This window comes from Oncorhynchus clarkii, chromosome 10 (genome assembly GCF_045791955.1).
Source record: "Oncorhynchus clarkii lewisi isolate Uvic-CL-2024 chromosome 10, UVic_Ocla_1.0, whole genome shotgun sequence".
Taxonomy (NCBI): Eukaryota; Metazoa; Chordata; class Actinopteri; order Salmoniformes; family Salmonidae; genus Oncorhynchus; species Oncorhynchus clarkii.
The window spans coordinates 57,910,861-57,982,949 of NC_092156.1; the positions used below are offsets into that span (position 1 = coordinate 57,910,861).

A 72,089-nucleotide genomic window follows, 5' to 3' on the forward strand; every position below is an offset into this window, starting at 1 on the left:
CACAACCTACCTGGCACCCCTATAAATAACAACCTCGTCAAAACCGTTACAGTACATGTAGGTAGAGTTATTAACAAAAACCTGTCTCTCAGTAAAAACCAACACAGGACTTACGAATCATCTCTCTCTGAGAAACAACCAATACAGGATATAACCATCTCTCTGTCTGAGCAACAAACTAACACAGAACATAACAATCAGCTCTCTCTCTCTCAGCAACAACCAACATAGGACATACCAATCAGCTGCTTGGGGGGAATTTCACATACAAACAAAACAACAACACAGAAACTGGGGAATGTAACACGCCCACCACAAAACATGCAAACTGTAAGTTTGCAATAACAAAACCTAACGCATCCCCAGTTACTAAACCCGTGATAACGCGTCGGCAACCACATTTGCCGAGCCCTTCACATACTTTATCTGTACATTGTATCCTTGTACAATCAGAGCCAATCGCATAAGGCAGCAGTTCTGATTGTACATTTGCTTCAAAACACCAAAGGATTATGGTTCGTGATGACCAGTAAAGGCAAGGCACTGGAGCCCGCATGTACTTCAAGGAACTGTAAGGCTAGCAATAAAGCCAGGGTCTCTTGTTCAATGGTGGAGTACCTTGACTGACCCAAGTTGAACTTACAGGAGAAGAAACTGACAGGCCAATCCCCTTCATCTTCCTCCAAGAGAACCGCACCCAACCCCACTATACTAGCGTCTACCTCCCAACTTAAAAGGTTTGTCAAAGTTGGGGGCGGCAAGCACTGGCACAATACAAGGAATTGCTTTAGCGGACTCAAAAGCATAGTTACAGTCCTGGGACCACTTAAATGGTACCTTAGGACTAACTGTTGTCTGTTCTAAATAGTTCTCTGTTTTCCCTCTGTTAGTGCAGACATGCCTATACAAAACCATTACGCAAGCTGTGAAACCCCAGGAGTTTCAGTGGTTTCATTTCTACCATATCACTTCAACAAAAATATTCAGGTGAACAATCAATTCATGTATTATTTCAGGATCCTATTCTGAAAGCAAAATAATTTATATTGCATTAATCCTATTGATAACATTATTAATAACAATAATAATATTCGGAAATACATGCTTTTATTTGAAATTGGAGTAGGGCTATTTAAGGGATTTAACAGCCTACCGAAGTAGTGCTATATGACCAAAAGTATGTGGACACCCGCTCGTCCACTCTTCTGAGAAGGCTTTCCACTAGATGTTGGAACATTGCCGTGGATACTTGCTTTCATTTAGCCACAAGAGCATTAGTGAGGTCGGCACTTATTTTGGGCGATTAGGATTGGCTCGCAGTCGGCGTTCCAATTAATCCCAAAGGTGTTCGATGGGGTTGTGGTCAGGGCTCTGTGAAGGCCAGTCAAGTTCTTTTACAGCGATCTTGAAAACCATTTCTGTATGGACCTCACTTTGTGCAAATGGGCATTGTCATGTTGAAACAGGAAAGGGCCTTCCCCAAACGGTTGCCACAAATTTGGATGCACAGAGTCGTCAAGAATGTCATTGTATGCTGTAGCATAAAGATTTCTCTTCACTAGAACTAAGGGGTCTAGCCCGAACCATGAAAAACAGCCTCAGACCATTATTCCTCCAACTCTAAACTTTACAGTTGGAACTATACAGTGGGGCAGGTAGCGGTTTCCAGGCATCCACCAAACCCAGATTCATCTGTCGGACTGCCAGATTGTGAAGTGGGATTCATCACTCCAAGGAATGTGTTTCCACTGCTCCAGAGTCCAATGGAGGCAAGCTTTACACCACTCCAGCCGACCGATACTTGGCATTGTGCGTTGTATACCCATTTCATGAAGTTCTCTACCAATAGTTATTGTGCGAATGTTGCTTCCAGAAGCAGTTTGGAACTCGGTAGTGAGTGTTGCATCCGATGACAGACGATTCTTACGTGGTACGATTTAGCACTCGGTGGTCCCATTCTGTGAGCTTGTGTGGGTTACCACTTCGTGGCTGAGCCATTGTTGCTCATAGACATTTCCTCTTCACAGTAACAGCACTTACAGTTGACCGGGACAGCTCTAGCAGGGCAGAAATTCGAAGAACTGACTTGCAGGAAACATGGAATCCTATGACGGTGCGACACTGAAAGTGACAGAGCTTTTGAGTACGGGCCAATCTAATGCCATTGTTTGTCTATGGAGATTGCATGGCTGTGTGCTCGATTATATACACTTGTCAGCAACTGGTGTTGCTGGAATAGCCAAATACACTAATTTGAAGGGGTGTCCAAATACTTTTGGTCATGTACTGTACTGTACATTTACTGGTGGTGGTGGAGCCATTGCAATAATAAAAACTGAATGGAAGAATTCAAGTTTCCTTTGTCTCACACGTTTTATAGTGAGATACAAATAGATTAATATAAAACTATTATTGTTGCACTAAATTATCAGCCCACTGTGTACAGACGTCAATTCAACATCTATTCCACGTTGATTCCACGTGATTTCATTGAAATTACGTAGAAACAATGTTGATTCAACCAGTGTGTGTCCAGTGTGGAGCCAAATTAATCAAATGTCTTAGACTTAAATGAACTGCTTCAGAAAGATAATTTTGGAATTACATTATGAGGCCCATATTTATAAAAGTACTTAGTTGTTCTTTGAAATAACTATCTTGTGACAAACAGGACACTCCCTAGCGTAGATAAGATGTTTGCTATGTTACTATAGGTATGCTATGTTACAAATGCATGAATGACTCAGGAACTTATAATGTTCTGAACATGAATGACACTGACTCACCCCTTACATTATAATTAAGGAACATGCTTGACAGCAGCACTTATCTACTTGTGACTGAACTTGACGGGCCAGATTCCATTAAATTGACCTACACACCAAAATAACATTATTTCAAAAGCAACATTACAACTGCACATTAATTGTGTATTATAAAACCAGAAAATGTTTGAATATTTCTAAATGGTCGATCTACAATGAGTATACAAAACATTAAGAACACATGCTCTTTCCATGACAGACAGACCAGGTGAATCCAGATGAAAGCTATGATCCCTAATTAATGTTACTTCCAACAGGAGTAGATGAAGGGGAGGAGAAAGGTTAAAGATGGATTTTTAAGCCTTGAGACAATTGTTTCGTGTAATCAGTGTTTATCTCCATTTAATCAGAATATAAGCCCTAGTTCTCCGGCGTCTTTTTTTTTGTTAATTTCTTTGTGTTGTTTGTAACTTATTTTGTATATAATGTTGCTGCTACCGTCTCGAATGACTGAAAATGCATTTTGGGCATCAGAACTGCGATTACTCACCAGGTACTGTCAGAATCCTTTTTTTCCTTAAATTAGTCCGACGTGAATGGTGTACCGCTTCCCCGGGAACAGGCCCAGATCCCTGTCATTTGCGTGAAGATAAGGCAGGGAAAAGGGGCCAGAGAGTGGGCTGCCTTCTGAGAATTCATAGGAGATCTAATAAACCCCCACTTCCTTCCATTCTGCTAACAAATGTGCAATCTTTGGAAAATAAAATCAATGACCTACGCGGAAGATTAAACTTCTGGCAAGACAAGGGGCGACAAACTACTTATTTGTGTAAATAACAGCTGGTGCACGATATCTAAGGAAGTCTTGAGGTTTTGCTCACCTGAGGTAGAGTATCTCATGATAACCTGTAGACCACACTATGTACCTAGTGTGGCGTACAGCAGGTCAGCCACCAGGGGGAGACTCGTCGAGGCCTGGTAACAGATGGAGTATACATCACGAGGCAATGGCTACATCTGCTGGATGTGCCAGGTCTCGACGGGCTGATAGGGAGCTGGTGAGTAATCACGGACGGATTTCTCACCAGCTGTGCAAGGCCCATAAAGCTGCCAGCAGGGCAGCATATAGGGGTGGGGGAAGAAAGGACTCCCGTGTTATTGTTGACGGTTACAGAGGTAACAAGAGGGAGTTCAGTTTTGTGCCCGACAGGATACAGCCAGACCCAGAACCCAGAAGACGGTATCCCGGAGAGGGTTTCATGGGGGAGACCTATCATTTTCTTTTTGATCTATTATTTAAATAAAAACCCTTGAAACTGAGCTAATCCTTCTCTGTCCGTGTCTGATCTGGTTAAACATCTTGACCAAACCCCCTGGTCTGCCACACTAGAGAGTTTTCATCTGTACTTTTGTAGCTGTCTACATACCACCACAGACTGATGCTGGCACTAAGACCGCACTGAATGAGCTGTATACCGCCATCAGCAAACAGGAAAACGCTCACCTAGAGGCGCACTTAATTGCATGGAATCTTATATCCGTTTTACCAAATTTCTATCAGCATGTTAAATGTTATATCCTCCTGATTCCTCATTTTCAAACCAAAAATTAAAGCAGGAAGTACCATTGACTCGATCAATAAAATAGCGGTCAGATAAAGTAGATTATCATCTACAGGACTGTTTTGCTGGCATAGACTAGAGTACAAAACAGACTGGAGTACACCACATCAGTCACTGGCTTCATCAATAAGTGCATCGATGACATCGTCCCTACAGTGACCGTACATACAGTGGGGTAAAAAAGTATTTAGTCAGCCACCAATTGTGCAAGTATTCCCACTTGAAAATATGAGAGAGGCCTGTAATTTTCATCATAGGTACACTTCAACTATGACAGACAAAATGAGAAGAAAAAAAATCCAGAAAATCACATTGTAGGATTTCTAATGAATTTATTTGCAAATTATGGTGGAAAATAAGTATTTGGCCACCTACAAACAAGCAAGATTTCTGGCTCTCACAGACCTGTAACTTCTTCTTTAAGAGGCTCCTCTGTCCTCCACTCGTTACCTGTATTAATGGCACCTGTTTGAACTTGTTATCAGTATAAAAGACACCTGTCCACAACCTCAAACAGTCACACTCCAAACTCCACTATGGCCAAGACCAAAGACCTGTCAAAGGACACCAGAAACAAAATTGTAGACCTGCACCAGGCTGGGAAGACTGAATCTGCAATAGGTAAGCAGCTTGGTTTGAAGAAATCAACTGTGGGAGCAATTATTAGGAAATGGAAGACATACAAGACCACTGATAATCTCCCTCGATTTGGGGCTCCATGCAAGATCTCACCCCGTGGGGTCAAAATGATCACAAGAACGGTGAGCAAAAATCCCAGAACCACACGGGGGGACCTAGTGAATGACCTGCAGAGAGCTGGGACCAAAGTAACAAAGCCTACCATCAGTAACACACTACGCCGCCAGGGACTCAAATCCTGCAGTGCCAGACGTGTCCCCCTGCTTAAGCCAGTACATGTCCAGGCCCGTCTGAAGTTTGCTAGAGAGCATTTGGATGATCCAGAAGAAGATTGGGAGAATGTCATATGGTCAGATGAAACCAAAATATAACTTTTTGGTAAAATCTCAACTCGTCGTGTTTGGAGGACAAAGAATGCTGAGTTGCATCCAAAGAACACCATACCTACTGTGAAGCATGGGGGTGGAAACATCATGCTTTGTGGCTGTTTTTCTGAAAATGGACCAGGACGACTGATCCGTGTAAAGGAAAGAATGAATGGGGCCATGTATCAGATTTTGTTTGAAAACCTGCTTCCATCAGCAAGGGCATTGAAGATGAAACGTGAGTCTTTCATGGGGTCCTCAGATCCTCAAAAGGTTTGACAGCTGCACCATCGAGAGCATCCTGACTGGTTGCATCACTGCCTGGTAAGGCAACTGCTCGGCCTCCAACCGCAAGGCACTACAGAGGGTTGTGCGAACGGCACAGTACATCACTGGGGCCAAGCTTCCTGCCATCCAGGACCTCTACACCAGGCAGTGTCAGAGGATGGCCCTAAAAAAATGTCTGAGACTCCAGCCACCCTAGTCATAGACTGTTTTCTCTGCTTCTGCACGGCAAGCGGTACCGGAGCGCCAAATCTAGGTCCAAGAGGCTTCTAAACAGCTTCTACCCCCAAGCCATAAGACTCCTGAATATCTAATCAAAAGGGTACCCAGACTATTTGCATCCCCCCTCATTTACACCGCTGCTACTCTCTGTTGTTATCATCTATGTATAGTCACTTTAATAACTCTACCTACATATACATATTTCCTCAACTAACCGGTGCCCCCGGTTATTGACTCTGTACCGGTACCATGTGTATAGCCTCACTGTTGTTGTTTTACTGCTCATCTTGAATTACTTGTTACTTTTATTTCTTATTCTTAATCGTATTTTATTTTAACATTGTTGGTTAGGGACTCGTAAGTTAGCATTTCACTGTAAGGTACACCTGTTGTTTTCGGTGCATGTAATGCAGTTTGATTTGATTGGTCACACCATTTGTTAGGCTATAGGCTACACTACAGTAGGCTATATAGTGCCCCATTATATACGTAAAGTCCACCATGTTTCGAATGGCACATGCCTGAGCTTGTAAAAAAAAATTCTGTCAAAAATGATTTAACTGCACATTAATAATTGTGCATTGTAAAACAATAAATATGTTTGAAATATTGCAAATAGTCTATATCTACATTTAATGTAAAGAATAATTGTCATGTTTCATAGGCAAGTATAGGCTTCAGATAGGCTCACAGACCCTGAAAACACAAATGAACCACACGGAACTCATTAAGCGTTATTGAATAGGTTAATTAGTTTGGGGAAATGCCATGCAATGGAATTGGGCTGAAACTGCAATTTTTCACACTAAAAAGTATGTCAAACAAACAAAGGCCATAATGTATTATTCCAGCCCAGGTGCAATTCAATTTTGGCCACTAAATGGCAGTAGTGTATGAGCAAAGTTGATCCCGAAGAGGTTAAGGGAATGTTTGTGCTAAAAAGCTTCTCAGTAGATTTTTTAAATCAAATCAAATAAACTTTACTTGTCACATCCGCCGATTACAACAGACCTTAACATTGCTAACATAGCAGCAATGTAAACACAAATGGGGGGGGGGTGTCAATGTAAATAGTCAGGCTGGCCATTTGATTAGGTCTTATGGCTTGGGGGTAGAAGCTGTAAAGGAGCCTTTTGGTCCTAGAATTTGGCGCTCTGGTACCACTTGCCGTGCGGTAGCAGAGAGAGCAGTCTATGACTTGGGTGACTGGAGTCTTCCACAATTTTTGGGGCTTTCCTCTCACACTGCCTAGTATATAGATCCTGGATTGCAGCAAGCTTGGCCCCAGTGATGTACTGGGCCGTACATACAGTACTACCATCTGTAGCGACTTACGGTCAGATGCCGAGCAGTTGCCATACCAGGCGGTGATGCAATCGGTCAGGATGCTCTCGATGGTGCAGCTGTAGAACTTTTTGAGGATCTGAGGACCCATGCCAAATCTTTTCAGTCTCCTGAGGGGGAAAAGGTTTTGCCGTGCCCTCTTCACGACTGTCTCGGTGTGCTTGGACCATGTTAGTTTGCTGGTGATGTGGACACCAAGGAACCTGAAGCTCTCAACCTGCTCTGCTACAGCACCGTCGATAAAATGGGGTACTGTTCGGCCCGCCTTTTCCTGAAGTCCATGCTCAGCTCCTTTGTCTAGCTCACACTGAGGGAGAGGTTGTTGTCCTGGCACCACGCTGCCAGGTCTCTGACCTCTTCACAATAGGTTGTGTGATTGTTTTCGGTAATCAGTCCTACCACTATTGTGTCATCAGAAAACTTAATGATGGTGTTGGTTTCATGTTTGGCCATACAGTCGTGGGTGAACAGGGAGTACAGGAAGACACTTGCCAGTTGGTCTGCACATGCTTTGAGTACACGTCCCGGTAATCCCCCGTGGCTTTGTGAATGTTGACCTGGTTAAAGGTCCTGCTAGCATCGGCTACCGAGAGCGTTATAACACAGTTATCCAGACCATCTGGTGCTCTCATGCATGCTTCAGTGTTGCAGCTTGGAAGCTGAAAATGTCCCAGTTCTTCCATGGCCTGCATACTCACCGGATATGTGACCCATTGAGCTTGTTTGGGATGCTCTGATCCACGCCCTTACCTTTTTTTTTAAAGGTATCTGTGATCAATAGATGCATATCTGTATTCCCAGTCATGTCAAATCCATAGATTAGGGCCTAATGACTGTATTTTTAATTAACTGATTTCCTTATATAAACTGTAACTCAGCAGATGTTAATGCGAGTGTAGCAACATGCTTGTGCTTCTATTTCCGAAAATGCAGTAATAACCAACGAGTAATCTAGTCTAACAATTACACAACTACTACCTTATGCACACAAGTGTAAAGGGATAAAGAATATGTACATAAAGATATATGAATGAGTGATGGTACAGAACGGCATAGGCAAGATGCAGTAGATGGTATCGAGTACAGTATATGCATATGAGATGATTAATGTAGGGTATGTAAACATTTACACGTTTACAAACATTTAGCTCGGTGTGGATGTTGACTGCAATCCATGGCTTCTGGTTGGGATATTTACGTGCGGTCACTGTGGGGTTGACATCGTCGATACACTTTTTGATTGTGCCGATGACTGAGGTGGTATACAACTCAATACCATTGGATGACCGGAACAAATTCCAGTCTGTGCTAGCAAAACAGTCCTATAGCGTAGCATCCCTGTTATCTGACCACTTCCGTATTGAGCGAGTCACTGGTACTTCCTGCTTTAGTTTTTGCTTGTTCGCAGGAATCAGGAGGGTAGAATTATGGTTCGATTTGCCAAATGGAGGGCGAGGGAGAGCTTTGTATATATCTCGTTAATGGCTGGAACGGAATCAATTTAATGGTGTCGAACACATCAAACAAATGGCTTCCATGTGGCCTTAATCTATGGGTTTCACATGACTGGGCATATCGATATACATGTGTTGGACACAGATCCCTTAAAAATGGAATGTTTGATAACATTCCATTATATCCTTTCCAGATATCATTATGAGCCAGCCTCCTCCCTGCCACTTCCTATTGTGTAGACTGCGAACTGCTTGTGCTAATAGTGAGAACCACCTTTGAACGTTGTAGCCTTCATCATATATTATATTAAAAATATATATATTTACTTAAATGGGTACTTAATTAAATGTTACACAGATATGATTCAATGTTGAGATACATTTAGCTGCAACAATTTAAGAGATTATAAAATAGTTTGACTTTGTTTGTAAGCTTTCAAATGACATTAAACAACCAAAATCAATATTTCCAGTAATGAAGACATAAGTCTCATGTCAAGGTGGGGTGTGTAAAATAGGTGAACTTTGAAACAGTCACTATGTGACCACTTCTACCATGGGCAAACTTATGAAAGGTTTTGTTTAAATCAAATTTGGGTGCAGCCAGAAAGTTATTTAATTCATGTAAAACGACCATATAAAATCCAATAATAACTTTTACAAATGTTAATGCATAAGTACTGCATTTCATTATCGGTGATAATGTTTAAACATTTGCAAACATTTATAAACATTGTAAACATTACAAATCATATTCACTTGTTACATTTACAATAATATATACAACATTTCTAAGTATTTATAGTAGTGGTAAACATGTACTGTATAAGCATAATGGCTTATCATGAAAATACAAAGTGTTTCAAAATAATCATTGTCGCTTGAGATTTCATACCGAGATTTGAACAGATTTCACTGCTATTACTTTCTGAGGCATGGCAAAAAACTGGCTATTCCAGTTTCTATTTATCTGAAGAAGGAAGAGTCCCGATCTATATTATTTAGTATAAAAGGTGTGCCGGAAAACATTGTATGCATTCCTGAGCACTACCTTGAGTTACTTATAGACATACTCACCAGACAACCAGCGTAAGGGTAGGTTGGATTCAAAGGGTATTGTGACGTAGGCATTAGGAAATGTTTAGGTCCTATAACAGACCCTCCCATTTAGGATAAAATCAACAGTTTCACAGATTGAATCTCAATAAATAAATACACTGATCAAAAATATCAATGTAATGTCTAGTCGTACCAATACCAAGTGTTGGTCCCATGTTTCATGAGCTGGAATAAAAGATCCCGAAAATATCCTATATGCACAAAAAACATACATCTCTCAAATGTTGTGCACAAATGTGTTTATATCCCTGTTAGTGAGCATTTCTCTTTTACCAAGATAATCTACTCACCTGATAGGTGTGACAAATCAGCAAGCAGTGTGATTATTAGACAGTGTGATCATTGTACAGGTGGACCTTGTGCTAGGGAAAATAAAAGGCCACTTTAAAATGTTTTATTGTCAAACAACACAATTTCTCAAGTTTTGAGGTAGCATACAGTTGGCATGCTGACTGCAGGAATGTGACACCAGAGCTGTTGCCAAATAATTGAATGTACATTTCTCTACCATAAGCCCCCTCCAACGTCTTTTTAGACAATTTGTCAGTACATCCAACCGTCTTCACAACCACAGACCACGTGTATGGTTGTTGTGTGGGTGAACGGTTTGCTAATATCAACGTTGTGAACAGAGTGCCCCATCGTGGCAGTGGGGTTATTGTATGGGCAGGCATAAACTACGGACAATGAACACGACAGCATTTTATCAATGACTGTCGTGTTCAAATCAAATGTATTTGTCACATACACATGGTTAGCAGATGTTAATGCCAGTGTAGTGAAATGCTTGTGCTTCTAGTTCCGACAATGCAGTAATAACCAGCGAGTAATCTAATCTAACAATTCCACAACTACGACCATATACACACAAGTGTAAAGGGATAAAGAATATGTACATAAAGATATATGAATGATTGATGGCACAGAACGGCATAGGCAAGATGCAGTAGATGGTATCGAGTACAGTATATACATATGAAATGAGTAATGTAGGGTATGTAAACATAAACGTAGCATAATTTAAAGTGGCTAGTGATACAAGTATTACATAAAGATGGCAAGATGCAGTAGATGATATAGAGTACAGTATATACATATACATATGAGATGAGTAATGTAGGGTATGTAAACCTTATATTATGTGGCATTGTTTAAAGTGGCTAGTGATACATTTTTTACATCAATTTGCATCAATTTCCATTATTAAAGTGAGCTAGAGTTGAGTCAGTATTTTGGCAGCAGCCTCTCAATGTTAGTGGTGGCTGTTTAAAAGTCTGATGACCTTGAGATGGAAGCTTTTTTTCAGTCTCTCGGTAGGCTCGTGTCACTGGGCAGTTTTGCGGCTGGGTTTCCCTTTGTAGTCCATAATAGTTTACATGCCTTGCCATATCCGACGAATGTCAAAGCCGGTGTAGTAGGATTCAATCTTAATCCTGAATTGACGCGTTGCCTGTTTGATGGTTTGTCTGAGAGAGTTGCGGGATTTCTTATAAGCGTCTGTATTAGTGTCCCACTCCTTGATACCGGCAGCTCTAGCCTTTAGCCCGGTGTGGATGTTGCCTGCAATCCATGGCTTCTGGTTGGGATATTTACGTGCGGTCACTGTGGGGACGACATCGTCGATACACTTTTTGATTATGGCGATGACTGAGGTGGTATACTACTCAATACCATTGGATGTCCAGAACAAATTCCATTCTGTGCTAGAAAAACAGTCCTATAGCTTAGCATTCCTGTCATCTGACCACTTCCGTATTGAGCGAGTCACTGGTACTTCCTGCTTTAGTTTTTGCTTGTACGCAGGAATCTGGAGGGTAGAATTATGGTCAGATTTGCCAAATGGAGGGCGAGGGAGAGCTTTGTATGCATCTCGGTAATGGCTGGAACGGAATCAATTTAATGGTGTCGAACACATCAAACACATGGCTTCCATGTGGCCTTAATCTATGGGTTTCACATGACTGGGCATATATGTGTTGGACACAGATCCCTTAAAAATGAAATGTTTGATAACATTCCATTATATCCTTTCCAGACGTTATTATGAGCCAGCCTCCTCCCTGCCACTTCCTATTGTGTAGACTGTGAACTGCTTGTGCTAATAGTGAGAACCACCTTTGAACGTTGTAGCCTTCATCCTATATTAGATTAAAAATATATATATTTACTTAAATGGGTACTTAATTAAATGTTACACAGATAGGATTCAATGTTGAGATACAATTAGCTGCAACAATTTTCAAGAAATTATAAAATAGTTTGACTTTGTTTGTAAGCTTTCAAATGACATTAAACAACCAAAATCAATATTTTCAGTAATGAAGACATAAGTCTCAAGTCAAGTGGGGTGTGTAAAATAGGTGAACTTTGAAAAAGTCACTATGTGACCACTTCTACATTGGGAAACTTATGAAAGGTTTTGTTTAAATCAAATTTGGGTGCAGCCAGAAAGTGATTTAATTCAAGGAAAACGACCATATAAAATCCAATAATAACTTTTATAAATGTTAATGCATAAGTACTACATTTCATTATCGGTGATAATGTTTAAACATTTGCAAACATTTATAAACATTGTAAACATTACAAATCATACCACTTATTACATTTATAATAATATATACAACATTTCTAAGTATTTATAGTAGTGGTAAACATGTACTGTATAAGCATAATGGCTTATCGTGAAAATTACAAAGTGTTTCCAAAGAATCATTGTCGCTTGAGATTTGATACTGAGATTTGAATAGATTTCACTGCTATTACTTTCTGAGGCATGGCAAAAAAACTGGCTATTCCAGTTTCTATTTATCTGAAGAAGGAAGAGTCCCGATCTAGATTATTTAGTATAAAAGGTGTGCCGGAAAACATTGTATGCATTCCTGAGTACTACCTTGACTTACTTATAGACGTACTCACCATACAACCAGCGTAAGGGTAGTTTGGATTCAAAGGGTATTGTGACGTAGGCATTAGGAAATGTTTAGGTCCTATAACAGACCCTCACATTTAGGATAAAATCAACAGTTTCACAGATTGAATCTCAATAAATAAATACACTGATCAAAAATATCAATGTAATGTCTAGTCGTACCAATACCAAGTGTTGGTCCCATATTTCATGAGCTGGAATAAAAGATCCCGAAAATATCCCATATGCACAAAAAACACACTTCTCTCAAATGTTGTGCACAAATGTGTTTATATCCCTGTTAGTGAGCATTTCTCTTTTACCAAGATAATCTACTCACCTGATAGGTGTGACAAATCAGCAAGCAGTGTGATTATTAGACAGTGTGATTATTGTACAGGTGGACCTTGTGCTAGGGAAAATAAAAGGCCACTTTAAAATGTTTTATTGTCAAACAACACAATTTCTCAAGTTTTGAGGTAGCATACAGTTGGCATGCTGACTGCAGGAATGTGACACCAGAGCTGTTGCCAAATAATTGAATGTACATTTCTCTACCATAAGCCCCCTCCAACGTCTTTTTAGAAAATTTGTCAGTACATCCAACCGTCTTCACAACCACAGACCGCGTGTATGGTTGTTGTGTGGGTGAACGGTTGGCGATGACTGAGGTGGTATACTACTCAATACCATTGGATGTCCAGAACAAATTCCATTCTGTGCTAGCAAAACAGTCCTATAGCGTAGCATCCCTGTCATCTGACCACTTCCGTATTGAGCGAGTCACTGGTACTTCCTGCTTTAGTTTTTGCTTGTTCGCAGGAATCAGGAGGGTAGAATTATGGTCAGATTTGCCAAATGGAGGGCGAGGGAGAGCTTTGTATGCATCTCGGTAATGGCTGGAACGGAATCAATTGAATGGTGTCGAACACATCAAACACATGGCTTCCATTTGGCCTTAATCTATGGGTTTCACATGACTGGGCATATATACATGTGTTGGACACAGATCCCTTAAAAATGGAATGTTTGATAACATTCCATTATATCCTTTCCAGACGTTATTATGAGCCAGCCTCCTCCCTGCCACTTCCTATTGTGTAGACTGCGAACTGCTTGTGCTAATAGTGAGAACCACCTTTGAACGTTGTAGCCTTCATCCTATATTAGATTAAAAATATATATATATTTAATTAAATGTTATACAGATATGATTCAATATTGAGATACATTTAGCTGCAACAATTTAAGAAATTATAAAATAGTTTGACTTTGTTTGTAAGCTTTCAAATGACATTAAACAACCAAAATCAATATTTCCAGTAATGAAGACATAAGTCTCATGTCAAGGTGGGGTGTGTAAAATAGGTGAACTTTGAAACAGTCACTATGTGACCACTTCTACCATGGGCAAACTTATGAAAGGTTTTGTTTAAATCAAAAGGGGTGTAGCCAGAAAGTGATTTAATTCATGTAAAACGACCATATAAAATCCAATAATAACTTTTACAAATGTTAATGCATAAGTACTACATTTCATTATCGGTGATAATGTTTAAACATTTGCAAACATTTATAAACATTGTAAACATTACAAATCATATTCACTTGTTACATTTACAATAATATATACAACATTTCTAAGTATTTATAGTAGTGGTAAACATGTACTGTATAAGCATAATGGCTTATCATGAAAATACAAAGTGTTTCAAAATAATCATTGTTGCTTGAGATTTCATACCGAGATTTGAACAGATTTCACTGCTATTACTTTCTGAGGCATGGCAAAAAACTGGCTATTCCAGTTTCTATTTATCTTAAGAAGGAAGAGTCCCGATCTATATTATTTAGTATAAAAGGTGTGCCGGAAAACATTGTATGCATTCCTGAGCACTACCTTGAGTTACTTATAGACATACTCACCAGACAACCAGCGTAAGAGTAGGTTGGATTCAAAGGGTATTGTGACGTAGGCATTAGGAAATGTTTAGGTCCTATAACAGACCCTCCCATTTAGGATAAAATCAACAGTTTCACAGATTGAATCTCAATAAATAAATACACTGATCAAAAATATCAATGTAATGTCTAGTGGTACCAATACCAAGTGTTGGTCCCATGTTTCATGAGCTGGAATAAAAGATCCCGAAAATATCCCATATGCACAAAAAACATACTTCTCTCAAATGTTGTGCACAAATGTGTTTATATCCCTGTTAGTGAGCATTTCTCTTTTACCAAGATAATCTACTCACCTGATAGGTGTGACAAATCAGCAAGCTGATCAAACAGCGTGATTATTGCACAGGTGGACCTTGTGCTAACAACATAATTTCTCAAATTTTGAGGTAGCATGCAATTGGCATGCTGACTGCAGGAATGTCCACCAGAGCTGTTGCCAAATAATTGAATGTACATTTCTCTTCCATAAGCCACCTCCAATGTCTTTTTAGAGAATTTGTCAGTACATTCAACCGGCTTCACAACTACAGACCACGTGTATGGTCGTTGTGTGGGTGGCAGTGGGGTTATTGTATGGGCAGGCATAAACTACGGACAATAAACACGACTGCATTTTATCAATGGCAATTTGAATGCACAGAGAATACGTGATGAGATCCTGAGGCCCATTGTCATGCCATTCATCCGGCACCATTACCTCATGTTTCAGCATGATAATGCACAGCCCCATTTTGCAAGGATTTGTACACAATTCCTGGAAGCTGAAAATTTCCCAGTTCTTCCATGGCCTGTAGACTCACCGGACATGTAACCCATTGAGCTTGTTTGGGATGCTCTGATCTACGCCCTTACCAATTTCTAAGGTATCTGTGATCAACAGATGCATATCTGTATTCCCAGTCATGTCAAATCCATAGATTAGGGCCTAATGAATGTATTTCAATGAACTGATTTCCTTATATAAACTGTAACTCAGTAAAATCTTTGAAATTGTTGCATGTTGCATTCATCTTTTCGTTCAGTCTAAATAACTAACTAAATAAATTATATAATATCAGATGTTGTACCTTTTTAATTGCAGATTAACCACACAGTAGTTCACAAATATTTGAAAGTCAATTATTGTCCATGAGCAGGGTAAATCTGGTTTGTTGAGACCAGCCCAGCCTTCTGTCCTGAATTATCATTTTCCACCTTCTTTGTTTCCCTCTTTCTCAGGACTACCATGTCTGATGACTCCTTGCTGTCCCGAGTTTACCTGGTCGTTCTGCTGCTCCAGTTTCAACTGTTCTGCCTGCGGCTCTGGAACCTTCAACTGTTCACCGGACGTGCTACCTGTCCCAGACCTTTTCAAATCTCTAGAGACAGTAGGAGTGGTAGAGATAGTCTGAATGATCGGCTATGAAAAGCCAACTGACATTTACTCCTGAGGTCCTGACCTGTTGCACCCTCGACAACCACTGTGATTATTATTATTTGACCCCGCTGGTCATCCATGAACATTTGAATGTCTTGGCCATGTTCTGTTATAATCTCCACCCGGCACAGTTAGAAGAGAACTGGCCACACCTCGTAGGCTGGTTGCTCTCTATGTTTCTGCCTAGGTTCTGACCTTTTCAGGGAGTTTTTCCTAGCCACCATGCTTCTACACCTGCATTGCTTGCTGTTTGGGGTTTTATGCTGGGTTTCTGTACAGCACTTTGTGACATCAGTGTTAAGGTTTTCTTCTGGTGAAGGAGAGGAGGAACAAAATGCAGCGTGGTTATTTTGATTAATCTTTAATTAAAGATAAACACAAACAATACAAAACAATAAACATAACTTGAAACCCTAACAGCCTATACTGGCGCAAACAAACACAGAGACAGGAGCAATCACCCACGAAACACTCAAAGAATATGGCTGCCTAAATATGGTTCCCAATCAGAGACAATGATAAACACCTGCCTCTGATTGAGAACAACTCCAGGCCACCATAAACTTTTCTAGACAACCCCACTATACCACAATCCAAATACCTACAAAAACCCCAAGACAAAACACACCACATAATAAACCCATGTCACACCCTGGCCTAACCAAAATAATAAAGAAAACACAAAATACTAAGAACAGGGCGTGACAATCAGCTTATGTAAAAAGGGCTTTGTAAATAAATGTGATTGATTGATCATCATATTTATTTCCAATCTGGGTGGTTTGAGCCCTGAAAGCTGATTGTCTGAAAGCCGTGGTGCAAAATGAGACGTCCAGAATAAGAGCGATCCTCAGAATGGATTTTTGCACCACGGAGAACACACTGAGAAAAAAGACAGGTGTCACAATATTGAGGAAGCATTTTCATATTTTTTCACATAGTCCACACCTGTTATCTACAAAGCATGTGACAAATACACTTGATTTGATTTGAACTGTAACTTTAGCAGACTGCATACATGCCCACGACAATGATAGGAAACGGCAGTTTTACATAAAAGGCTAATACTACTACATTATTGTTAGGGTTGGAATCTATTCCATTCAAAGTCAGTTGGATATAAGAATTGAACATGAAATGCAGTTTATTAAACCAGTGTGTACCCAGTGGTTCGTATTTATTTCCTAAATGTTTTTCCAATCTGGGTGGTTTGAGCCCTGAATGCTGATTGTCTGAAAGCCGTGGTATATCTGACCGCATACCTTGGGCATGACAAAACATCTATTTTTTCTAATTATGTTGCTAACCAGTTAATAATAGGGATAAGCAATAGGGAACCTTAGGGGTTGGTGGTATATGGCCAATATACCACGGCTAAGGGCTGTATCCAGGCACTCAGCGTTGCGTCATGCATAAGAACAGCCTTTAGCTGTGGTATATCGGCCATATACCACACCCCCTCAGGCCTTATTGCTTAATTGGGTTCAGCTCACACTTTTCCCTCCCATTTATGCAGATTAGTTTGTGGTCACAATTCAAATAGTAAATTAAATATAGCCTGTACATCACACGGTATTGGGGTGCTACACTATTTCAATATTTTTCACAGGTCCCTTATTTTCACATTTCCATCTTGTTAAATAGTAACCCTGGTTATCGGCACAGCAGACCATTTGATTTGCTATTAAATAGTTTGATGTGCAACCTGGAGTTAACATTTAAGATAATCAATGCTTCTATTAACAAAAAACTCAAATCTGTGCCTTTTTCAAACAATTTTGTTAGGCTACATTGTATCACACAGGCGAGAAAGTCGATACACTGTCTTCCTTTCACTTCACCGTGAGAACCACACGTTTTTCAAGTTTTGCACTGAATCCACACATTTTTTCTGGTGTTCCTAAATTCTGTACGATAGGCTGTACTCGAGATTTAGGGTTTCACAGTGAGCAGTGCTAACAATTGGAATGTCCTTAACAATTATTTCATAAATTAACTGTGTTTTCTGAAGGTTTGTTTTACAAATAAAGTTTAGGCTACAGTACATGTCATTGGAGTGCTATTTCATTTTTCGTTTAACTGTTTTGCATTTTACATCCCTTTGATGGACTCAAATACCTTTAGTTAAATGAAACATCTTATTTTGGGTACAAATATTCCAATATTTGCTGCCATCTTTGCTGCAATTTGGAATAACTACCGTATTTACCTATTCTGGACCAAACTGTAGGTATATATTCTTCACAGGTTCATTGCATATCGTGATGAGTGTGAATGTGCTCGTTGAGATGCTAGGTGCAGTGTCCAACTGATGGTGTTAAAATAGCAGAGACCGCGCTGTTGAACTTTGTGCTGACTCTGTAACTGTCCGTCGTCCTGAAACAACATGTGCACTGTTTTAATGTGGTGCTACCAGAGGTTAACGTTAATATTACAGTGCTTCTCCCTATAGTTAGCCTTCAACATGTCAAAGTTGAAGTGCATTGTAGTTGCATTTCCCATTATTGTAATCTTGCTGCTTCTGATTTTTTTGTTTTTGAGGACTTCATCACAAGTTGAGCAAACCTTTGGCCAACTAAAATGTATTTGCATTTGATCATGATGTGTAGGTCATGTAATAGTAACAAGCTAAATTTGCTTTGTGAACTTTACGTAACAGATTTGGCTTTTGTCTTCATAAACTTTAACTCACGTATCCTATTATTGGGTAATCTAGCCCAGTTTATCAACAGAGATACAGGTAACTGACAAAATCAAGGAAACACTAAATGAGGGACACAACGTATATTGGAAGCAGGAGAAGGATTCAGGTGTCTCTGTTATGGTGTGTGGTGCATTTCCCTGCATAGTTTAGGTCCACTCAACCCCTTACAGGGCCAATAACTACACATCCATTCTGAGTGATCACCTTCAACCTCTGCTGAAGCAGTTCCATCCTGGTGGGAAGGGTCTCTTCCAGGATGAAAATGCCCCCATCATCAGGGCAAAGTGGTCACTGTATGGTTGTATGAAAATTAAAGCGATGTAAATCATATGCCATCGCCGTCTTAGTCACCAGATCTCAACACAATTGAAATACTTATTATCCCTAATTTATTAAAGTTTCCTTTATTTTGGCAGCTGTGACCAGAAGTTAGGTGATATAGTTTCCTATATAATACATGCAGGTGTGGTTTTATGATATTTAATTACCCAATATGTGTTATATGTAATTACACATACAGTACCAGTCAAGTTTGGACACACATACTCATTCCAGGTTTATTCTTATTTTTTTACTATTTTCTACTTTGTAGAATAATAGTGTAGACATCCAGACTTTGAAATAACACCTATGGAATCATCTAGTAACCAAAAAAGTGTTAAACATATCAAAACATTTTTGAAATTGCTCAGTGCAAGAGCGATTCTTCAAAGTAGCCACCCTTTGCCTTGATGACATATTTGCACACTCTGTAGATTTCACAGTTGTAAAATAACAACAATGTTTACCTACACTGTAATTACAGTGTACCTGACTTTGTATCACCCATCCAAAATCTACAACTACAGGTGCCAGTGCTCAGTCCTTAGACCCATCCTAAAATAATCACGCTTGATGAGTCAGGTGAGAGAGTAGATAAGGTGACACATTCTGCTACCCATAATAGAGAAGCATTTAATGACTCAATAACCCTTAGATCTCTGACTGCACTCTCTCTATTCATCTCTCCATATACCAACAGGTATATCTAATGCATCAATCAGCATGGCAGTCTGTCCATAAATATATCCACCAAGGAGGTTACAACATGTATTTTCTCAATCTCAATCTCACCAACTAAATCCCGCCAAAATTAATTGTCAGCAATTGTTTTAAAAGTAATTTCACAAGATTTTTTCACCTCACCTGCAAATTCTTTGTAAAACATGTTTTACTTTGTCACTGTTAATAATTCATTTGTTATAATTTGTGCAAATAAAACTACATAGAATCTTTAGAGCAGTGTGAAGTGATACAGTCCACTCTGTGCTCAATCTACCTCTGTTTTCTCTCCATCTGCCTTCTTCTGTGACTTTCTCTGTGTCTTGTCTGTTGCTGTCCGAGGTACGTCTTTGTTGCTGTCTCCTTCGTCTATTCTTGTGGCCTGTTCTTCTGGAATCCTGTTCTTCTATTGCTGTGTTTTTATTTAGTTTTTATTTATTATTTAATCTTCATTTAACTTGAGTTGAGTCAGTTAACCTGTCTGGGAACGGAGTTCCGCTAACATAGTCTTATTTAGAATGTCGGCCTACCCCGGCCAAACGCAGACGACACCGGGCCAATTGTGCACCACCCTATGGGACTCCTAATCACGGCTGGATGTGATTCAGCCTGGATTCGAACCAGGTACTGTAGTGACCCCTCTTGCACTCGGGAGCCTCGATGTGTTGTGTCTCTCTCCATCATATCCTACTTTTCAGTTGCTGAATCTGTGTTTTGTCTGGTGTCTATCTCAATCATCCACTCTTCAGCTGCTGTTTCTGGGTTCTTTTCTGGTGTGTCTCTAGTTTAGCAATCCAAAACGGTCAAGGGGATACTTGGGTAGCTTAACTTGTTTTGAGCCTGTGTCGGGGTCACCTAAATCATCCACTTCCCTACCAGTTTCTCCTGGCTGCTGCTGTTCTAAGGGATCTACTGGCCTTCTGTTCTCTTTGTTCTCCTCTTTGGAGACGTAGCGAGGTAAAGTTGCATGGTGTTTTTAATAAAAAAATGACTGTGTACTGACACGACCAGGGTAACTCAGCTGTAAAGAAATGCAAGTGTCAGCACAACATGACAGATAATAATCTATATAGCCCCTAGTCTACATGAATATTAAAATACATGAGCCCCAAAAATACCTGTGAAATGGAATAAGTTATAAGATGCATTTAATTTAGCCAGTGCTACCAGCTGATGTGATATTCTTATACTAAATAACATTTAAGGACACATACCTTGAGGACACATAACTTAATATTAAGGGCCATTGTATTTTCAATATTTTGTTCACCCAAGTTCAGAGTGATTCATCGAAATGTTGGTTATTTATCAGGTTTTTTAACAATTGAATTGTCTGATGTCGGTTGAATTATTTCAATTCCACTTAGTAGACGTTTTTTCTTCAGTGAGCTCAATGTGCAGTTTCTCTAGAGCGAAATCAGATCAAGCCCAAACTGTGAGATGCAGTAGGGAGTTGTAGCTTCCAACAGGCCAATATTCTAAATAGTTTAGCACAGAAAACGTGGTAAATAACTACAATGACCATAATCCATTAAGTGCCTACTTGTACAGTCGATGGGTATAATGAAGAGATGCTCAAGAATCTTGCTTCGCCTCTTTCTCTCTGGTGTGGGGCAGACATGGAGAGGGTGAGAGATGAGAGACAGAAGAAAGCACACCGAAAGGGAAGGGCAGCAGTTGCCTCGTGAGGTATCTCCACCTGAAAATACACGATCTAACTTAAGTGATTGCTAGTTGGTATTCAGCAGTTATAAAAGCATGCCTTATTTACTTTGAAGAACTAGTAAAAGAGTGATTTTGTCAGACAGCATACGCAGCAGATCTATAGAGATGAGATGATGACTTGGAATGAAATAATAAAGTCATCAAATAAAACACATGTAATATGGAGTGGGAACAAAATTCAACCTGCCACAATCAACAGCCTGATCAACTCTATGCGAATGAGATGTGTCGCGCTGCCTGAGGCAAATTGTGGTCAAACCAGACACTGGTTTTCTGATCCACGCCCTTAACCTTTTTTCAAAGGTATCTGTGACCAACAGATGCATATCTGTATTTCAAGTCATGTGCAATTATCAGTGACTCGAGGTAAAACCGGTAGGGCAAATAATTTCAATACCTCTTATGTAATTGGACAATTTAACAAAAACAAAAGATAGGAGGATGGCACTGATGATGTCTTTAGACAGTGGGTTAGGGTAGATGGATTTTACGGGGTGGAGGAATGTTTAGGAATGTTCTCATCTATAAAAAGGGCCTAACAACACACATTGAAGCCACCCAACCAGTTGAAAAGCAATTGCAATATTAAGGCTGCTAATACAGTCTGAGATTCATATTGAGTATACCTGCCTTCTCCTGTCATACGGGCATTATCAATCGTGAGGTGATAGATAGAGAAGAAGCTGTACTTTCGGACCTATATACCTGGTTGACGATCACCTTGTGAATCTTTGGAAGTACAATTTCAAGTGGACTTCATTTATTTATTTCAAGAAGTTCAGGTGAGTGGAAATGGGCATGCAAGATACTGAATTTAGTAAAAGAATGCTAGGATTTGTTTTATGATTTAGATTTTATAGCATTACTTTATAAAGTTATTTATCATTATCCCCCAAAAAATGTATCTGCAAACTTTATACACACATGTAGCGAAACAAAAATAAGAGTTGAGTGAGAAATAACAAACATTCTTAAATATCAAGACGGTTCATGATGTTGTCATCAAAATAGGTATTTGACAGAATACCAGAAGGTTAGAAGGTTACCAAGTCAGTTCAATAATGTACATCAGACGGTAATAGGATTTTATTATACAGTGCCTTCAGAAAGTAGTCATACCCCTTGACTTATTCCACATGTTGTTGTGTTACACCCATCTACACACAATACTCCATAATTACAAAATGAAAACTCTGTTTTTAAGAAATGTTTGATAATTTACTGAAAAGGAAAAACAAAAACTCATTGACATAAGTATTGACAACCCTGAGTCAATACGTCTTAGAATCTGTATTTCTGGGTAAGTCTGTACACCTGGAATGTACAATATTGGAAATGTACAATATTTATGTAAGTCTTGCCGTAGATTTTCAAGAACATTTAAGTCAAAACTGTAACTAGGCTGCACAGGAACATTACATTTCGTCTTAGTAAGAAACACTAGTGTATATTTTGCCTTGTGTTTTAGGTAATTGTCCTGCTGAAAGGTGAATTTTCCTCCCTGTGTCTGTTGGAAAGCTGACTGAACAAGGTTTTCCTCTAGGATTTTGCCTGTGCTTAGCTGTATTCCATTTATTTTTATCCTACAAACTCTCTAGTCCTAGCCAATGACAAGCATACCCATACCGTGAAGTCGCCACTGTTCTTGCAGCATCCTATTAAACGTGTCTAAAAGGTTATTATCTTCTGTGAGTATGGCAACCATGTTCTGTGTATGTTTGATGTGGCGTTCATGGAATATTCTCCTAACCCTCAGACAACTGAACACAGGAATGTTCTTGCAACGTTCTCATATAATGTGTCTAGAACATAGGGCCTCCCAGGTGGAGCCGTGGTCTAGGGCACTGCATCACAGCACTAGCTGTGTCACCAGCGACTCTGGGTTCGCGCCGGCTGCAACTGGAAGGTCCGTGAGGCGACGCACAATTGGCCTAGCGTCGTCCGGGTTTGGGAGGGTTTGGCCGCTAGGGATATCCTTGTCTCATCGCGCACCATCGACTCCTGTGGTGGGCTGGGTGCAGTGCATGCTAACCAAGGTCGCCAGGTGCACGGTGTTTCCTCCGACACATTGGTGCGGCTGGCTTCCGGGTTGGATGCGCGCTGTGTTAAGAAGCAGTGCGGCTTGGTTGGGTTGTGTTTCGGAGGACGCATGACTTTCGACCTTCATCTCTCCCGAGCCCGTACGGGAGTTGTAGCGATGAGACAAGATAGTAACTACTAATAATTGGATACTATGAAATTGGGGAGAAAAAGGGGGTAAATTAAAAAAATTAAAAACGTGTCTAGAACGTTAATATCGTATAGTCTGAGAACATGGCAACGCTGTTCTGTGTGTGTTTGGTGGGACGTTGGTGGAATATTCTCCGAACCCTCAGAAAACTGGACATGAATGTTCTTGCAATGTCCCATGAAACGTGTCTAAAACTTTGATATATTATATTCAGAGAACATTTGAACCACATTCTAGTTCTGCTAGACATTTTAAGGGAACGTTCTCCTAACTTTAACACCAAGACATGCTAAAAAGGCTCTCAGAGGGTTTTTGCTAACATAGATGGAATATTCCCTAGAATATCCCCTAACTAACTGAGATTTGGAAACTCAAATATGTGACTATAAAATCGTGCTGTACTTGCATGAGAGGCAAAATAACAGTTGTTATTTGTGGTTAAAACACAGGTTGTTTTTTCCCCAATGAAATGTGGCACAAGCGGCAGTTGGCTCCTTTATTAGGGTGGATGGGCTCATAGTAATGGCTGGAACGGAATCAATGGAATGGTATCGAACACATCAAACACATCGCCCCAGGGTTTATATCGGAAATAATTTGATTGTGTAAAGTAACACAGTCACAGAAGGTGATTCACTGCTCTAAGGAATAGCATTCCAGGGGGAGGGACAAGGTGTTTACCTTCGGTCTCCAAGCCTTTTCAAAATGGATTCCTCCCAATGTGTTCTCCAATCCCATAAATCATTTTAGAAAAAGGCTCAGTGCAGTTATTCACGCAAGGGGAGGGTGCTAGTGTATTGAAACGTTTTGAGAAAAAAGGATTACTTCTTAAACAAAATATTTTTCTCTGAGCAATTGTATTAGTAGTATTATTATTATATAATCTTCAAAAAATACTATGCCTTAGTATTTGTGTTATTTATTTATACAGTCTTTTCGGGTCATCTTTATCAATGGTGCAAATAATTTCCGTTATGACAGTATGTGAATTATGGAATGAAAGATTTGATATCTCAGGGTATCGACAACCATTGGGGTGAGTGTGTAAACATATCCACTTGCCAAAATGTACATATATTGTACGAGGCAGAATATCAAATTACAGTTCCAACATTTATATGTAGAAAACTTGATATCATCTTTCTCTCTTAGGTGGTGGAGATATGGCTACAATCAAGATGAGATGCAGAGCTACACTGCTCTGCCTAACAGGTGAGAAATGAAAGCAGAACATGTTCAACTTCTGTGAGATTAAATAGTTCCTGATGTTCATATGAGAATATGTCTTACAAAAAACATAGTGTAAAAAAATATAGATTATCAAATCGTTAAAATTCCAGCGCAATCAAAAACGTGATTTTCCTGTGTTTTATATATATATTTCCACAATATGAGGTTGGAACAATACTGTGAAACTGTGAATGACTTTTTTGTAATTATTGCAGTACCAAAGACTCAAACAGCAGAAGGTGCGCATGAACTAGGATGAATAGCAATTAGCATGGTTAATGATAAATGGCTATGGCTCCTGTCTCAAGACCCATTAACTCTTGAAGCTAGGGGGCACTATTTTTATGTTTGGAAAAATAACGTTCCCAAAGTAAACGGCCTATTTCTCAGGACCAGATGCTAGAATATGCATATAATTGACAGATTAGGATAGAAAACACTAAAGTTTCCAAAACTGTCAAAATATTGTCTGTGAGTATAACAGAACTGATATCGCAGGCGAACCCCTGATAAAAATCAAACCAGGAAGTGGCTTCTATTTTGAAAACTCCATGTTACATAGCCTTCCATTGCTCCATTTAAAGGGATATCAACCAGATTCCTTTTCCTATTGCTTCCTCAAGGTGTCAACAGTCTTCAGACATAGTTTCAGGCTTTTATTTTGAAAAATGAGCCAGAACGATAACATCGCGTCAAGTGGTCACATGAGTTTTGCTCGCGCAACAGAGTTTGGAGGTATTGCTTTTCCCTCTCCTACTGTGAAAGAGATTTGCAGTTGATATATTACCGATTATATATTTTAAAAACAACCTGAGGATTGATTATAAAAAATCCTGTGGATTTCTGAACATAATACTCCAAACAAACGGAGGTATTTTGGATATAAAAATTATTTTTATGGAACAAAAGGAACATTTGTTGTGTAACTGGGAGTCTCGTGAGTGAAAACATCCGAAGATCATCAAAGGTAAACGATTAATTTGATTGCTTTTCTGATTTTCGTGATCAAGCTACCTGATGCTAAGTGTATTTAATGTTTTGTCATGCGATCGATAAACTTACACAAACGCTTGGGTTGCTTTCGCTGTAAAGCATAATTTCAAAATCTGAGATGACAGGTGGATTAACAAAAGGCTAAACTGTGTTTTGCAATATTGCACTTGTGATTTCATGAATATGAATATTTTTTGTAATATTATTTGACTGAGGCGCTATGCGATTCAGCGGTTGCTGATGACAATTATCCCGCTTAAGGGATGGGTAGCGTCAAGAAGTTTTAAGCTAGAGAAGTATTTTTGGATGGGCTGCGTCTCAATCGACCGCGTCCGCTGATATCGGCCTTTCACATCTGCGGTGAAAGGTGGCAGAGCTACAGAGCATAAAACATTCCAAAAATATTCTAAAAAATAAACTCTGTAGCGTCAGAATGGTTTACAAACTATTGAACCCTCTATGAAAAGGTGAGTCTCTCATAAACACATACATGTCGACTGTTTTGCTCTAGGACACCACCAATCCTCACAAGACTCAACTGAAGGCAAGCCCGGTAGCAGTTAAAACAAGTTATGGATGTTTGTATGGAAGTAGTTCAGTGTCAAAAGAAGGGGTTAAATACGTTGTTTTTTTTAAAGACATTTTTTCCTGATCTTTCGTATTTCTCTCAGATATAGGACAGACACTTCAAATGCCCCCTTAAATGTGCTGGGGATGATAAAACAACTATGAAAATAACAATGATAATGTCGATTCCATCAACAGTACTTACGGCAACAACAATCTTGACAACTGTGTCAGCACAATCAACCACAGCTGAGCCCACAACAACAACAGCTGCTCCCACAACAACCATAGCCGCAACAATGACGACTACAGCTGCTCCCACAACAACCACGCTGTGGGTACGAAAAGAAGAGCTGAGGCAAGAAAAAACAAAGCTGCACCCACAACAACCACAGCTGCGGATACGACGAGAAGAGAAGTCACAAAAAAAAACACAGCTGCCCCCACAACATCACCAGCTGCAAGAACAACAACATCACAGGGAACAACGACCAGAACCATGCCATCAACAAACAATCACAGCCGTCCCAACAACAACAAAAGCTGTTCCCAAAAAACCCATAGATGCACCCACAACAACCACAGTGTCTCCCACAACAACCACAGTGTCCCCCACAACAACTGCAGCAGCTCCAACAACAGCTTCCCCTACAACAACCACATCTGTTCCCACAACAACCACAGATTCTCCTACAGCAACCACAGCTGTGGCTACAACAACCAAATTCATCCCTACAATAACCACATCTGCCCCCTCAACAACCACAGATACACCCAAAACAACAACTTTTTCTCCCAAGAAGGCTACAGCAGCTCCCACAACCATAGCAGCTTCCCCTACAACAACCAAAGTCGTACCCACAACAACCACAACAACACCCACAACAACACCAATGACATCTACACCTACGGCTTCAACAAGCACAGATGTGGCTACAAAAACAACAGCTTCTCCCATAACAACAACAACTATTCCTACAACAACCACAGTTGCTGAAACAACAAAAGATGTGGCAACAACAACCGAAGCCCTGGCCACAACAACCACAACTGCTCCAACAGCAATCACAGATTCACCCACAACAACTACAGCCATCTCAACAACAACAGCTGTTCACCAAACAACCACAGAAACACTGATGACATACACAGCTGCAGCTTTGACAAGTACAGCTGTCGCTACAAAAAGCACAGCCACACATTCAACAACCACAGCTGCACCAACGACAACCACACCTCAACCTACGGAGACCATAGATGTTTCCACAGTGACCTCAGCAACTAATATGGCACTTACATCAACAGCAGCTCCCACAACAACCACAACTGCACCCACAATAACCAAGAATGTTCCCACAACTACAGCAGCTCCAACAAAAGCTTCCACATCAACAACAGCTTCTCCAACAACAACCACAGCTTCTCCCACAACAATCACAGTTGCAGCAACAACAGCAAAAGCTGCAGCAACAACAACCGAAGTGCTGGCCTCAACAACCACAGCTGCTCCAACAACAACCACAGCTGCACAAACTACAACAATAGCTTCTCCCACAATAACCACAGCTTCTCTCACAACAACCACAGCGTCTCCCACAACAACCACAGCTTCTCCCACAACAAACACAGTTGCAGCTACAAAAACCACAGCTGCAGCAACAACAACTGAAGTGCTGGCCTCAACAACCACATCTACTCCAACAACAACCACAGCTGCACAAACTGCAACAACAGCTTCTCCCACAACAACCACAGCTTCTCTCATAACAACCACAGCGTCTCCCACAACAACAACAGCTTCTCCGACAACAAACACAGTTGCATCTACAAAAACCACAGCTGCAGCAACAACAACCGAAGTGCTGGCCTCAACAACCACAGCTACTCCAACAACAACCCCAGCTGAACAAACTACAACAACAGCTTCTCCCACAACAACCACTGCTTCTCCCACAACAACCACAGCTTCTCCCACAACAACCACAGCTTCTCCCACAACAACCACAGCTCCTACCACAACATTTACAGAATCTCCCACAACAACCACAGATGCAGCTACAACAACAAAAGCTTCAGCAAAAACAACCGAAGTGCTGGCCTCAACAACCACAGCTGCTCCAACAACAACCACAGCTGCACAAACGACAACCACAGCTTCTCCCACAACAACCACAGCTTCTCCCACAACAACCACAGCTTATCCCACAACAACCACAGCTTCTCTCATAACAACCACAGCGTCTCCCACAACAACCACAGCTTCTCCGACAACAAACACAGTTGCAGCTACAAAAACCACAGCTGCAGCAACAACAACCAAAGTGCTGTCCTCAACAACCACAGCTACTCCAACAACAACCACAGCTGAACAAACTACAACAACAGCTTCTCCCACAACAACCACAGCTTCTTCCACAACAACCACAGCTTCTCCCACAACAACCACAACTTCTCCCACAACAACCACAGCTGCTCCAACAACAATCACAGTTGCAGCTACAACAATAAAAGCTGCAGCAACAACAACTGAATCGCTGTCCTCAACAACCACAGATGCTCCAACAACAACCACAGCTGCACAAAGTACAACCACAGCTTCTCCCACAACAACCACAGCTTCTCCCACAACAACCACAGTTGCAGCTACAACAACAAAAGCTGCAGCAACAACAACCGAAGCTCTGGCCTCAACAACCACAGCTGCTCCAACAGCAATCACTGATTCTCCCACAAAAACCACAGCTTCTCCCACAACAACCACAGCTTCTCCCACAACAACCACAGTTTCTCCCACAACAACCACAGCGTCTCCCACAACAACCACAGTTGCAGCTACCACAACAAGAGCTGCAGCAACAACATCCGAAGCGCTGACATCAACAACCACAGCTGCACCTACTGCAACAACAGCTTCTCTCACAACAACTACAGATGCAACAACAATTCCTGTAACAACAACAATGGCTTCAACAACAACAGCAGCTCCAACAACAACAGAAGCCCCAACAACAACACCAGCTGCTACTACAACCACAGCTTCTCCCACAACAACCACAGCTTCTCCCACAACAACCACAGCGTCTCCCACAACAACCACAGTTGCAGCTACCACAACAACCTCATTTTCACCGTCGACAACCACAGCTGCACCAGCGGCAAATACAGCTCTTGTTACAACTACAGTAGCTCCTACAACAACAGCAACTCCAACAACAACCACTGCGGCTCCCAAACCAACCGCAGCTGCACCAACGACAACCACAGATTCACTTACAGCAACAACAGCTTCTCCCACTACAACCACAGCTGCACCAACAGCAACAACAGTTCCTGTTACAACTACAATGGCTCCTTCAACAACAGCAGCTTCAACAACAACCACAGCGTCTCCCACAACAACCACAGCTTCTCCAACAACAACCACAGCTGAACAAACTACAACAACAGCTTCTCCCACAACAACCACAGCTTCTCCCACAACAACCACAGCTTCTCACACAACAACCACAGCTTCTCCAACAACAACCACAGCTTCTCCCACAACAAACACAGTTGCAGCTACAAAACCCACAGCTGCAGCAACAACAACCGAAGTGATGGCCTCAACAACCACAGCTACTCCAACAACAACCACAGCTGAACAAACTACAACAACAGCTTCTCCCACAACAACCACAGCTTCTTCCACAACAACCACAGCTTCTCCAACAACAACCACAGCTTCTCCCACAACAACCACAGCTTCTCCAACAACAACCACAGCTGAACAAACTACAACAACAGCTTCTCCCACAACAACCACAGCTTCTCCCACAACAACCACAGCTTCTCGCACAACAACCACAGCTTCTCCAACAACAACCACAGAATCTCCCACAACAACCACAGTTGCAGCTACAACAACAAAAGCTTCACCAATAACAACCGAAGTGCTGGCCTCAACAACCACAGCTGCTCCAACAACAACAGCTTCTCCCACAACAACCACAGCTTCTCTCATAACAACCACAGCGTCTCCCACAACAACCACAGCTTCTCCCACAACAAACACAGTTGCAGCTACAAAAACCACAGCTGCAGCAACAACAACCGAAGTGCTGGCCTCAACAACCACAGCTACTCCAACAACAACCACAGCTGAACAAACTACAACAACAGCTTCTCCCACAACAACCACAGCTTCTTCCACAACAACCACAGCTTCTCCCACAACAACCACAGCTTATCCCACAACAACCACAGCTGCTCCAACAACAACTACAGATGCAACAACAATTCCTGTAACAACAACAATGGCTTCAACAACAACAGCAGCTCCAACAACAACAGAAGCCCCAACAACAACACCAGCTGCTACTACAACCACAGCTTCTCCCACAACAACCACAGCTTCTCCCACAACAACCACAGCGTCTCCCACAACAACCACAGTTGCAGCTACCACAAGAAAAGCTGCAGCAACAACATCCGAAGCGCTGGCATCAACAACCACAGCTGCACCTACTGCAACAACAGCTTCTCTCACAACAACTACAGATGCAACAACAATTCCTGTAACAACAACAATGGCTTCAACAACAACAGCAGCTCCAACAACAACAGAATCCCCAACAACAACACCAGCTGCTACTACAACAAACACAGCTGCACCAACGGCAACAACAGTTCCTGTTACAACTTCAATGGTTTCAACAACAACAGCAGCTCCAACAACAACCACAGCTCTACTTACAGCGACCACAGACGCTTCCACAACAACCTCATTTTCACCGTCGACAACCACAGCTGCACCAGCGGCAATTACAGCTTTTGTTACAACTACAGTAGCTCCTACAACAACAGCAACTCCAACAACAACCACTGCGGCTCCCAAAACAACCACAGCTGCACCAACGACAACCACAGATTCACCTACAGCAACAACAGCTTCTCCAACAACAAACACAGCTGCACCAACGGCAACCACAGATTCACTTACAGCAACAACAGCTTCTCCCACTAAAACCACAGCTGCACCAACAGCAACAACAGTTCCTGTTACAACTACAATGGCTCCTTCAACAACAGCAGATTCAACAACAACCACAGCTTCTCCCACAACAACCACAGCTTCTCCCACAACAACCACAGCTCCTACCACAACAACCACAGAATCTCCCACAACAACCACAGTTGCAGCTACAACAACAAAAGCTTCAGCAATAACAACCGAAGTGCTGGCCTCAACAACCTCAGCTGCACAAACGACAACCACAGCTTCTCCCACAACAACCACAGCTTCTCCAGCAACAACCACAGCAGCACAAACGACAACCACAGTTTCTCCCACAACAACCACAGCTGCTCCAACAACAACCACAGCTGCACAAACTACAACAACAGCTTCTCCCACAACAACCACAGCTTCTCTCATAACAACCACAGCGTCTCCCACAACAACCACAGCTTCTCCCACAACAAACACAGTTGCAGCTACAAAAACCACAGCTGCAGCAACAACAACCAAAGTGCTGGCCTCAAAAACAACAGCTTCTCCCACAACAACCACAGCTTCTCCCACAACAACCACAGATTCTCCCACAACAACCACAGCTTCTCCAACAACAACCACAGCTCCTACCACAACAACCACAGAATCTCCCACAACAACCACAGTTGCAGCTACAACAACAAAAGCTACAGCAATAACAACCGAAGTGCTGGCCTCAACAACCACAGCTGCTCCAATAACAACCTCAGGAGCACAAACAACAACCACAGCTTCTCCCACAACAACCACAGCTTCTCCCACAACAACCACAGCTTCTCCCACAACAACCACAGCTTCTCCCACAACAACCACAGCTTCTCACACAACAACCACAGCTTCTCCCACAACAACCACAGCTGCTCCAACAACAATCACAGTTGCAGCTACAAAAACCACAGCTGCAGCAACAACAACCGAAGTGCTGGCCTCAACAACCACAGCTACTCCAACAACAACCACAGCTGCTCCAACAACAATCACAGTTGCAGCTACAACAATAAAAGCTGCAGCAACAACAACTGAATCGCTGTCCTCAACAACCACAGATGCTCCAACAACAACCACAGCTGCACACAGTACAACCACAGCTTCTCCCACAACAACCACAGCTTCTCCCACAACAACCACAGTTGCAGCTACAACAACAAAAGCTGCAGCAACAACAACCGAAGCTCTGGCCTCAACAACCACAGCTGCTCCAACAGCAATCACTGATTCTCCCACAAAAACCACAGCTTCTCCCACAACAACCACAACTTCTCCCACAACAACCACAGTTTCTCCCACAACAACCACAGCGTCTCCCACAACAACCACAGTTGCAGCTACCACAACAAGAGCTGCAGCAACAACATCCGAAGCGCTGGCATCAACAACCACAGCTGCACCTACTGCAACAACAGCTTCTCTCACAACAACTACAGATGCAACAACAATTCCTGTAACAACAACAATGGCTTCAACAACAACAGCAGCTCCAACAAGAACAGAAGCCCCAACAACAACACCAGATGCTACTACAACCACAGCTTCTCCCACAACAACCACAGCTTCTCCCACAACAACCACAGCTGAACAAACTACAACAACAGCTTCTCCCACAACAACCACTGCTTCTCCCACAACAACCACAGCTTATCCCACAACAACCACAGCTTCTCCCACAACAACCACAGCTCCTACCACAACATCCACAGAATCTCCCACAACAACCACAGATGCAGCTACAACAACAAAAGCTTCAGCAAAAACAACCGAAGTGCTGGCCTCAACAACCACAGCTGCTCCAAAAACTACAGCTGCACAAACGACAACCACAGCTTCTCCCACAACAACCACAGCTTCTCCCACAACAACCACAGCTTCTCCCACAACAACCACAGCTTCTCTCATAACAACCACATCGTCTCCCACAACAACCACAGCTTCTCCGACAACAAACACAGTTGCAGCTACAAAAACCACAGCTGCAGCAACAACAACCGAAGTGCTGGCCTCAACAACCACAGCTACTCCAACAACAACCACAGCTGAACAAACTACAACAACAGCTTCTCCCACAACAACCACAGCTTCTTCCACAACAACCACAGCTTCTCCCACAACAACCACAGCTTCTCCCACAACAACCACAGCTGCTCCAACAACAATCACAGTTGCAGCTACAACAATAAAAGCTGCAGCAACAACAACTGAATCGCTGGCCGCAACAACCACAGATGCTCCAACAACAACCACAGCTGCACAAACTACAACCACAGCTTCTCCCACAACAACCACAGCTTCTCCCACAACAACCACAGTTGCAGCTACAACAACAAAAGCTGCAGCAACAACAACCGAAGCTCTGGCCTCAACAACCACAGCTGCTCAAACAGCAATCACTGATTCTCCCACAAAAACCACAGCTTCTCCCACAACAACCACAGCTTCTCCCACAACAACCACAGTTTCTCCAACAACCACAGCGTCTCCCACAACAACCACAGTTGCAGCTACCACAACAAGAGCTGCAGCAACAACAACCGAAGTGCTGGCCTCAACAACCACAGCTGCTCCAATAACAACCACAGCAGCACAAACAACAACCACAGCTTCTCCCACAACAACCACAGCTTCTCCCACAACAACCACAGCTTCTACCACAACAACCACAGAATCTCCCACAACAACCACAGTTGCAGCTACAACAACAAAAGCTACAGCAATAACAACCGAAGTGCTGGCCTCAACAACCACAGCTGCTCCAACAACAACAACAGCTGCACAAACGACAACCACAGCTTCTCCCACAACAACCACAGCTTCTCCCACAACAACCACAATTTCTCACACAACAACCACAGCTTCTCCCACAACAACCACAGCTTCTCCCACAACATCCAAAGCTCCTACCACAACAACCACAGAATCTCCCACAACAACCACAGGTGCAGCTACAACAACAAAAGCTTCAGCAATAACAACCGAAGTGCTGGCCTCAACAACCAAAGCTGCACAAATAACAACCACAGATTCTCCCACAAAAGCCACAGCTTCTCCAACAACAACCACAGCAGCACAAACGACAACCACAGCTTCTCCCACAACAACCAAAGCTGCTCCAACAACAACCACAGCTGCACAAACTGCAACAACAGCTTATCCCACAACAACCACAGCTTCTCTCATAACAACCACAGCTTCTCCCACAACAACCACAGCTTCTCCCACAACAACCACAGCTTCTTTCATAACAACCACAGCGTCTCCCACAACAACCACAGCTTCTCCCACAACAAACACAGTTGCAGCTACAAAAACCACAGCTGCAGCAACAACAACTGAAGTGCTGGCCTCAACAACCACAGCTACTCCAACAACAACCACAGCTGCACAAACTGCAACAACAGCTTCTCCCACAACAACCACAGCTTCTCTCATAACAACCACAGCGTCTCCCACAACAACAACAGCTTCTCCGACAACAAACACAGTTGCATCTACAAAAACCACAGCTGCAGCAACAACAACCGAAGTGCTGGCCTCAACAACCACAGCTACTCCAACAACAACCACAGCTGAACAAACTACAACAACAGCTTCTCCCACAACAACCACTGCTTCTCCCACAACAACCACAGCTTCTCCCACAACAACCACAGCTTCTCCCACAACAACCACAGCTCCTACCACAACATTTACAGAATCTCCCACAACAACCACAGATGCAGCTACAACAACAAAAGCTTCAGCAAAAACAACCGAAGTGCTGGCCTCAACAACCACAGCTGCTCCAACAACAACCACAGCTGCACAAACGACAACCACAGCTTCTCCCACAACAACCACAGCTTCTCCCACAACAACCACAGCTTCTCCCACAACAACCACAGCTTCTCTCATAACAACCACAGCGTCTCCCACAACAACCACAGCTTCTCCGACAACAAACACAGTTGCAGCTACAAAAACCACAGCTGCAGCAACAACAACCGAAGTGCTGGCCTCAACAACCACAGCTACTCCAACAACAACCACAGCTGCACACAGTACAACCACAGCTTCTCCCACAACAACCACAGCTTCTCCCACAACAACCACAGTTGCAGCTACAACAACAAAAGCTGCAGCAACAACAACCGAAGCTCTGGCCTCAACAACCACAGCTGCTCCAACAGCAATCACTGATTCTCCCACAAAAACCACAGCTTCTCCCACAACAACCACAACTTCTCCCACAACAACCACAGTTTCTCCGACAACAACCACAGCGTCTCCCACAACAACCACAGTTGCAGCTACCACAAAAAGAGCTGCAGCAACAACAACTGAATCGCTGTCCTCAACAACCACAGATGCTCCAACAACAACCACAGCTGCACACAGTACAACCACAGCTTCTCCCACAACAACCACAGCTTCTCCCACAACAACCACAGTTGCAGCTACAACAACAAAAGCTGCAGCAACAACAACCGAAGCTCTGGCCTCAACAACCACAGCTGCTCCAACAGCAATCACTGATTCTCCCACAAAAACCACAGCTTCTCCCACAACAACCACAACTTCTCCCACAACAACCACAGTTTCTCCCACAACAACCACAACGTCTCCCACAACAACCACAGTTGCAGCTACCACAACAAGAGCTGCAGCAACAACATCCGAAGCGCTGGCATCAACAACCACAGCTGCACCTACTGCAACAACAGCTTCTCTCACAACAACTACAGATGCAACAACAATTCCTGTAACAACAACAATGGCTTCAACAACAACAGCAGCTCCAACAACAACAGAAGCCCCAACAACAACACCAGCTGCTACTACAACCACAGCTTCTCCCACAACAACCACAGCTTCTCCCACAACAACCACAGCGTCTCCCACAACAACCACAGTTGCAGCTACCACAACAACCTCATTTTCACCGTCGACAACCACAGCTGCACCAGCGGCAAATACAGCTCTTGTTACAACTACAGTAGCTCCTACAACAACAGCAACTCCAACAACAACCACTGCGGCTCCCAAAACAACCACAGCTGCACCAACGACAACCACAGATTCACCTACAGCAACAACAGCTTCTCCAACAACAAACACAGCTGCACCAACGACAACCACAGATTCACTTACAGCAACAACAGCTTCTCCCACTAAAACCACAGCTGCACCAACAGCAACAACAGTTCCTGTTACAACTACAATGGCTCCTTCAACAACAGCAGCTTCAACAACAACCACAGCGTCTCCCACAACAACCACAGCTTCTCCCACAACAACCACAGCTTCTCCCACAACAACCACAGCTTCTCACACAACAACCACAGCTTCTCCCACAACAACCAAAGCTGCTCCAACAACAACCACAGCTGCACAAACTGCAACAACAGCTTCTCCCACAACAACCACAGCTTCTCTCATAACAACCCCAGCGTCTCCCACAACAAACACAGCTTCTCCCACAACAAACACAGTTGCAGCTACAAAAACCACAGCTGCAGCAACAACAACCAAAGTGCTGGCCTCAACAACCACAGCTACTCCAACAACAACCACAGCTGAACAAACTACAACAACAGCTTCTCCCACAACAACCACAGCTTCTCCCACAACAACCACAGATTCTCCCACAACAACCACAGCTTATCCCACAACAACCACAGCTCCTACCACAACAACCACAGAATCTCCCACAACAACCACAGTTGCAGCTACAACAACAAAAGCTTCAGCAATAACAACCGAAGTGCTGGCCTCAACAACCACAGCTGCACAAACGACAACCACAGCTTCTCCCACAACAACCACAGCTTCTCCCACAACAACCACAGTTTCTCTCATAACAACCACAGCGTCTCCCACAACAACCACAGCTTCTCCCACAACAAACACAGTTGCAGCTACAAAAACCACAGCTGCAGCAACAACAACCGAAGTGCTGGCCTCAACAACCACAGCTACTCCAACAACAACCACAGCTGCACAAACTGCAACAACAGCTTCTCCCACAACAACCACAGCTTCTCTCATAACAACCACAGCGTCTCCCACAACAACAACAGCTTCTCCCACAACAAACACAGTTGCAGCTACAAAAACCACAGCTGCAGCAACAACAACCGAAGCTCTGGCCTCAACAACCACAGCTGCTCCAACAGCAATCACTGATTCTCCCACAAAAACCACAGCTTCTCCCACAACAACCACAACTTCTCCCACAACAACCACAGTTTCTCCCACAACAACCACAACGTCTCCCACAACAACCACAGTTGCAGCTACCACAACAAGAGCTGCAGCAACAACATCCGAAGCGCTGGCATCAACAACCACAGCTGCACCTACTGCAACAACAGCTTCTCTCACAACAACTACAGATGCAACAACAATTCCTGTAACAACAACAATGGCTTCAACAACAACAGCAGCTCCAACAACAACAGAAGCCCCAACAACAACACCAGCTGCTACTACAACCACAGCTTCTCCCACAACAACCACAGCTTCTCCCACAACAACCACAGCGTCTCCCACAACAACCACAGTTGCAGCTACCACAACAACCTCATTTTCAACGTCGACAACCACAGCTGCACCAGCGGCAAATACAGCTCTTGTTACAACTACAGTAGCTCCTACAACAACAGCAACTCCAACAACAACCACTGCGGCTCCCAAAACAACCACAGCTGCACCAACGACAACCACAGATTCACCTACAGCAACAACAGCTTCTCCAACAACAAACACAGCTGCACCAACGACAACCACAGATTCACTTACAGCAACAACAGCTTCTCCCACTACAACCACAGCTGCACCAACAGCAACAACAGTTCCTGTTACAACTACAATGGCTCCTTCAACAACAGCAGCTTCAACAACAACCACAGCGTCTCCCACAACAACCACAGCTTCTCCCACAACAACCACAGCTTCTCCCACAACAACCACAGCTTCTCACACAACAACCACAGCTTCTCCCACAACAACCAAAGCTGCTCCAACAACAACCACAGCTGCACAAACTGCAACAACAGCTTCTCCCACAACAACCACAGCTTCTCTCATAACAACCCCAGCGTCTCCCACAACAAACACAGCTTCTCCCACAACAAACACAGTTGCAGCTACAAAAACCACAGCTGCAGCAACAACAACCAAAGTGCTGGCCTCAACAACCACAGCTACTCCAACAACAACCACAGCTGAACAAACTACAACAACAGCTTCTCCCACAACAACCACAGCTTCTCCCACAACAACCACAGATTCTCCCACAACAACCACAGCTTATCCCACAACAACCACAGCTCCTACCACAACAACCACAGAATCTCCCACAACAACCACAGTTGCAGCTACAACAACAAAAGCTTCAGCAATAACAACCGAAGTGCTGGCCTCAACAACCACAGCTGCACAAACGACAACCACAGCTTCTCCCACAACAACCACAGCTTCTCCCACAACAACCACCGTTTCTCTCATAACAACCACAGCGTCTCCCACAACAACCACAGCTTCTCCCACAACAAACACAGTTGCAGCTACAAAAACCACAGCTGCAGCAACAACAACCGAAGTGTTGGCCTCAACAACCACAGCTACTCCAACAACAACCACAGCTGCACAAACTACAACAACAGCTTCTCCCACAACAACCACAGCTTCTCCCACAACAAACACAGTTGCAGCTACAAAAACCACAGCTGCAGCAACAACAACCGAAGTGCTGGCCTCAACAACCACAGCTACTCCAAAACAAACCACAGCTGAACAAACTACAACAACAGCTTCTCCCACAACAACCACAGCTTCTTCCACAACAACCACAGATTCTCCCACAACAACCACAGCTTATCCCACAACAACCACAGCTCCTACCACAACAACCACAGAATCTCCCACAACAACCACAGTTGCAGCTACAACAACAAAAGCTTCAGCAATAACAACCGAAGTGCTGGCCTCAACAACCACAGCTGCACAAACGACAACCACAGCTTCTCCCACAACAACCACAGCTTCTCCCACAACAACCACAGTTTCTCTCATAACAACCACAGCGTCTCCCACAACAACCACAGCTTCTCCCACAACAAACACAGTTGCAGCTACAAAAACCACAGCTGCAGCAACAACAACCAAAGTGCTGGCCTCAACAACCACAGCTACTCCAACAACAACCACAGCTGAACAAACTACAACAACAGCTTCTCCCACAACAACCACAGCTTATCCCACAACAACCACAGCTCCTACCACAACAACCACAGAATCTCCCACAACAACCACAGTTGCAGCTACAACAACAAAAGCTTCAGCAATAACAACCGAAGTGCTGGCCTCAACAACCACAGCTGCACAAACGACAACCACAGCTTCTCCCACAACAACCACAGCTTCTCCCACAACAACCACAGTTTCTCTCATAACAACCACAGCGTCTCCCACAACAACCACAGCTTCTCCCACAACAAACACAGTTGCAGCTACAAAAACCACAGCTGCAGCAACAACAACCGAAGTGCTGGCCTCAACAACCACAGCTACTCCAACAACAACCACAGCTGCACAAACTGCAACAACAGCTTCTCCCACAACAACCACAGCTTCTCTCATAACAACCACAGCGTCTCCCACAACAACAACAGCTTCTCCGACAACAAACACAGTTGCATCTACAAAAACCACAGCTGCAGCAACAACAACCGAAGTGCTGGCCTCAACAACCACAGCTACTCCAACAACAACCACAGCTGAACAAACTACAACAACAGCTTCTCCCACAACAACCACTGCTTCTCCCACAACAACCACAGCTTCTCCCACAACAACCACAGCTTCTCCCACAACAACCACAGCTCCTACCACAACATCCACAGAATCTCCCACAACAACCACAGATGCAGCTACAACAACAAAAGCTTCAGCAAAAACAACCGAAGTGCTGGCCTCAACAACCACAGCTGCTCCAACAACTACAGCTGCACAAACGACAACCACAGCTTCTCCCACAACAACCACAGCTTCTCCCACAACAACCACAGCTTCTCCCACAACAACCACAGCTTCTCTCATAACAACCACATCGTCTCCCACAACAACCACAGCTTCTCCGACAACAAACACAGTTGCAGCTACAAAAACCACAGCTGCAGCAACAACAACCGAAGTGCTGGCCTCAACAACCACAGCTACTCCAACAACAACCACAGCTGAACAAACTACAACAACAGCTTCTCCCACAGCAACCACAGCTTCTTCCACAACAACCACAGCTTCTCCCACAACAACCACAGCTTCTCCCACAACAACCACAGCTGCTCCAACAACAATCACAGTTGCAGCTACAACAATAAAAGCTGCAGCAACAACAACTGAATCGCTGGCCGCAACAACCACAGATGCTCCAACAACAACCACAGCTGCACAAACTACAACCACAGCTTCTCCCACAACAACCACAGCTTCTCCCACAACAACCACAATTGCAGCTACAACAACAAAAGCTGCAGCAACAACAACCGAAGCTCTGGCCTCAACAACCACAGCTGCTCAAACAGCAATCACTGATTCTCCCACAAAAACCACAGCTTCTCCCACAACAACCACAGCTTCTCCCACAACAACCACAGTTTCTCCAACAACCACAGCGTCTCCCACAACAACCACAGTTGCAGCTACCACAACAAGAGCTGCAGCAACAACATCCGAAGCGCTGGCATCAACAACCACAGCTGCACCTACTGCAACAACAGCTTCTCTCACAACAACTACAGATGCAACAACAATTCCTGTAACAACAACAATGGCATCAACAACAACAATAGCTCCAACAACAACAGAAGCCCCAACAACAACACCAGCTGCTACTACAACCACAGCTTCTCCCACAACAACCACAGAATCTCCCACAACAACCACAGTTGCAGCTACAACAACAAAAGCTTCAGCAATAACAACCGAAGTGCTGGCCTCAACAACCACAGCTGCACAAACGACAACCACAGCTTCTCCCACAACAACCACAGCTTCTCCCACAACAACCACAGTTTCTCTCATAACAACCACAGCGTCTCCCACAACAACCACAGCTTCTCCCACAACAAACACAGTTGCAGCTACAAAAACCACAGCTGCAGCAACAACAACCGAAGTGCTGGCCTCAACAACCACAGCTACTCCAACAACAACCACAGCTGCACAAACTGCAACAACAGCTTCTCCCACAACAACCACAGCTTCTCTCATAACAACCACAGCGTCTCCCACAACAACAACAGCTTCTCCGACAACAAACACAGTTGCATCTACAAAAACCACAGCTGCAGCAACAACAACCGAAGTGCTGGCCTCAACAACCACAGCTACTCCAACAACAACCACAGCTGAACAAACTACAACAACAGCTTCTCCCACAACAACCACTGCTTCTCCCACAACAACCACAGCTTATCCCACAACAACCACAGCTTCTCCCACAACAACCACAGCTCCTACCACAACATCCACAGAATCTCCCACAACAACCACAGATGCAGCTACAACAACAAAAGCTTCAGCAAAAACAACCGAAGTGCTGGCCTCAACAACCACAGCTGCTCCAACAACTACAGCTGCACAAACGACAACCACAGCTTCTCCCACAACAACCACAGCTTCTCCCACAACAACCACAGCTTCTCCCACAACAACCACAGCTTCTCCGACAACAAACACAGTTGCAGCTACAAAAACCACAGCTGCAGCAACAACAACCGAAGTGCTGGCCTCAACAACCACAGCTACTCCAACAACAACCACAGCTGAACAAACTACAACAACAGCTTCTCCCACAACAACCACAGCTTCTTCCACAACAACCACAGCTTCTCCCACAACAACCACAGCTTCTCCCACAACAACCACAGCTGCTCCAACAACAATCACAGTTGCAGCTACAACAATAAAAGCTGCAGCAACAACAACTGAATCGCTGGCCGCAACAACCACAGATGCTCCAACAACAACCACAGCTGCACAAACTACAACCACAGCTTCTCCCACAACAACCACAGCTTCTCCCACAACAACCACAGTTGCAGCTACAACAACAAAAGCTGCAGCAACAACAACCGAAGCTCTGGCCTCAACAACCACAGCTGCTCAAACAGCAATCACTGATTCTCCCACAAAAACCACAGCTTCTCCCACAACAACCACAGCTTCTCCCACAACAACCACAGTTTCTCCAACAACCACAGCGTCTCCCACAACAACCACAGTTGCAGCTACCACAACAAGAGCTGCAGCAACAACATCCGAAGCGCTGGCATCAACAACCACAGCTGCACCTACTGCAACAACAGCTTCTCTCACAACAACTACAGATGCAACAACAATTCCTGTAACAACAACAATGGCATCAACAACAGCAATAGCTCCAACAACAACAGAAGCCCCAACAACAACACCAGCTGCTACTACAACCACAGCTTCTCCCACAACAACCACAGCTTCTCCCACAACAACCACAGCGTCTCCCACAACAACCACAGTTGCAGCTACCACAACAACCTCATTTTCACCGTCGACAACCACAGCTGCACCAGCGGCAAATACAGCTCTTGTTACAACTACAGTAGCTCCTACAACAACAGCAACTCCAACAACAACCACTGCGGCTCCCAAAACAACCACAGCTGCACCAACGACAACCACAGATTCACCTTCAGCAACAACAGCTTCTCCAACGACAAACACAGCTGCACCAACGACAACCACAGATTCACTTACAGCAACAACAGCTTCTCCCACTACAACCACAGCTGCACCAACAGCAACAACAGTTCCTGTTACAACTACAATGGCTCCTTCAACAACATCAGCTTCAACAACAACCACAGCTTCTCCCACAACAACCACAGCTGCTCCAACAACAACCACAGCTGAACAAACTGCAACAACAGCTTCTCCCACAACAACCACAGCTTCTCCCACAACAACCACAGCTTCTCACACAACAACCACAGCTTCTCCAACAACAACCACAGAATCTCCCACAACAACCACAGTTGCAGCTACAACAACAAAAGCTTCACCAATAACAACCGAAGTGCTGGCCTCAACAACCACAGCTGCTCCAACAACAACAGCTTCTCCCACAACAACAACAGCTTCTCTCATAACAACCACAGCGTCTCCCACAACAACCACAGCTTCTCCCACAACAAACACAGTTGCAGCTACAAAAACCACAGCTGCAGCAACAACAACCGAAGTGCTGGCCTCAACAACCACAGCTACTCCAACAACAACCACAGCTGAACAAACTACAACAACAGCTTCTCCCACAACAACCACAGCTTCTTCCACAACAACCACAGCTTCTCCCACAACAACCACAGCTTCTCCCACAACAACCACAGCTGCTCCAACAACAACTACAGATGCAACAACAATTCCTGTAACAACAACAATGGCTTCAACAACAACAGCAGCTCCAACAACAACAGAAGCCCCAACAACAACCATTGCTCTAACTACAGCGACAACAGCCACTTCCACATTGACCTCAGCTTCACCGTCGACAACCACAGCTTCACCTACAGAAACAACAGCTTCATCAACAACAGCCACAGCTGCACCAACGGCAACCATTGCGCTACCTACAGCAACAACAACCACTTCCACATTGACCTCAGCTTCACCTTCAACTTCTACAACAACAGCAGCTCCTACATCAACCCCAGCTTCTCCCAAAACAATCACAGCTGAACCAACAACAACCACAACTCCACCTAAATCGACAACTGCCACTACCACAATGAGCCCAGCTTCACCTTCAACTTCTACAACCACAGCTGCACCTACAGCAACAGCAGCTTCTCTCACAACAACTACAGATGCACCAACGGCACCAACAATTCCTGTTACAACAACATTGGCTTCAACAACAACAGCAGCTCCAACAACAACAGAAGCCCCAACAACAACACCAGCTGCTACTACAACAACCACAGCTGCACCAACGACAACCACAGCTCCACCTACGGTGACAACTACCACTACCACAATGAGCTCAGCTTCACCTTTGACAACCACAGCTGCACCTATAGCAAAAACAGCTTCTCCGACAACAACCACAGCTGCACCAACGGCAACAACAGTTCCTGTTACAACATCAATGGTTTCAACAACAACAGCAGCTTCAACAACAACCACAGCTCCATTTACAGCGAACACATACGCTTCCACAACAACCTCAGCTTCACCGTCGACAATCACAGCTGCACCAGCGGCAAATACAGCTCTTGTTACAACTACAGTTGCTCCTACAACAACAGCAACTCCAACAACAACCACAGCTGCACCAACGACAACGACAGATTCACCTACAGAAACAACAGCTTCATCAACAACAGCCACAGCTGCACCAACGGCAACAACAGTTCCTGTCACAACAACAATTGCTCCAACAACAACAGCAGCTCCAACATCAACCCCAGCTGCTCCCACAACAACCACAGCTGCACCAACGTCAACCATTGCTCTAACTACAGCGACAACAGCCACTTCCACATTGACCTCAGCTTCACCGTCGACAACCACAGCTTCACCTACAGCAGCAACAGCTTCTCCAACAACAACAACAGCTGCACCAACGGAAACAACAGGTCCCGTTACAAAAACAATGGCTCAAACAACAACAGCAGCTCCTACATCAACCCCAGCTGCTCCCAAAACAACCACAGCTTCTCCAACAACAAACATAGTTGCACCAACGACAACCACAGATTCACCTACAGCAACAACAGCTTCTCCCACTACAACCACAGCTGCACCAACAGCAACAACAGTTCCTTTTACAACTACGATGGCTCCTTCAACAACAGCAGCTTCAACAACAACCCCAGCTGCTCCCACAACAACCACAGCTTCTCCGACAACAAACACAGTTGCATCTACAAAAACCACAGCTGCAGCAACAACAACCGAAGTGCTGGCCTCAACAACCACAGCTACTCCAACAACAACCACAGCTGAACAAACTACAACAACAGCTTCTCCCACAACAACCACTGCTTCTCCCACAACAACCACAGCTTCTCCCACAACAACCACAGCTTCTCCCACAACAACCACAGCTCCTACCACAACATCCACAGAATCTCCCACAACAACCACAGATGCAGCTACAACAACAAAAGCTTCAGCAAAAACAACCGAAGTGCTGGCCTCAACAACCACAGCTGCTCCAACAACTACAGCTGCACAAACGACAACCACAGCTTCTCCCACAACAACCACAGCTTCTCCCACAACAACCACAGCTTCTCCCACAACAACCACAGCTTCTCTCATAACAACCACATCGTCTCCCACAACAACCACAGCTTCTCCGACAACAAACACAGTTGCAGCTACAAAAACCACAGCTGCAGCAACAACAACCGAAGTGCTGGCCTCAACAACCACAGCTACTCCAACAACAACCACAGCTGAACAAACTACAACAACAGCTTCTCCCACAGCAACCACAGCTTCTTCCACAACAACCACAGCTTCTCCCACAACAACCACAGCTTCTCCCACAACAACCACAGCTGCTCCAACAACAATCACAGTTGCAGCTACAACAATAAAAGCTGCAGCAACAACAACTGAATCGCTGGCCGCAACAACCACAGATGCTCCAACAACAACCACAGCTGCACAAACTACAACCACAGCTTCTCCCACAACAACCACAGCTTCTCCCACAACAACCACAATTGCAGCTACAACAACAAAAGCTGCAGCAACAACAACCGAAGCTCTGGCCTCAACAACCACAGCTGCTCAAACAGCAATCACTGATTCTCCCACAAAAACCACAGCTTCTCCCACAACAACCACAGCTTCTCCCACAACAACCACAGTTTCTCCAACAACCACAGCGTCTCCCACAACAACCACAGTTGCAGCTACCACAACAAGAGCTGCAGCAACAACATCCGAAGCGCTGGCATCAACAACCACAGCTGCACCTACTGCAACAACAGCTTCTCTCACAACAACTACAGATGCAACAACAATTCCTGTAACAACAACAATGGCATCAACAACAACAATAGCTCCAACAACAACAGAAGCCCCAACAACAACACCAGCTGCTACTACAACCACAGCTTCTCCCACAACAACCACAGAATCTCCCACAACAACCACAGTTGCAGCTACAACAACAAAAGCTTCAGCAATAACAACCGAAGTGCTGGCCTCAACAACCACAGCTGCACAAACGACAACCACAGCTTCTCCCACAACAACCACAGCTTCTCCCACAACAACCACAGTTTCTCTCATAACAACCACAGCGTCTCCCACAACAACCACAGCTTCTCCCACAACAAACACAGTTGCAGCTACAAAAACCACAGCTGCAGCAACAACAACCGAAGTGCTGGCCTCAACAACCACAGCTACTCCAACAACAACCACAGCTGCACAAACTGCAACAACAGCTTCTCCCACAACAACCACAGCTTCTCTCATAACAACCACAGCGTCTCCCACAACAACAACAGCTTCTCCGACAACAAACACAGTTGCATCTACAAAAACCACAGCTGCAGCAACAACAACCGAAGTGCTGGCCTCAACAACCACAGCTACTCCAACAACAACCACAGCTGAACAAACTACAACAACAGCTTCTCCCACAACAACCACTGCTTCTCCCACAACAACCACAGCTTATCCCACAACAACCACAGCTTCTCCCACAACAACCACAGCTCCTACCACAACATCCACAGAATCTCCCACAACAACCACAGATGCAGCTACAACAACAAAAGCTTCAGCAAAAACAACCGAAGTGCTGGCCTCAACAACCACAGCTGCTCCAACAACTACAGCTGCACAAACGACAACCACAGCTTCTCCCACAACAACCACAGCTTCTCCCACAACAACCACAGCTTCTCCCACAACAACCACAGCTTCTCTCATAACAACCACATCGTCTCCCACAACAACCACAGCTTCTCCGACAACAAACACAGTTGCAGCTACAAAAACCACAGCTGCAGCAACAACAACCGAAGTGCTGGCCTCAACAACCACAGCTACTCCAACAACAACCACAGCTGAACAAACTACAACAACAGCTTCTCCCACAACAACCACAGCTTCTTCCACAACAACCACAGCTTCTCCCACAACAACCACAGCTTCTCCCACAACAACCACAGCTGCTCCAACAACAATCACAGTTGCAGCTACAACAATAAAAGCTGCAGCAACAACAACTGAATCGCTGGCCGCAACAACCACAGATGCTCCAACAACAACCACAGCTGCACAAACTACAACCACAGCTTCTCCCACAACAACCACAGCTTCTCCCACAACAACCACAGTTGCAGCTACAACAACAAAAGCTGCAGCAACAACAACCGAAGCTCTGGCCTCAACAACCACAGCTGCTCAAACAGCAATCACTGATTCTCCCACAAAAACCACAGCTTCTCCCACAACAACCACAGTTTCTCCAACAACCACAGCGTCTCCCACAACAACCACAGTTGCAGCTACCACAACAAGAGCTGCAGCAACAACATCCGAAGCGCTGGCATCAACAACCACAGCTGCACCTACTGCAACAACAGCTTCTCTCACAACAACTACAGATGCAACAACAATTCCTGTAACAACAACAATGGCATCAACAACAGCAATAGCTCCAACAACAACAGAAGCCCCAACAACAACACCAGCTGCTACTACAACCACAGCTTCTCCCACAACAACCACAGCTTCTCCCACAACAACCACAGCGTCTCCCACAACAACCACAGTTGCAGCTACCACAACAACCTCATTTTCACCGTCGACAACCACAGCTGCACCAGCGGCAAATACAGCTCTTGTTACAACTACAGTAGCTCCTACAACAACAGCAACTCCAACAACAACCACTGCGGCTCCCAAAACAACCACAGCTGCACCAACGACAACCACAGATTCACCTTCAGCAACAACAGCTTCTCCAACGACAAACACAGCTGCACCAACGACAACCACAGATTCACTTACAGCAACAACAGCTTCTCCCACTACAACCACAGCTGCACCAACAGCAACAACAGTTCCTGTTACAACTACAATGGCTCCTTCAACAACATCAGCTTCAACAACAACCACAGCTTCTCCCACAACAACCACAGCTGCTCCAACAACAACCACAGCTGAACAAACTGCAACAACAGCTTCTCCCACAACAACCACAGCTTCTCCCACAACAACCACAGCTTCTCACACAACAACCACAGCTTCTCCAACAACAACCACAGAATCTCCCACAACAACCACAGTTGCAGCTACAACAACAAAAGCTTCACCAATAACAACCGAAGTGCTGGCCTCAACAACCACAGCTGCTCCAACAACAACAGCTTCTCCCACAACAACAACAGCTTCTCTCATAACAACCACAGCGTCTCCCACAACAACCACAGCTTCTCCCACAACAAACACAGTTGCAGCTACAAAAACCACAGCTGCAGCAACAACAACCGAAGTGCTGGCCTCAACAACCACAGCTACTCCAACAACAACCACAGCTGAACAAACTACAACAACAGCTTCTCCCACAACAACCACAGCTTCTTCCACAACAACCACAGCTTCTCCCACAACAACCACAGCTTCTCCCACAACAACCACAGCTGCTCCAACAACAACTACAGATGCAACAACAATTCCTGTAACAACAACAATGGCTTCAACAACAACAGCAGCTCCAACAACAACAGAAGCCCCAACAACAACCATTGCTCTAACTACAGCGACAACAGCCACTTCCACATTGACCTCAGCTTCACCGTCGACAACCACAGCTTCACCTACAGAAACAACAGCTTCATCAACAACAGCCACAGCTGCACCAACGGCAACCATTGCGCTACCTACAGCAACAACAACCACTTCCACATTGACCTCAGCTTCACCTTCAACTTCTACAACAACAGCAGCTCCTACATCAACCCCAGCTTCTCCCAAAACAATCACAGCTGAACCAACAACAACCACAACTCCACCTAAATCGACAACTGCCACTACCACAATGAGCCCAGCTTCACCTTCAACTTCTACAACCACAGCTGCACCTACAGCAACAGCAGCTTCTCTCACAACAACTACAGATGCACCAACGGCACCAACAATTCCTGTTACAACAACATTGGCTTCAACAACAACAGCAGCTCCAACAACAACAGAAGCCCCAACAACAACACCAGCTGCTACTACAACAACCACAGCTGCACCAACGACAACCACAGCTCCACCTACGGTGACAACTACCACTACCACAATGAGCTCAGCTTCACCTTTGACAACCACAGCTGCACCTATAGCAAAAACAGCTTCTCCGACAACAACCACAGCTGCACCAACGGCAACAACAGTTCCTGTTACAACATCAATGGTTTCAACAACAACAGCAGCTTCAACAACAACCACAGCTCCATTTACAGCGAACACATACGCTTCCACAACAACCTCAGCTTCACCGTCGACAATCACAGCTGCACCAGCGGCAAATACAGCTCTTGTTACAACTACAGTTGCTCCTACAACAACAGCAACTCCAACAACAACCACAGCTGCACCAACGACAACGACAGATTCACCTACAGAAACAACAGCTTCATCAACAACAGCCACAGCTGCACCAACGGCAACAACAGTTCCTGTCACAACAACAATTGCTCCAACAACAACAGCAGCTCCAACATCAACCCCAGCTGCTCCCACAACAACCACAGCTGCACCAACGTCAACCATTGCTCTAACTACAGCGACAACAGCCACTTCCACATTGACCTCAGCTTCACCGTCGACAACCACAGCTTCACCTACAGCAGCAACAGCTTCTCCAACAACAACAACAGCTGCACCAACGGAAACAACAGGTCCCGTTACAAAAACAATGGCTCAAACAACAACAGCAGCTCCTACATCAACCCCAGCTGCTCCCAAAACAACCACAGCTTCTCCAACAACAAACATAGTTGCACCAACGACAACCACAGATTCACCTACAGCAACAACAGCTTCTCCCACTACAACCACAGCTGCACCAACAGCAACAACAGTTCCTTTTACAACTACGATGGCTCCTTCAACAACAGCAGCTTCAACAACAACCCCAGCTGCTCCCACAACAACCACAGCTGAGGCAACAATAACGATAGCTCCACCTACAGCAACCACAGATGCTTCCACATCGACCTCAGCGTCACATTCAACAACCACAGCTGACCCTACAGCAACAGCTTTTCTCACAACAACCACAGCTACACCAACAGCACCAACAGTTCATGTTACAACAACAATGGCTCCAACAACCACAGCAGCTCCAACAACAACCCCTGCTGCTCCCACAACAACCACAGCTTCATCAACTACAACGACAGATTCACCTACAGAAACAACAGCTTCATCAACAACAGCCACAGCTGCACCAACGGCAACAACAGTTCCTGTCACAACAACAATTGCTCCAACACCAACAGCAGCTCCAACATCAACCCCAGCTGCTCCCACAACAACCACAGCTGCACCAACGACAACCATTGCTCTACCTACAGCGACAACAGCCACTTCCACATTGACCTCAGCTTCACCTTCGACAACCACAGTTTTACCTACAGCAACAACAGCTTCTCCAACAACAACAACAGCTGCACCAACAGAAACAACAGGTCCTGTTACAACAACAATGGCTCCAACAACAACAGCAGCTCCTACATCAACCCCAGTTGCTCCCAAAACAACCACAGCTGCACCAACGTCAACCATTGCTCTACCTACAGCGACAACAGCCACTTCCACATTGACCTCAGCTTCACCGTCGAGAACCACAGCTTCACCTACAGCAGCCACTGCTTCTCCAACAACAACAACAGCTGCACCAACGGAAACAACAGGTCCCGTTACAACAACAATGGCTCAAACAACAACAGCAGCTCCAACATCAACCCCAGCTGCTCCCAAAACAACCACAGCTCCACCTAAATCGACAACTGCCACTACCACAATGAGCTCAGCTTCACCTTCAACTTCTACAACCACAGCTGCACCTACAGCAACAACAGCTTCTCTCACAACAACTACAGATGCACCAACGGCACCAACAATTCCTGTTACAACAACAATGGCTTCAACAACAACAGCAGCTCCAACAACAACAGAAGCCCCAACAACAACACCAGCTGCTACTACAACAACCACAGCTGCACCAACGACAACCACAGCTCCACCTACGGTGACAACTACCACTACCACAATGAGCTCAGCTTCACCTTTGACAACCACAGCTGCACCTACAGCAAAAACAGCTTCTCCCACAACAACCACAGCTGCACCAACGGCAACAACAGTTCCTGTTACAACATCAATGGTTTCAACAACAACAGCAGCTCCAACAACAACCACAGCTCCACTTACAGCAACAGCTTCTCTCACAACAGCCACAGCCCCACCTACAGTTACCACAGATGCTTCCACAACAACCTCAGCTTTACCGTCGACAACCACAGCTGCACCAGCGGCAAATACAGCTCTTGTTGCAACTGCAGTAGCTCCTACAACAACAGCAACTCCAACAACAACCACAGCGGCTCCCACAACAACCACAGCTGCACCAATGACAACCACAGATTCACCTACAGCAACAACAGCTTCAACAACAACAAACACAGCTGCACCAATGACAACCACAGATTCACCTACAGCAACAACAGCTTCAACAACAACAAACACATCTGCACCAATGACAACCACAGATTCACCTACACCAACAACAGCTTCTCCTACTACAACCACAGCTGCACCAACAGCAACAACAGTTCCTGTTACAACTACAATGGCTCCTTCAACAACAGCAGCTTCAACAACCCCAGCTGCTCCCACAACAACCACAGCTGCAGCAACAATAACGATAGCTGCCCCTACAGCAACAACAGCTTTCCCCACAACAACCACAGCTACACCAACAACAACCTCAGATTCACCTACATCAACAACAGCTTCTCCAACAACAACCCCAGCTGCTCCCACAACAACCACTGCTTCATCAACTACATTGACAGATTCACCTACAGAAACAACAGCTTCATCAACAACAGCCACAGCTGCACCAACGGCAACAAAAATGCCTTCAACAACAACACCAGCTGCTCCTACAACAACCACAGCTGCACCAACGACAACCACAGCTCCACCTACGGCGACAACTGCCACTACCACAATGAGCTCAGCTTCACCTTCGACAACCACAGCTGCACCTACAGCAACAACAGCTTCTCCCACAACAACCACAGCTGTACCAACGACAATAACATTTCCTGTTACAACAACAATTGCTCCAACAATAACAGAAGCTCAAAAAACATCCCCAGCTGCACCAACAATAACCACAGCTCCACCTACATCGACCACAGATGCTAATACATCGAACTCAGCTTCACCTTCAACAACCACTACAGCAACTACAGCAACAGCAGCTTCTCTCACAACAACCACAGCTGCACCAACGGCAACCACAGTTCCTATTACAACAACAATGACTCCAACAAATGTAGCTCCAGAAGACCCAACAACAACACCAGCTGCTCCTACAACAACCATAGCTGAACCAACTACAACCACAGCTCCACCTACAGGGACAACAGCCACTTCCACAACGACCTCAGCTTCACTTTCGACAACCATAGCTGCATCTATAGCACCAGCTGCTTCTCCAACAACAGCCACAACAGCACCAACGACAACAACAATCCCTGTTAAACCTACAATGGCTCCAACAACAAGATCAGTTCCAACAACAACCCCTGCTGCTCCCACAGCAACCACAGCTGCAGCAACGACAACCACAACTCAACCTACAGCAACCACAGCTGCTTCCACAACAATCTCAGCTTCACCGTCGACAACCACAGCTGCACCAACGGCAACTACAGCTCTTGTTACAACTACAGTAGCTCCTACAACAACAGCAACTTCAACAACAACCCCAGCTGCTCCCACAGCAACCACACTTGCACCAACAACAACCACAGCTCTACCTACAGTTACCACAGATGCTAACACATCGACCTCAGCGTCACCTTCAACAACCACAGCTGCACCTACAGCAACAGCTTCTCTCACAACAACCACAGCTGCACCAACGGCAACAACCGTTCCTATTACAACAACAATGGCTCCAACAACAACAGCAGCTCCAACAACAACAGAAGCCCCAACAACAACACCAGCTGCTCCTACAACAACGATAGCTGAACCAACTACAACCACAGCTCCGCCTTTATTGACAAAAGCCACTTCCACAATGACCTCAGCTTCACCTTCGACAAGCACAGCTGAACCTACAGCAACAGCTTCTCCCACAACAACCACAGCTGCACCAACGTCAACAACTGTTCCTGTTACAACAACAATGGCTCCAACAACAACAGCAGCTCCAACAACAACAGAAGCACCAACAACAACCCCACCTGCTCCTACAACAACCACAGCTGCACCAACGACACCCAAAGCTCCACCTGCATCGACATCAGCCACTTCCACAATGAACTCATATTCACATTCGACAAACACAGCTGCACCTAGAGCAACAACGGCTTCTCCAACAACAGCCACAGCTGCACCAACGACAACTACAGTTCCTTTAACAACTGCAATGGCTCTTACAACAGCAGCAGCTCCAACATCAACCCCAGCTGCTCCCACAACAACCATAGCTGCACCAACGACAACCACAGCTCCACCGACAGTGACATCTGCAACAACCACAACCACATCAGCTCTTGTTACAATTACAGTGACTCCTACAACAACATCAGCTTCAACAACCACAGCTGCTCCCACAACAACCACATCTTCACAAACTACAACCACAGCTCCAGCTACAATGACCACAGCTGCTCCCACAACAGCCACAGCATCATCTTCGACAACCACAGCTGCTGCTACTGCCACCACTGCCGCCCTCACAATGACCACAGTTTCTGCCACAACAACCACAGCTGATAAAACAACAACCCCAGCTGCTGTCACAGCAGCTACAGCTGCACCAACGGCAACCACAGCTCCACCTACAGCGACAACAGCCACTTCCACAATGACCTCAGCTTCACCTTTGACAACCACAGCTGCACCTAAAGCAACAACAGCTACTCCCAGAACAACCACAGGTGCTTTCACAATAACCACAGCTTCCCCAAAAACAAATGCAGCTGATGCTACAACAGCAAAAGTGGAGGCTTCAACAACAACAGCCGTCCCCACAACAAACACAGCTACTCCCATAACAAACACAGTTGATCAAACAACAACCACATTTATACCAACGACAACTCCTGTTAAAATAACAGTGCCTCCCACAACAACAGGAGCTCCCACAACAACCACAGTGGCTCCCTCTACAACAACAGCTGCCATAACATCAAATGCAACAACAAAAGCTTCTGTGACAACCATCACTACTAGCCCTACCACAATTACAGCTAACCTCACAACAACCACAGGTGCTCCAACGACATCCACAGCTGCATCCACAGCTACCACAGCTGCTCCCAAGACAACCACAGATTCACCAACGACAACCACAGCTTCACCAACGACAACCACAGCTGCACCAACGTCAACCACAGCTGCACCAACGACAACCACAGCTGCACCAACAGCAACCACAGCTGCTCCCACAACCACAACATTTGCACTAACATCCCCAGCTGCTGCTCTGACAACAACAGCCACCCCTACAACAACTACAACTGCTCACACAACAACCACAGCAGTGCCAACATCATCCACAGCAGCTCCCACTACACTCACAGCTTCACCATCGATCACCACAGTTGCTGCAAAGACCAGCAACACCCACCACACAACAACCAACGTTTCAGCCACAACAACCACAGCTGCTGTAACTACCACAGCTACAGCTGCACCAAAGTCAACTACAGCTGCTAAGACAACAACAACTGTTTCCCCAACCACCACATCCACAAACCCTCTAACGTCAAATGAAGGTGTACTTATTCTAAACTTCCGGATGAACCGTATGTTTATAGAAGCCTACAAAGATTCAAATTCCTTGGATTACATTACTTTGGCTTTAAATGTCACAACTGAGGTAAAAGTTTATAATTAATAGAAATATTGAAATGGACATTTACAAACATATCTTGCTTGAGAGTTATTAGTATCTAGTACACATTTTTTTGTCCTTAAAAAACTCATTATGCCCTCATATCTTTTGCCCTCTTCATTTCTACAGTTGACTCGAGGATACAACAATATATATCCTGTAATCTTCCTCAGATGCATCATCATCAGTTTCTGGTATGTTCAGTTTTCATTTTTCATATTTCTGCAACTTACTTGCTGCTAGAACAAGTGTGTTATTTCCGTTTACCGTTATTTAATAGTACTAACACTACTACAACCAATACTAATAACTTTTATCCCATTTCACATACATTCTACTTCTTTGATTTTTTAGGCCTGGATCTGTGGGTGTGACAACCACCTTGTTCTTCACGAATCAGTCAGTGGTCCCTAACTTTACAAATGTAGAGGACTCCCTCAAGACATCCATCAACATGTCCAGAGTTTTCTTAGATGTTATTCCTGGCAGTATCAAAGCTGGTAAGGATGAATCTTAACACAATATTTAGGAAAATTCATACAGTACAGATGATTGTTTGAAGCAATATTCCCGTCTGTGACACCATGTTTTTTGTTGCTTTTTATGCTTAAAGCTTATTTACCAGCTCTGGTTTCATCAGTTGTGACCGAATTACATAATACTTGAATACTGTACCTCATTTAAAGGTCTATCTTTTATTTCAAAACCATTTCAATTATGGTAGTCTCTTATAAGACTATCTTTACCCGTAGATGTGAGCAAAAATGATTCTGGCTCTCTGATTTTCATCACTGATTATTTGAATCAGGAAGGGCAACTTTGATTTAGTTGGGGGCCACAAAAAAATGTGAGAGGTTGCAGTGGCTGCAGTCCCACATTTGCCATTAAAGCAAGTTTGCTGCAAATCTACATATTTTGCCATGGGACGGAGATATAAAGAGTTTTACATCTTACATCTTTTATATTTTTGCAAGAAGATAGACTTTGGGGAAGGCTTTGCAGAGGCTTTTAAATGGTCCAAATCTGATTTTTTTCTTACAGAAATCCTGAACTCCCCGACTAATGCTACTCCTACTGATAAGACTAATGATACGACTAATTCTATGACTAATGACACGACTACTTCTACGACTAGTACCACGACTAATGCCAGGACTACTGCTAAGGCCACTGCTACGACCACTGCTACGACTACTGCTACGACCACTGCTACGACCACTGCTACGACCACTGCTACGACCACTGCTACGACCACAGCTACGACCACTGCTACGACCACTGCTACGACCACTGCTACGACCACTGCTACAACCACTGCTATAAGTACTGCTATGACTAATGAAACCTCCACGCCAGCAGCAGCCACGAAACCTTCAGAGTGTTCACATGCAGGCAGCAGCGCTATGGGAAGAAACAGACCTCAAGAAATGGTCACTTTACTACTTGCTTTAATGCTGATCTATTTCTTCTGAACAGAATAACTCTAGGACTCAATTAAACCCATTAAGTATAAGATATTCCACAATAAAGGCATATGTAACTTCAGCTATTAAGATTAAGAGATGTTAAGAAACATGTTAAGAAACTAAGCTAATACTAGCTTAGTTAAAGTAATTGCTTATCATTATGATTATGTTTAAAACTGTTAGTCTATTTTGTTTTGTACAAAATTGACCTCAATAGAAAATAAATCACTAAATAATGCTGGTAATGTGATGAAGCTAATTCTGCTAATGCCAGAAACTGGATTATTGTGTGAATGAAAGTAAATGTGTTGTGTTTTGATATTTCATATTTATATTTGTTTTAGTATATCGCAATAGCTTATGAATAATGTAATATAATATTAATAAATTAGTATAATATGATATTAACTCATTAAAATAGAAAATGATCTTCGAAAACTAAAGGTTTATTCAGCAATATATATATTTTCTTCCTTACTGTAACCCAACTATTGGCGTACATTGAAATATTTGGAAATTACTTTGACAACCCTTGAATAAATAATGCCATACACATTTTTTGAAAGAAGTCATTTTTTTCATTTCACTTCACCAATTTGGACTATTTTGTGTGTGTCCATTACATGAATTCCAAACAAAAATCAATTTAAATTACAAGTTGTAATGCAACTAAATAGGTCAAAAGCCAAAGGGGATGAATACTTTTGCAAGGCACTGTACAGCCACAACAACCACATCTTCTCCGACAACTACAGCATCTACAACATCCACAACAGTTTCCTGTACAACAACCATAGCCAGCCTGACAACAACCACAGCTGTTCCCAAAACAACCACAGATACAACCACAATAACCACATTTTCTCACACAACAACTACAGCATCTCCCAATACCTCAACAGCTTCCCCTATAACAATGAGAGCTCTTCCCACAATAATCACAGCTGCTGCTACGACAACTACAGCTGTGGCTTCAAAAACAATAGCTGTCTCCACAACAACAACAACAGCTGCTCCCACAACAACAACAACAGCTGCTCCCACAACAAATACAGCTTCCACTAAAAGAACAGCGGCTACCATGATAACAGCTGTGTCAACAACAACAACAGCAATCCTGACAACAACAACAACAACAACCAGATCTGATTCTGATACAACCACATCTGCACCAACAACAACCACAGCCGCAGATCAGACAGCCACATCAGTCCCTACAAAAACCACAGCTGCTCCTAAAACAACCAGATGCACCCACAACATCCATGTCTTCTCCGACAACGACCACAGCTGCTACCAACACAACCACATCTGCACCAACAACAACCACAGTCGCAGCTTTGACAACCACAGCCGTCCCCACAACAACAACTGCTGCTCCCACAACAACCACAGATGCACCCACAACAACCACATCTTCACCGACAACAACTATAGCAACTCCGACAACAACAGTCATCCCCACAAAAACCAAAGCTGCTCCCGCAACAACCACAGCAGCACCCACCCAACCACATTTTCTCTAACAACAACTACAGCACCTCCCATAACCTAAGCTTCCACAACAACAATATCAGCTGTACCCATAACAACCACAGCTGCTGCTGCTACGACAACTACAGCTGTCCCCACAACAATAACAACAACAACAGCTGCTGCTATGATAAAAACAGCAGTGACTACAACAACAACTGTCCTCCTCACAACAACCACAGCTGAACCCACAACAGCAGCTGCTGCGACAACAACCACAGCTTTTACTGACACAACCACATCTGCATCAATCGCAGCTCCGACAACCACATTCATCCCCACAATTTACAATACCTGGTCCCCGGTCACAAATATGTAACATTTGAGTAGATTAAATATTTTTCACCATTCGAAGCCGCCCCTATTACCCCCTATTAAAGCTGCAATATGTATTTTTTTGAGTGACCCGAACAAAAAATAGCTCTGTCATTCTCATTGAAAGCAAGTCTTAGAAGCGGTAGATCTGTTCTATGCGTGCTATTTCTATGCTCCCTGTTCTTAAGTTTAGGTTTTGCTTCTTTTACTTTTTACACCAGCTTCAAACAGATGTAAATACAATATGTTTGGTTATGGAAAATATATTTAACAGCGGTTTAGATGGCACAATGATTCTCTACACTAAACTTGCTTGTTTTGTCACATAAACAGGAAGCTGAACCTCAAAACAGGGCATCCCTATAAGGTCACGGATTGGATGTGTGCCAGGATGGATAGCTAGTCAACGGGGGATCGCAGTAAACGGGGGTGATACGATTTTTTGAGGGCTGTAGGTAATGCTTTTCTATGGAGGAACGCCTTGTTGTCTGTGGGACAAAGTTTTCACTGTGAAGAGTTCATTTCCCATGTTCAGATTTAGGCTTGCGTTCATCGGGAGAGTCTGCTGAACGATCCCATGCATGTTTTGTTTCTAGCCTCAACCATTCTGCCGATGTCACTCAAACACACATTAGACTCTAGGTCAGGCTTCAAGTGTGCCCTACCTACCTACCTACCTACCTACCTACCTACCTACCATGTAGTGGGTGGAGGGGCACGTTAATTGTTAATTAGGTTAACACAGTCTAAGCCATGTCTAAGCTGGGGTGGGGGGGGGGGGGGGGGGGGGGGGGGGGGGGGGGGGGGCGGGTGGTTCTTCTAAGTTATTTGGAATTGTTTTAAAAAGGTCATACCAAGGATCATTTGAATTTTAAGACCCCTTGGCATATAACCACAAAATATATACATTTTTTTATGAAAAATGATTTGGGGCCTTACTGCTATTAGTCTTGGTCTTTTTGTAAATGTGTATAATTTTATGGAACTACCACATGTGCCAATCTCATTTAAAATCAAATTATTAGAGACACACATGGTTTTTTCACTCACCATGCGTCATTTGTGTAATGGTCATGTTAGGTGAAAGTGTCATTTTTTGGGATGTGAGCACTCAGTTTGTTTGTTTGTTTTTCCGCATTTTGTTACATCACAGCATTATTCTAAATTTGATTCAATTAAATGTTTTCCTCGTCAATCTACACACAATACCTCAAAATGACAAAGCGAAAACAAGTTTTTAGAAACTTTTGCAAATGTATAAACAGAAAAAACTATAAATCCTTATTTACCTATGGATTCAGACCCTTTGCTATGAGACTCGAAATGTAGCTCAGGTGCATCCTGTTTCTATTGATCATCCTTGAGATGTTTATATCACTTGATTGGAGTCCACTTCTGGTAAATTCAATTGATTGGACTTGATTTGGAAAGGCACACACCTGTCAGTATATGGTACCACAGTTGACTGTGCATGTCAGAGCAAAAACCAAGCCATGAGGTGGAAGGAATTGTCTGTAGAGCTCCTAGACAGGATTGTGTTGAGGCACAGATCTGAGGAAGGGTATCAAAAAATGTCTGCAGCACTGAAGTAACCCAAGAACACAGTGGCCTACATCATACTTAAATGGAAGGAGTTTGGAACCACCAAGACTCTTCCTAGACCTGGCCTTCCGGCAAAACTGAGCATTCCAGGGAGAAGGGCCTTGGTTAGGGAGGTGACCAAGAACCCAATGGTCAGTCTGACAAAGCTCCAGAGTTCCTCTGTGGAGTTGGGAGAACATTCCAGGTTTGGCAACCATCTCTGCAGCACTCCACCAATCAGGTCTTTATGGTAGAGTGGCCAGATGGACGCCACTCTTCACTAAAAGGCACACGACAGCCCGCTTGGAGTTTGCCAAAAGGCACCTAAAGAACTCTCAGACCATGAGAAACAAGATTCTCTGGTCTGATGAAACCAGGATTTAACTCATTGGCCTGAATGTCACGTATCCCTACGGTGAAGCATGGCAGTGGCAGCATTATGCTGTGGGACTGTTTATCAGCGTCTGGGACTGGGAGACTAGTTAGGAGTGAGGGAAAGATGAAAAGAGTAAAATACAGAGAGTTCATTGATGAAAACCTGCTCCAGAGCGCCCTTATTCCCTTTCCAACAGGACAACAACCCTAAGCACAAAGCCAAGACAACGCAGGAGTGGCTTATAGACAAGTCTCTGAGTGGCCTAGTTTGAGTGGCCTAGACAGAGTCTGAGTTACCATCGCCCCAGTCTGAGTTATTGAGCACTCTGGAGTAGGTTATCGTCAAGCATCTTTCTGTACTTTGCTCTTTTCATCGTTCTCTCGATCCTGACTAGTCTCCTAGTCCCTGCCGGTGAAAAACATCCCCACAGCATGATGCTGCTGCCACCACCATGCTTCACTGTAGGGATGGTGCCAGGTTTCCACAAGACGTGACACTTGGCTTCATCAGACCAGAGAATCTTGTTTCTCATGGTCTAAGAGTCCTTTAGGTATCTATTGGCAAATTCCAAGCGTGCTGTCATGTGCCTTTTCCTATGGAGTGTCTTCCATCTGGCCACTATACCACAAAGGCCTGATTGGTGAAGTTCTGCAGAGATGGTTGTCTTACTGGAAGGTTCTCCCGTCTCCAAAGAGGAACCCTGGAGCTCTTTCAGAGTGACCAGCGAGTTCTTGGTCACCTTTCTGGTCACCTTTCACCTTTCTGACCAAGGCCATTCAACCCCGATTACTCAGTTTGGCCGGGCGGCCAGCTCTATAAAGATCTTGGTGGTTCCAAACTTCTTCCATCTAAGAATGATGGAGGCCACTGTGTTCTTGGGGACCTTCAATGCTGCAGACATTTTTTGGTACCCTTCCTCAGATCTCAACACAATCCTGTCTCGGAGCTATACGAACAATTCCTTCGACCTCATGGCTTGGTGTTTGCTCTGACATGCAGTGTCTACTGTCGGACCTTATATAGACAGGTGTGTGCCTCTTCAAATCAAATCAAATCCAATTTTATTGGTCACGTGCACATGGTTAGCAGATGTTATTGCGAGCGTAGCAAAATGCTTGTGCTTCTAGTTCTGACCGTGCAGTAATATCTAACAAGTAATCTAACAATTTCACAAAAACGATTTTATACACGCAAGTGTAAAGGAATGAATAAGAAAATCTACATTTAAATATATTGATGAGCGGTGGTGCAGCATAGGCAAGATGCAGTAGATAGTTTAGAGTACAGTATATGCATATCAGATGAGTAATGTAGGGTATGTAAACATTTTATAAAGTGTCATTGTTTAAAGTGACTAGTGATAAGTTATTACATCCAGTTAGTAATTATTAAAGTGGCTAGAGATTTGAGTCAATATGTTGGCGGCAGCCACTCAATGTTAGTGATGGCTGTTTAACAGCCTGATGGCCTTGAGATAGAAGCTGTTTTTTCTGTCTCTCAGTCCCTGCTTTGATGCACCTGTACTGACCTCGCCTTCTGGATGATAGCGGGGTGAACAGGCAGTGGGTCGTGTGATTGTTGTCCTTGATGATCTTTTTGGCCTTCCTGTGACATCGGGTGGTGTAGGTGTCCTGGAGGGCAGGTCGTTTACCCCCGGTGATGCGTTGTGCAGACCTCACTAGGCATTGATACAGCTCGACAGGATGCTCTCGATTGTGCATCTGTAAAAGTGTGTGAGGGTTTTTAGGTGACAAGCCAAATTTCTTCATCCTCCTGAGGATTAAGAGGCGCTGTTGGGCCTTCTTCGCCACGCTGTCTGTGTGGGTGGACCATTTCAGTTTGTCCGTGATGTGTACGCCAAGGAACTTTCCACCTTCTCCCTCTGCTGTTTCCTGAAGGCCACAATAATTTCCTTTGTTTTGTTGATTGTGAGGTTATTTTCCTGACACCACACTCCGAGGGCTCTCACCTCCTCCCTGTAGGCCGTCTCATCAATATTGATAATAAAGCCTACCACTGTAGTATCGTCTAGTTAACCTCTTGGAAATCAGAAAAGCAATCAAATTAATCGTTTACCTTTGATGAGCTTTGGATGTTTCCACTCACGAGACTACCCAGTTAGACAGCAAATGTTCCTTTTGTTCCATAAAGATATTTTTTATAACCAAATACCTCCGTTAGTTTGATGCGTTATGCCTAGGAATCCACCGGAAATAGCGGTCTCGACAAGCATTCTAAATTATATCAACATTTACATGGCAAACATTTTTTTTTTATAATCAATCCTCAAGGTGTTTTTCAAATATCTATTCGATAATATATCAACCGGGACAGTTGGCTTTTCACTAGGACTGGGAGGAAAAATGGCTACCTCTCTGTTTAGCGCAAAAATCACACTGAGAGCCAACAACTGACCAGTGACGCAATGTGGACGTTTACGTTGATTTTCAAAATAAAGGCCTGAAACTACGTCTAAAGGCTGTAGACACCGAAAAATGAATCTGGTTCAATGGGCAATAGGGATGCATAGAAAGACAAGGTTTTCAAAATAAGAGTCACTTCTTGATTGGATTTTTCTCAATATCTCAATATCAGTTCTGTTATACTCACAGACAATATGTTTACAGTTTTGGGAACTGTTTTCTATCCTAAGCTGTCAATTATATACATATTCTAGCATCTGGTCCTGAGAAATAGGCAGTTTACTTTGGAAACGTTATTTTTCCAAAAATAAAAATAGTGCCCCCTAGCTTCAAGAGGTTAAATCATGTCCAATCAATTGAATATACCACAGGTGGAGTCCCATCAAGTTGTAGAAACATCTCATAGGATGATCAATGGAAACAGGATGCAACTGACGAACTGAAGTCTCATAGCAAAAGGTCTGACTACTTATGTAAATAAGGCATTTCAGTTCTTTATTTTTATTAAATTATTTAACATGTGTACAAACCTGTTTTCACTTTGTCATTAAGGGGTATTGTGTGTATTTTTCAATTTTAGAATAAGGCTATAACGTAACAAAGTGTGGGAAAAGTCAAGGGGTTTGACTACTTTCCGAATGCACTGTATGTCATTTTCTTAATTAATCTAGTGACTAACCCATCTATGACAGCATAGTGTTGAATTATTATGCTAGCTAGTCTTGGGTGCTAGCCTGGTAGGAGTTACAGAAGAGACAGGTGAGATGAAAGTAACACAATGTAAACTGATGATCTAGAATAAAGCAATGTTTAAGCACAGGCCATTGTCTTCTCTAGTTCATAATGCATTTACAATGTTAGGAAAATATCAACAAGTGAATGAATGTTTTAAAATTATATAAATTACATAATTAGACTTATGCCTTAATTGACCTAATAGATACTTTTTTATTTAACCTTAAAGAAAAAAAAAGAAAAAAATCTTATTTGTAATGACTGCCTACCCCAGCCAAATCCTAACCCGGACGATGTTGGGTCAATTGCGCGCCACCCTATGGACTTACAATCACGGCCGGTTGTGATGCAGCCTGGAATTGAACAAGGGTCTGTAGGGACACCTCTAGCACTGAGATGCAGTGGATTAGACTGCTGTGCCAGTCGGAAGCCCTTCTCACATAAGCTTTCATCAGTCAAGCCAAGGAAATGTGAAAAGCATGATGAGTTTCCTGTTTGTGAAGAGAATAAAGCAGTTTATTCTATCAAGACTTGAGGAGTGCACATGACAAGGACAGCTGGAGCGCACCTAATTGGTAGGGCTAAGCATGAATAGTCATTGAAAATGGTGAAAAACATCTCCTACTACATTACCATTAAAGTGAGATGAGAAAATAATGGTTAATATATCTATTTAGTCATCCATAATTGCACAACATTGCATGTTGATGCTTTGTTAAATTCCATAATATTCAAACTTATAGCATTGAATTATTAAAATCAACACAAACATGACATTATGGCTGATATTACGTTTGCTGAAAGAAACTAGCATTACAAACCAGAAAGAAACATGGAGATTAGACAGATATTGTGCATTTCTCTGCAGCTGTTACTTCCGTCCAAGGATATGTTACTCTCGCCCCGCCGACAGGTACAAGAGTAACATTGCAGTAAATATGTTTATTGTAAATTTAATTTCAACAAATTTACACCAAAAATGAAATTACAGTTACTAATGGTAGAGGACCTACGGTATATAAATAGTTTGTCATCAAATAAGGTGTCTCTAGCTTTATCGCTTCAGGAAAAAGACAAGTGTTATTTTCGTCACAGTTCTTCCCTATCCTAGCTCCGTATATGAAGCAATTATGCTATGATATACCTAAAGTGGTGGTAGTGATACTGTATGTTGTGAGTTGGTGCTTTTTGTGTGACTGGAGAACGCACCTAAATATAGATATGGGTGTGAGCGTTCATCACTACTGGCGGTATGTGCTGAGATTAAGACAAGCCTTCAGACAAGTGGACTGACTGTTTATTAACCGCTCTTATGCAATTCGGACAACAATTGTTTTGTTAATTTTAACCACTTGGGAAACTATGAGCTGATGTCAATACAACACATTCTGTTTAGGCAAATATTTTTTTCAGTGAGGGATGAGTAAGGGGTTTTACTTTCACTAATAAGATAATATAATATTAATATAGGCCTACTTATTGTTTAGCTTATGTGTAAGTAAGTGAATATAAAAATCCCTCACAAAATATTATGTTACAGTACACCTGGACTCACAGCCTTACTGGGTGTCACCTCGATCAAATCAAATCAAATGTATATAGCCCTTCTTACATCAGCTGACATCTCAAAGTGCTGTACAGAAACCCAGCCTAAAACCCCCAAAACAGCAAGCAATGCAGGTGTAGATGCACGGTGGCCTAGGAAAAACTCCCTAGAAAAGACCAAAACCTAGGAGGAAACCTAGAGAGGAACCAGGCTATGAGGGGTGGCCAGTTCTCTTCTGGCTGTGCCGGGTGGAGATTATAACAGAACATGGCCAAGATGTTCAAATGTTCATAAATGACCAGCATGGTCAAATAATAATAATCACAGTAGTTGTCGAGGGTGCAAGGAGTCATCATGCCAGGTGGTCCCGAGGCATGGTCCTAGGGCTCAGGTCCTCAGAGAGAGAGAAAGAAAGATAGAGAGAAAGAGAGAATTAGAGAGTGCATACTTATATTCACACCGGATAAGACAGGAGAAATACTCCAGATATAACAGACTGACCCTAGCCCCCCACAAATAAACTACTCCAGCATAAATACTGGAGGCTGAGAGAGGAGGGGTCAGGAGACACTGTGGCGACGATACCCCCCGTTGATACCCCCGGACAGGGCCAAACAGGCAGGATATAACCCCACCCACTTTGCCAAAGCACAGCCACCACACCACTAGAGAGATATCTTCAACCACCAACGTACCATCCTGAGACAAGGCCGAGAATAGCCCACAAAGATCTCTGCCACATCACAACCCAAGGGGGGAGCCAACCCAAACAGGAAGACCATGTCAGTGACTCAACCCACTCAAGGGACGGCATGGAAGAGCACCAGTAAGCCAGTGACTCGGTCCCTGTAATAGGGTTAGAGACAGAGAATCCTAGTGGAGAGAGGGGAACAGGCCAGGTAGAGACAGCATGGGCGGGTTCTTTGCTCCAGAGCCTTTCCGTTCACCTTCACACTCCTGGGCCAGACTACACTCAATCATATGACCTACTGAAGAGATGAGTCTTCAGTAAAGACTTAAAGGTTGAGACCGAGTCTGCGTCTCTCACATGGGTAGGCAGACCATTCCGTAAAAATTGAGCTCTATAGGAGAAAGACCTGCCTCCAACTGCTTGCTTAGAAATTCTAGGGACAATTAGGAGGCCTGCGTCTTGTGACAGTAGCGTACTGGTAGGTATGTACGGCAGGACCAAATCGGAAAGATAGGTAGGAGCAAGCCCATGTAATGCTTTGTAGGTTAGCAGTCAAACCCTGAAATCAGCCCTTGCCTTAACAGGAAGCCAGTGTAGGGAGGCTGGCACTGGGGTAATATGATCAAATGATTTGGTTCTAGTCAGGATTCTAGCAGCCGTATTTAGCGCTAACTGAAGTTTATTTAGTGCTTTATCCAGGTAGCCGGAAAGTAGAGCATTGCAGTAGTCTAACCTAGAAGTAACAAAAGCTTAGATACATTTTTCTGCATCATTTTTGGACAGAAAGTTTCTGATTTTTGCAATGTTACGTAGATGGAAAAAAACCTGTCCTTGAAACAGTCTTGATTTGTTCATCAAAAGAGAGATCAGGGTCCAGAGTAACGCCGAGGTCCTTCATATCTGAGAGATACTGTATAAGAAATATCATGAAACAATGTTTTTCTTTTTTTAACATTAACCTTTATAGGCACTGAACCTCTCTCTTCCCTATATACTGTCATAAATGTTTTTATCTGGTACCAGGCTACCTTCAGGCGAGTCTTGTGTGGTTTGTGGGTGTCCTAGAACCACTGAGATGTGTTTGTGAGAGACTCACCTCTCCATAGAGGGGTCACATCATTGTGTAGGCCAAACCGTTCAGACACCACATTCGTTTTTGTGAGAAGACAGATTTTCAGGATGTCTCATAGTCTGATAAACATCTCTGCCACCTTTCACCACAGATGTGGAAGGCCGAGATCTGCATTTGCGGTGGGTTGAGAGGCAGCCCATGCAGATATCTCTATATTAAAAATATGGATTTTTATGATGCTAATTCGATTTTTGTGGGGAAGCAGAAATTGACTAAAGGCCGCCGAAATTGACTCAAGAGTGTTTAAGGTGTGAGGCAGGAGTTTGCTTATCGTTTGTTCATTTCTGTGCAAGATGATATTCTCACAATCAAGTTTTATTTTTTCAGGGTGTTTTTTGTCAAGCAGTTGAGTCATTCTAGAGTAGTTAGCATTTTTGAGATAAAGCATTCATTTGTGAATTACTATCCCCTTTTCCCCCTTTCAGTGGCAGCAGATAGTATATCTGTTAGAGCGTTGGACCAATAACCGAACGGTTGCTGCTTCGAATACGCGAGCCGACAAGGTGAAAAATCAAATGATATTCCCTTAAGCAAGGCACTTTTTGCATTTGCATCAGGGGCACTGTACTACTATGGATGATCCTGTAAAACAACACATTTCCCTGCACCAATCTTGTGTATGTGACAATAAAACATGTATTGTTTTACACTATTTACAGTATTGTAGGTATGTTTGCTTTGCCCTGGATAGTTACTCATCAGCCAGATCTAGGATCAGCATTTACTCCCAAACAGTGGTGTAAAGTACTTAAGTAAAAATACTTTTAAGTGCAACTTAAGTTGTTTTTTGGGGTATCTGTACTCAACTTTACTATTGATATTTCGGCAAATTTTACTTTTACTTCACTACATTCCTGAAGAAATTATTTACGTTTTACTGCTTACATTTTCCATGACAGCCAAAAGTACTAGTTATTTTTTTAATGATAATCAGGACAGGAACATGGTCCAAATCCCGTACTAAATAATAACCCTGGTCATCCTACTGCCTCTGATCTTGTGGACTCACAGACTCACAAAACACAAATGCTTTGTTTATAAATTATCTCAGATTGTTGGAGTGTGCCACTGGCGATCTGTAAATTAAATAAACACTTACTTAAAACTTCTTGCTCCTACTTGAGACGCAGATGTCTCAAGTAGGCACCTGGAAATGCAAATGCGCTACGCTAAATGCTAAATGTACTCGTTAAAACTCAAACGTTCATTAAAATACACATGCAGGGTATTGAATTAAAGCTACACTTGTTGTGAATCTAGCCAACAAGTCAGATTTTTAAAATGCTTTTCGGCGAAAGCATGAGAAGCTATTATCTGATAGCATGCAACACCCCAAAATGCCTGAAGGCGACGTAAACAAAATAATTAGCGTAGCCGGCGCTACACAAAAACGCAGAAATAAAATATAAAACATTCATTACCTTTGATGATATTCTTTGTTGGCACTCCTATATGTCCCATAAACATCACTAATTGGTCTTTTTCCCGATTAAATCCGTCCATGAATGCCCAAAATATCCATTTGTATAGCCTGTCTGCATCACGAAAAAAGCTCTCTTCCAACACGCAACGTCATGTTTAAAAATTATATAAGTTGCCTATATTCTTTGACAAAACACTTCAACCTACTTTTATAACCCAACTTTAGGTATTTGTAAACGTTAATAAGCGATCAAATTGATCACTGGGCGATCTGTATTCAATAGCAGCTACACAAGAAAACAGTGTCCATTTTTCAATCTTCCAAAATCGATTGAGGTAGGCTGGATGGAATCACGGATCTATTGGTAATGTCTCAAAGGATTTTTGTCAATGAAAATGGCGACATCGTGTGGAAGCTGTAGGAATTGCATCCGTCTCCATATTAAATTTGGTTTCCTTTAAATAATCCATGAAAGGGGTGCATGGATACTTTTTTCAGATTTCAGTGACCAGTTTTTCTTGCGCTTTCCGATGAAACACACGCTCTGTTATAGTCACAGCCGTGATTTAACCAGTTTTAGAAACTTCAGAGTGTTTTCTATCCACACATACTAATCATATGCATTTACTATATTCCTGGCATGAGTAGCAGGACGCTGAAATGTTGCGCGATTTTTAACAGAATGTTCGAAAAAGGAGGGGGTAGGATAAAGAATAAGGAATATGAAAAAATTTCTACTTTTACCTTTTATACTTAAGTACACAGTGCATTTGCAAAGTTTGACTTTTTGTTACGTTACAGCCTTATTCTAAAATGGATTTTTTTTAAATCCTCATCAATCAAATACAATACCCCATAACCAAAAAAGTGAAAAGCGTTTTTTTTAAAAAACAGAAATGCCTTCTTTACATAGGTATACAGACCCTTTGACGTGCACAAACACGGAACATGGAAACATAGCCTGGCGCATCAAAATAACCACATAAAAATAAACAATTTCACACAAAGACATGCAGGGGAACAGAGTGATAAATACATGCAGTGTGATGAGGAAATGTAAACCAGGTGTGCAGGGAACAAGACAAAACAAATGGAACAAAGAAAAATGGAGCGGCGATGGCTGGAAAGCCGGTGATGCCGACCGCCGAAAGCCGCCCAAACAAGGAGAGGAGCCGACGTCAGCGGAAGTCGTGACACCTGTTTCCATTGGTAATCCTTGAGATGTTTCTAAAGCTAGATTGGAACCCACCTGTGGTAAATTCAATTGATCGGACATGATTTGAAAGTCAAACAACTGTCTATATAAGGTGCCACAGTTGTAAGAGCAACAACCAAGCCATGAGGTGGAAAGAATTGTCTGTAGAGCTCCGAGACAGGATTGTGTTGAAGCACAGATCTGGGGAAGGGTACCCAAACATGTCTGCAGCATTGAAGGTCCCCAAGAACACAGTGGCCTCCATCATTATTAAATGGAAGACGTTTGGAACCACCAAGACTCTTCAAGGAGCTGGCCGCCTGGCCAAACTGAGCAATCGAGGGAGAAGGGCCTTGGTCAGGGAGGTGACCAAGAACCCGCTGGTCACTCTGAGAGAGCTCCAGAGTTCCTCTGTGGAGATGGGAGAACCTTCACGAATGACAAGCATCTCTGAAGCACCAATCAGGCCTCTTGACAGCCCGCTTGGAGTTTGCCAAAAGGCACCTACAGGACTCTCAGACCATGAGAAACAAGATTCTCTGGTCTGATGAAACCAAGATTGAACACTTTGGCATGAATGCCAAGCGTCACATCTGGAGGTAACCTGGCACCGTCACTATGGTGAATCATGGTGGTGATAGCACCACGCTTTGGGGATGTTTTTCGGCGGCAGGGAATGGGAGACTAGTCAGAATTGATGGAAAGATGAACAGAGCAAAGTACAGAGAGATCCTTGAAAAAAACATGTTCCACAGTGCTCAGGACCTCAGAATGGGGTGAAGGTTCACCTTCAAACAGGAAAACAACCCTAAGCACACAGCCAAGACAACGCAGGAGTGGCTTCCGGACAAGTCTCTGAATATCCTTGAGTGACCCAGACAGAGCCCAGACTTGAACCCTATCGAACATCTCTGGAGAGACCTGAAAATAGCTATGCAGCGACGCTCTACATCCAATCTGACAAAGCTTAAGAGGATCTGCAGAAAAGACTGGGATAAACTCCCCAAATACGCCACCAAAGGTGCTTCAAAAAGTACTAAGTATAGGGTCTGAACACTTACGTAAATGTAAAAATAAAATAAAATATCATCCTTTTTAGAATAAGGCTGTAACGTAACAACATTTTGAAAAAGTCAAGGGGTCTTCCGAATGCACTGTAATTTAGCAATTACATTTACTATTGATACTTAAGTATATTTAAAACGAATTTGTTTTAGGATTGTACTCAAGCAGTATTTTACTGTGTGACTTTCAATTTTCTATTATTCATTTTCTATTATTGTATCTTTACTTTTTGTCAAGTATGACACTTGGGTACTTTTTCCTTCACTGCTCCCCAAATCCTACAGGTATGTTTAATAGTGGGTGAAATGCAAGACTGACCATTACAGTAGCCTTTGCTTCCAGAGTAAACCTCAATCTGCTGATTACTCAGCATAAAAGTTCCAGACTGATGGTACAGGTGTTGTCAATTCAACCACCTCAACTTTTAAGATCAATAAAGACATTCATTGAGATTCAAGGTGATGGAGGTTCTTGTTTCTTATCATTTGCCATCCAACATATCGCCTTGGATTTTTTTAGCTTTCAGCTAAAAGCCAGGACAGGGCGGCAAGTAGCCTAGTGGTTAGAGTGTCTGTTGTTCTGCCCATGAACGAGGCAGTTAACCCACTGTTCCACGGTAGGCTGTCATTGTGAATAAGAATTTGTTCTTAACTGACTTTCCTAGTTAAATTAAAATCTAATAATAATTAAAGCTAAGCAGGGTTGGGCCTGGTCATATACCTGGAACAGGAACTCCTTAGAATAATACAGTTGTTGTACATGGATGTTGTGTTGGAGGGCCAGTAGAGGACACTCTTCTC

The 72,089-nt window shown here is 43.6% G+C and overlaps 5 protein-coding genes across 5 annotated transcripts; all 5 read left to right on the forward strand.

Moving 5' to 3' along the window:
* The first annotated feature begins 26,897 nt into the window (after positions 1 to 26,897).
* Positions 26,898 to 27,595, forward strand: LOC139419292 (probable serine/threonine-protein kinase fhkB). The gene is made up of 2 exons (XM_071169241.1): positions 26,898 to 26,956; positions 27,163 to 27,595. Exons 1-2 carry the CDS (start codon positions 26,898 to 26,900, stop codon positions 27,593 to 27,595), a joined length of 492 nt encoding a protein of 163 aa, XP_071025342.1.
* Positions 27,596 to 27,884: 289 nt separating this feature from the next.
* Positions 27,885 to 43,552, forward strand: LOC139419293 (mucin-19-like). Its single transcript, XM_071169242.1, has 12 exons — positions 27,885 to 32,656; positions 32,863 to 33,068; positions 33,262 to 33,928; positions 34,028 to 34,557; positions 34,657 to 36,217; positions 36,343 to 36,749; positions 37,468 to 37,657; positions 37,804 to 38,509; positions 38,719 to 38,780; positions 38,908 to 39,347; positions 39,874 to 42,865; positions 42,991 to 43,552. Exons 1-12 carry the CDS (start codon positions 27,885 to 27,887, stop codon positions 43,550 to 43,552), a joined length of 13,095 nt encoding a protein of 4,364 aa, XP_071025343.1.
* Positions 43,553 to 44,078: 526 nt separating this feature from the next.
* LOC139419294 (probable serine/threonine-protein kinase clkA) lies at positions 44,079 to 45,646 on the forward strand. The gene is made up of 2 exons (XM_071169243.1): positions 44,079 to 44,252; positions 44,432 to 45,646. The coding sequence occupies exons 1-2, from the start codon at positions 44,079 to 44,081 to the stop codon at positions 45,644 to 45,646; spliced, it is 1,389 nt and encodes a 462-aa protein (XP_071025344.1).
* A 3,718-nt stretch (positions 45,647 to 49,364) lies between these two features.
* Positions 49,365 to 50,827, forward strand: LOC139419295 (probable serine/threonine-protein kinase clkA). Its single transcript, XM_071169244.1, has 2 exons — positions 49,365 to 49,538; positions 49,718 to 50,827. Exons 1-2 carry the CDS (start codon positions 49,365 to 49,367, stop codon positions 50,825 to 50,827), a joined length of 1,284 nt encoding a protein of 427 aa, XP_071025345.1.
* A 38-nt stretch (positions 50,828 to 50,865) lies between these two features.
* LOC139419296 (probable serine/threonine-protein kinase clkA) lies at positions 50,866 to 53,332 on the forward strand. Its single transcript, XM_071169245.1, has 3 exons — positions 50,866 to 50,918; positions 51,004 to 51,579; positions 51,727 to 53,332. The coding sequence occupies exons 1-3, from the start codon at positions 50,866 to 50,868 to the stop codon at positions 53,099 to 53,101; spliced, it is 2,004 nt and encodes a 667-aa protein (XP_071025346.1). The 3' UTR covers positions 53,102 to 53,332.
* Positions 53,333 to 72,089: the final 18,757 nt, after the last annotated feature.

Excerpts from the sequence above, each read along its gene's own strand:
- LOC139419296 (XM_071169245.1), top strand. The coding sequence starts at position 50,866 with ATGCTTCCACATCGACCTCAGCGTCACATTCAACAACCACAGCTGACC. Across the intron at positions 50,919-51,003 it reads CAACCACAGCTGACCCTACA|CAGCTCCAACAACAACCCCT; the intron begins GCAACAGCTTTT and ends CAACAACCACAG. Across the intron at positions 51,580-51,726 it reads TGCACCAACGGAAACAACAG|CTGCACCTACAGCAACAACA; the intron begins GTCCCGTTACAA and ends CTACAACCACAG.
- LOC139419293 (XM_071169242.1), top strand. The coding sequence starts at position 27,885 with ATGGCACTTACATCAACAGCAGCTCCCACAACAACCACAACTGCACCC. Across the intron at positions 34,558-34,656 it reads ATCTCCCACAACAACCACAG|CCACAGCTTCTCCAACAACA; the intron begins GTGCAGCTACAA and ends CTCCCACAAAAG. Across the intron at positions 36,218-36,342 it reads TCTCCCACAACAACCACAAC|ATGCAACAACAATTCCTGTA; the intron begins GTCTCCCACAAC and ends CAACAACTACAG.
- LOC139419294 (XM_071169243.1), top strand. The coding sequence starts at position 44,079 with ATGGCTTCAACAACAACAGCAGCTCCAACAACAACAGAAGCCCCAACA. Across the intron at positions 44,253-44,431 it reads CAGCCACAGCTGCACCAACG|CCCAGCTTCACCTTCAACTT; the intron begins GCAACCATTGCG and ends TACCACAATGAG.
- LOC139419292 (XM_071169241.1), top strand. The coding sequence starts at position 26,898 with ATGACGACTACAGCTGCTCCCACAACAACCACGCTGTGGGTACGAAAA. Across the intron at positions 26,957-27,162 it reads GTACGAAAAGAAGAGCTGAG|ATGCACCCACAACAACCACA; the intron begins GCAAGAAAAAAC and ends AAAAACCCATAG.
- LOC139419295 (XM_071169244.1), top strand. The coding sequence starts at position 49,365 with ATGGCTTCAACAACAACAGCAGCTCCAACAACAACAGAAGCCCCAACA. Across the intron at positions 49,539-49,717 it reads CAGCCACAGCTGCACCAACG|CCCAGCTTCACCTTCAACTT; the intron begins GCAACCATTGCG and ends TACCACAATGAG.